Source organism: Cebidichthys violaceus, unplaced genomic scaffold (genome assembly GCF_023349555.1).
Source record: "Cebidichthys violaceus isolate CVI_PGR_0920_01 unplaced genomic scaffold, fCebVio1.0.p SCAF_42, whole genome shotgun sequence".
Lineage (NCBI taxonomy): Eukaryota > Metazoa > Chordata > Actinopteri > Perciformes > Stichaeidae > Cebidichthys > Cebidichthys violaceus.
Genome location: NW_027176617.1, coordinates 1,190,498 through 1,262,586, shown reverse-complemented (window position 1 = coordinate 1,262,586; position 72,089 = coordinate 1,190,498). Strand labels below are relative to the sequence as shown.

Genomic DNA, 72,089 nt, shown 5'->3' with positions numbered 1-72,089 from the left:
TAGCTGCCGTTGTAGAAAGGGGATCCTCAAATGTGGAAGTAAACATGCAGCTAACAGAAAGGAATGTACTACATTAAACTTAAACTTTAAAGGTCCTTTGAAATGTCCTGACCTTATTTTGACTTTTTCTTCACAGGACACAGGTGAGACTAGAAAGCCTCGAGGACTGTCGCGTCCTAGAGGACCCCAGCGACGACTCCATGTCAGACACCCACGGCTGCCCTGCCTACGTCAGCCCAGAGATCCTCAGCGGCTCCGCGCCTTACTCTGGCAAGATGGCCGACATGTGGAGCCTGGGGGTCATGCTGTACACCATGCTGGTTGGCCGCTACCCGTTCCATGACCCGGACCCGGCCACGCTATTTTCCAAAATCCGCAGAGGCCAGTGCTGTTTGCCAGAGGGCTTGTCGCCCAGGGCCAAGTGTCTGCTCCAGAGCCTGCTGAGGAAGGAACCCTGGGAGAGACTCACGGCGAATGAGCTGCTTGCTCACCCGTGGTTCCACCAGCCGCCGTCGTCACAGGAAGTGGCACTGGGTGAACAGGAAGTGAGCTCGGCAGAACAGATGGTGCCATCCTTTAATGTGGAAGAGGATGATGATCTGTTCTGCTGACAGACTCGATTCAGCTGAGACTGGCTGAGGGACCAAAACAGGAATTGCTATGAGGGATCCATTGTTGTGTTTTTACAATGGCACATTTAGAAACCCATTTGTGTAGAATTGAGTGTACATACACCCTCAAGCTTTCTACAAGAACTCACTGTACTGTATTTTGTGGTCGTATGTGTGTTACTTATTAAGGGCATTGTTCACCATGATCCTTCTTTGTGTTTCTTTATGTATGTTTTCGAAATTATTTGGTGCTAAAAGAAATAACAAGGACTTGAATTTGCCAGGTTACGCTCACAAGATAATCTCTGCAGGCTACTATGAGTGTATCACAGAGAATTAACCCATGGCAAACAATAGTCACCGATGCTTGCTCTCAGCCTGGACTCATAAGGCTTCAGAAAGCATTAGATGAATCCTGAATGGGAGGCGAGGAGACGTGACATTGTTCCTCTCACTCTAGTCTCCGACCAGGCTGGAGGCTCCGCCGGCTGACTCACAGACCGGCTCGAGGAAGGCCTAGCACAAGCTTGACGTCTCGCAGCAGGCAGTGTCATAGAGTGAGAAAGACGCTTAGCAGAGGACTGATGTGTCACACTCAGCGGGGACGCTACGAAGGTGTCTCACTGCCAGTCTGGCAACGTCTCAGCAAGTAGAGAGCTTTTACAAATCTCACACCCTTCACAGAAGGTTGAGAACGGCAGGATGTTACGAGTGTAAAACTCACTGAAAAGTCACATACACACACACACACTCAATAATAAGCAGTGGTACTGGGCGAACACAAGTCCTTGTAAATGGCTAACAGAGGAAGTTTTATTTTATTTTATTTTATTTTTTATTTTTAACAGTTAAAACTAAATCATTTAACTATTCAAAAACATGCTCATATCTGAATATATCCTCTAAAAAGGTCGCATCAGAACAGGAAGTGTCTATTAAATGTGACTGTAATCAATCTGTTCAGCTCTTCTGAAACGCTGCATGTGCAGTTAGCCAACACTAATGCTTCTTAAAATAAAATCAGACTTGGTCACATGCCTTTGCAGCAACAGAGATGGTCGGATACATCTTAAGCCTAAATGCATGCTGCTTTTCAGGGGAAAAAGTTAAAATAAACAGACAATTCAAATAGTACTTCCGCTTGAATTACAACGCCATGAGTTATCTCTCAATCCAACAATGTTGTATTTTGTTGTTTAAAGAAATGTGTCAAATATCCAGTTAAGGAACCACCAAGTCAGAAAGAAACCCACTTCAGAAAAATGAAGACTTTCTCAGTTGAGCAGTTGAACGTGTTTTGTTCATTTCTGTTGGAACATTATGTCAAGCTGTGTTGCTTTAACAAAGCTGAGCTGTGCCCGTATCACTGTGTTTCATAAACTGAACGTCTCTGAATCAGTCGCAGTCAGGCGATATTTGATGTTGGTTGTCTAATGATGACTCAACACTTGAGCGTGTCTGTAGAAAATGGTCCTGACCTTGGCTGGAAGAATCTGTTCTGACTGTTTCACCTCTTTTATGGTACTTTTTTCCCTTTCCTTTTTATTTGATTTTTTTTTTTTTTGGAAGCTGTATCCAAGGAGACTAGTCATCATAGTTGGAGACATGATGCACCACGTTCTAAAAGAGGTTTTGTCTTGGATTGTGACAGGTGGATGCAGAGCTTCAGTGACGTTTATCCTTGCAGGCTAGATCTGCAGCCAGCTATTTCATTCTGGCACAATCATTTTGAAGACGGTACTAAATCTGGCATATCTGAGAAGCGCTGTGCATTACATTTTTGGGTCAACCAGTAGGCTAATAAAACGTCTGCTGCGGTTCTTTAATTATTTTTCCCTCATCTGCTCGAGGTATCAGATGGGAACGGATTTGTGACAATCTGAATTGTTTCTCACAGAAAAGTAATTTCAGAGATTTAGGATTTTGTTCCTGGTTCGTACAAGCAGAGTCACACATTCATGTGACACGTAGAGTAAACTGACACGGGTGCACAAACTTCATATTGCACTGTGAATTATGTATTTGTGACACAACCTAGAGGCTATTACTGGTCCACACGGGTTACATACGAGATATATTCATTGTACAAAAGGTGTAAATATGTATATTAGAAATATGTGTGGAAATGTTGAATAAAGATCACATTTTTTCATATTAACATGGTTTTTTTTTCCATTACTATTGCTTGTCTCCCTCACACACACCCATGCAACCACCTGCACATTACACAGCTCGACCTCATGCCAAGAAGGTTTGCCCGCAAGAGTTCTCTTTACATTTTCTCATTTTCGTCAGCGCTTTCAATTTCCTCCTTGAAAGGGGAAAAAAAAAAACTCTCCGTCTCTCTCCATCTCTGCCTCTAACTGTTTACTCTTCTCTGACCTTTGCGTAATGTAACATTTAACTCCTCAAACACACAAATGTCAATAGTGGGTCAGTGTCTTTTCCTGGAACACGTAAGGGGGAGCAGATACAGCACCCGCTCTTTTTTTCCCTTCAGCTTCAGCGGTAACCGGTGAAACTCATCAAACACCAGCACTTTTCATACTTAAATGCATATAATCCTTTTTTTAATCTTATCCACTTTTGCTTATGAATCATTGTTTGACCTATAACATCTTGGCATGTCTCCGCCGTCTGTGTGTTATGACTACCTTAGGCATGGCTGGCCGAGGCTTGCGTAAGCCCTGTGTTCGTTTGTGCCTTCATACGCATACCTGCCTGCAAGTGTGTGTGTGTGTGTGTGTGTGTGTGTGTGTGTGTGTGTGTGTGTGTGTGTGTGTGTGTGTGTGTGTGTGTGTAAGAGTCAGATTAAGTATCAACAGGGTAGCTGGTGTGCCTCAGCTGCTGGGAAGCTGCCAAATCAGCGATTGCCTAACACATCAGAGCCGGGCTCCTCCGGGGATGACAACAGGGCCCCCAAAAAGTAGGTTAGTAATAGGTCAAGTAATAAATATCTGGGGAAATGTATGTGTGTGTGTGTGTGTGTGTGTGTGTGTGTGTGTGTGTGTGTGTGTGTGTGTGTGTGTGTGTGTGTGTGTGTGTGTGTGTGTGCGTGTGTGTCAGATAAAGGAGGTGGTTGTTTGAAGGTGTGTGAGACAATTACATTTTTTGTACATGAAGGGGTCTATCAGTTATGGCTTCATCAGCTAAGATTTAATGATATGGAAATAGCTATTGTATACTTGGCTTAATACCAGAGCCCAACACACTGACTAAACATCGGAGACTGTGGCTTCGGTCGGCCACAATAACAGGGAGGAAAAACACTGGAAATCAACCAATGTCATTACCTTTAATGAACGGGTGGAACAAGTGTTCGAGATGTCATCATAAGAGAAGGTGGCATACAGAACGACAGGGAAAGAAGAAGTGAAGGTTTGGGGACCATTCTTGGCCTTGACCTGATTCACACTGAACAACTTCTAAAATAACAATCAACCACTCTGCTCCCGTTTTGAGAAGTCAACGAGATTAAGGTGGATCAACTCCCTTGTTATAATTATCATTTTACAACACTGGGTACAATGATGGGTGTAATAAGAATCACCTGGCTTTTGTTTGTTTTCTTTTGTCCTGATGTAAAAGTTCCTCTCTTACACATTACCTTGTAATAATGTGTACAAGTTAAACATCAATAAAAGATAATGATAAGGAAATAGTTAGACACAGTTGGGAAAATGCTTATTCGCTTTGCTGTCAGATCATCTAACCATCTACAGAGCGTATTTTCCAAAATGTCAAACTTCCTCAAAGGGTTGTGTCAGCTTAAGGTTATGGTTAGTATTCAAACAGAGGTGTGTTGTGGTGAGGAATAAAATGAAGTCAGGTGTCCGTATGACTTCATCTTGTCCCTTGTAAAGTGTAAACTTTATCCTTCCTTTTTATCCGGGTTCATTAAAAGTTTCCCAACCACACATACACTCTTAAATAACACACTTCACGAACTTCCTTGTTGGATGAACACACACTAGAGCGTCATCAGATATTTCCTCAAACCTCATGACCTGACTTGATGAAAATAGAATTTCAGAGAAGAGTATTTTACTTGTAATTCATGGAATGTTTGAAGCTATTTAGGGCCGATAAAAAAAATCAGTAATGTCATCACATGTATCACAGTATATCATTTAGGGTTACAACTAATGATTATTTCATTATCGACTAATCTTCCAATTATGTTTTTAGATTAATTATTTGGGTGATCTCTTTAAATGTCTTCTTATGTCAGTCCAAAACCCAAATATATTCAGTTTAATAAGATATCAAATAGAGAAAAGCAAGAAATCTCCGTATTTCAGAGGTTGGCCATTGCACTTTTTGCATGAATAAATTACTTTAATGATGAATCAATTATTAAAATAGCTGTCAATTATGTCAATCGACACATCAATCTGTCAATTAATCGTTGCAGCTCTAATATCATTGAAAAATGTAACTTTTCAGATGAAAACTATGTGAGTAGTCTTTGACTTTCCATGTTGACTATACAGGTGAGGGGTGTCACATAGGTGTCACCCTGTCCCGTTCACCCTGCGCCTCACAGGGAGGTGAATAAGCAGACCTGAGGTTTGACAGTGAAGCACCTGCTTCAGTCTCCACTCTGAGATGATGTTCAGTATCGTGCTTCTTTCTGGAACTCTTTGGCACTGGGCAGCGCTCCATTGATGCAATGGAAACCACCATGTTTAAATGACTCTTTGACCTGATTCATTTCATTATCCAAATCCCTGAAGGAATGTGAGCTACTGTGTTGATGGTAGTTTGGTGAGGAGTTTGACTGCTTGTCATAGGGCTGGTATAGTATTGTCATCTTACAAAGGAATACCTGGGGTTAATTTGAATGACGTCAAGTTATGGTCTCTGCCTCTATCTTGTGGAGATACAGCAAACTGCAGCTCTGTGGCCAATAACATGCTGTACTTAAATACATGTCCTTGTAAGGTACAATACTGTAACAGTCCATCTCTGTTGCTCCTCCTCTGGTTTATTTGTTTCTCCCAGTTTAAAGGGTTTGGGGGGGTTTGTTCATACCAATTGTTTATTACTGATCTGAAAAGCATTAAGGACTTTTTAATGGCTATTAATAAAGTAATTATTTAAAAAGCCATTTATAAAGTGTGCTTTTTTAGAAAGTGCAATTTTTTTCAAAATATATGACAATTGTTTCAATATACTGCAATCAAACCTTTGTCTGAAATGCATGGAATGTCTACTGTCTCTGTTTTATATCATTGTGAATGTTTTGGGTTGACAAACACACAAAACAATACATCTGAAGACACCTTGGAAAATTGCAATGGTATTATTTAATAAAAGGAGTCCTTGAGAGTATTCTAGAAAACAAACAAAAGGTATTGTTATATTCAGTGTTTCACACTGAAACATGTGTTAGATCTAACAAACACATATATATATATATATATATATATATATACGTATATATATATATACGTATATATATATATATATATATATACGTATATATATATATACGTATATATATATATATACGTATATGTGTATATATATATATATATATATATATATACGTATATATATATATATACGTATATATATATACGTATATATATATATATATATATATACACGTATATATATACACGTATATATATATATATATATATATATATATATATACGTATATATATATATATATACACATATATATATATATATATATATATATATATATATATACGTATATATATATATATATACACATATATATATATATATATATATATATATATATATATATATATATATATATATATATATATATATATATATATATATACGTATATATATATATATATACGTATATATATATATATATACGTATATATATATATATATATACATCCTTCTTCATAAAAGAAAGTCGTTTTAAAAGTTTTTAAACCTGCATTGTTTAAATCCAGTTTTAAGAGCGAACAGTCTTCTTCACTGCTTTTGTTGACACATTACCGCCACCTGTGAAATTGTGGCATAGTGTGAAACCACTGGCAGGAATGTGTATCATGTCACCCACATGCTCATGTGTGAGCACAAGAACAATTAAAACAGGGACCCACTCACAAAGACATTGCTTTGTAGCACGGCTAATGGTCAAAAACTCCACAGGGAGCCTCTAAATAAGAAAATAATCATCAAATGAATCAGAAATGAAAACAATCGTTGGTTGCTGTCCCAAAAAAATGGAATAGTACAATTGTTGGTCTCTCTGTGACAGCATGAGTCTCCATTGGAGACAAGTGGAAGTCTTGAGTGTTGTCTGGGTCAACAGACTCTTACGCACAGACAGGAGGGGAGCGGAGAGCGTTTCTCTGATGAGGTTATTTCAAGCAAAGTGGCCCTTCAGGGCTCTGTGTTATCATGATTGTTTTCTAGTCAGACAAATAAAAGGAATCTGGAAAAACAGATGACGTGGCCCTGGTGGCCTGATTTTTAGGGTTTGTTTATCAGAACTTCTCCTCACCGGTTTCTGAGCCCTAGTTCCTAAATACAAGAGACATCATAGTTAAAGCTTGTTACTTTGATGGAAAGCTTGTTGGAAAGTCACGCATTAAACTTACTTAATTCTGTGTTTTATGGAGTAACTTTTGTGGGAGCTCCTGACCATAGACTGTTCATGATGCCCACGTTATGACAACAAAAGTCCAGAAGAGGGCGGTGTTTTCATGCACCTGGCCTGGTTATCCCTCTTCTCTCCGACTGAACTATCCTCTTTAACACAAGGAACAGGTGGATCTAATGACTTAGATATGATGATGTGGGATTAATAACTGTGCCAAAGACAAGCAATGAAATCAAAAAGGATATTATATGTCTTTTTTACAGATAAACATCCAGGAGATATTTGAATAGGACCAATGCTTCTGATGAAATCTAGATAGCATAAGAACTAAAGAAGATCACTGGTTTTCATCATAATACACATTTACCTGTCATCTGTTGCCTAAACAATAGAAAAACCCATACTGATGCATTCACACCCAGATTTTTATTCGAGGCGGACAAAATAATACGACCTCAGATTTGGGCTTTATGGGGTCCTAAACGGCAGCAGACCAAAATTGTTTAAATAGTTTGGTTGTAAAATCGTCCATCTGTCGATGGAACCAATGAGCCTCTCCTGGCTTTGACCCAGACAGTTAAAGATGTTGCCAGGTTAGCCAATCAGAGTAAAAACACCCGCAAAGCTCTTAAAAAACATGTTTCAACACAGCAAATGTGAAACACATGAAGTATTTCAGCGGCACCTGAAAGCTTTCAGCTACTGCATAGAAATGTGTAACGAAAATCAAAGATGATTATACTTACACTTATTGTAGGATTACATTTTACACTTTCACATCAGAGTATTTTACAACCAGTTGCTTAATTTAGCTTTGAAAAACAATTAAATGTCAGATGAGTAGAATTGATGTTTATTGTACCGGAGTAGTTTGCACACACTGTATTATTATGAGTGATCTCAATTATGTTCTATGGGATTTCACCTTGACTGGAATATTTGCTCTGTACAAATATATAAGAGGTTAAAGAGAGACTGGATGGGACAAATATAAATGTTTAAACATATTATTTTAACATAATGTGTTTTTTCTTTTTCTTTTCTTATATCTTTCCTTCGTCTGTTATTCCTAATGTACTCCTAGTATTAGGAATTAGGAGTTCCACTATCCGATACAAATACATACACGCTTGGATTTAATATCTAGCGATGTAAAAAAAAAAAAAAAAGGCAACTTTCTACATGTACTATGTTCTATTTCCCTTCTCTCCTGACTGCATTATTCAGTTTTTAAACACAGCATGTGCTCTACATCCCACATGAGCTAATCATTACATCCATTCATCTCTAACAGCTGTATCAGAACAGGAGATAGACTGCATGTCATTTCATCCATGAGTCCCACTGTACGTTGCGCTGCAGTTTCCTGGAAATGTGTTATTTTGCCACCAGCGTGCACTCAGGCTGCAGTGTTAACACTGACATGACTGACTGCTAATTAGGCCAATGGAGTGTACCAGAGCGTTCTCTGAAAGCTTTGTGTCATTCATAAAGCCATACTGACTGACAGTTCTGAACAATCATATTTCTAATTCAGTAATTCTGTAATTTATAGTGGCATATAGTGAATATTTCTAGTTAAGTCATGACGGGGTCGAGCCCATCCCAGCATGCACCAGGCAGAAGGCGAGGAAGCATCGAAAACACGCTGCAAAACCATAACAAGGCTAGCACAGACAATCTGACTCACCGACTAAATCTTTCGACTGTGAGAGAAATCTAGACGCCAAAATAAATTCTAAACTCCCCACAGGAAAAAAAACAAGATCACAGCCCACTCTTTCCCACAGTGAAGCTTACAGCTGGGACACCATGCTTCCCATATTTGCCTATTTTTCAAAGGGAAATAACTTCAGCAGGAACTGTCTTATGCTCTCTGGGGTGTGAAAATATTACATTTTTATTATTTTGGTATGATAAAAATGAAATTAAGACAGAAAACAACAAGGCCAAAACAAAAAAAGTTATTGTCCTCTCCTCAAGCATAGTGGTACTTTCGTCTTCAGGGAAACGTTGAAATGAAGCTGTACTCTGCTCCCAACCTGTGGGGTGTTTTCACTCAAAAAACATCCTCTCTTGCATGTCACTCATGTTTCATGCCGGTATCTTGTGCTCTCTGTGGCCGCCTCGTTCAAAAGGCACAGTGTCAACCTACGAATGCTCAACTTTTTAGTTCCCCACAAACCTGAGAGCTTGAACACAATCACCACCAATCTCTACAACAGACCCATGTCTGTGAGGAATAGAAATCAGGCAACTTTGTGGTTTTCATCATCTGTGGTATTCATTGGAATTTAGGCTGCCAGGAGTTGATTATTTAACATAGGATGGTCAAAAATATCTTTAAAAGTATGAAAACTGTGTATACACTAAACCAGTCAGGGAGATCTAACATTTGTTAAGTGTGGGTGTACAGTACATGTATAAGCTGCTTAATTCCTCTAAAATGATAAATCAGCACTTTTCCTTACTGATAGCAGAGAGAAATGGTGCAAGAGATTAGCTCGAAATTAAACAAAGCGCGCAGTGTAAAGGGATTTGCTCTGCAACACAGGGCCGCGTCGACTAAATGAGTATACAGTGGCTGTGGCTGCAGCCTTTGTGGTCTTTCATGCCACTGAGCTTTGCAATGATTCTTACTCTGTAAAAAATGCCCAATAGCCAACTTACTGCTCACTTCAAGCCCGTGAATAAGATGTTGGGTACATAGGTACCATTGTACGGAAATACACGGATTAGTTCAGCAGCATTAACCCTTGTCCTGCATGTATAAAGGAGTCCAAAACTGCATGCTTGAGCGCAAAAGGGCTGAAAAACCACAGTGCCTGTGCATTTAACAGGAAATCTAGTGTTGAAGCGTAGAGGCCTACATGACATTAACATTTAATTTAACTTCTTACATCTGCTATCCTACATTTCAGAGAGGAATGTTTTTCTCTCAATAAAACAACAACAATTCAATGTTATGAATCTGTGTGGTGTCACTTTTGGTATTACTACTTTTTACTATCCTGCTTTTTTTGTCCTTTTGGAGGCAGAACTAACGAGCTGTAAACACAACACTGACAAGCTGTCACCTTATGAAGTGGACTGTAGCCACTGGAATTAATCAAAAGAGAGAAAACACTGATACTTAATCAAAAATGGCCGAAAAATATATATACGTGTGTCTATGGACAACACCACGGGGGGTGACAAAGGCATCATTAGTGCACAGAAGTGGAAAAAACTCCTTTAAGAATCAACAGATGAGTAAAACATACATCACGAAAGCAACTACATGGAGAAGTATAAAGAATATAAACTTCACAACGCCTGAAGCCACAAACACACAATAAAGAGCTGCAGCACAGTTTTGACACATTGCGTGGAACAGTGACGTGCGGGAGGTTGGTGGCTGGTGAGGCACTGACACTACATAAGTCAGATTTACAAATATATGAACCCAATAGAGAAGCTTAAATCACCATTCAATTGGCAGCCTGCACATTGACTACTGGTTGTTTTTCATATCAGCATTATTTACACACACATAGGTAAGGTACATATTTGATTCCACCGGGAGCGTTTCAGAAGCGGAGCGCTCGCGGGCACCACCCACGAACATCGTGAGATTCCGCGATAATCTGCGTAACAACCCCGGATGTATAAAGAGAACAACAAACACATCAAAGGTTACTTTACCTGTCCGACGTTGAATTGCTGTTGATTTGTTCATATTTCCTTGTTTTTTGAGACATTTTTAAGCTTCGATATAGAATCTTACATTTTTGTGGTCAAAGCAAAATATAAGAAGAAGAAGACTGTAGAAGAAGAGCAACGGCAGAACAAGCATAAACCCGACCCGTGGGCTCTCGCACGCCCCCTTCTTTGAGGCAGAGGTACTGTTTGTCTCTCTGTGCTTTTTCTCTGCGGTTTAATGTCAGATCAGCAACACTAAATATGTTCTACACATACGTGAAATACATTACCTATTCTATGGAAAGAAAGGACATATAATAAAAGTGTCTACAAATATTACAGTGGTGACAAACAATGAGAAAGCACAAGACACGCGCTCAACCCAGTTTGTGAGTGATTGCGCAATCTGAGGTGAGGAACAGCTCGTCGCTGCCTCACCTCACTGTCTCCTCTGTTTGAACAGGACATGCGCTAATTCAGAGATTTAGATTATAAAAATGCTTGAAATGATTGGAATCATACAGAAATTACATTTATAGCACAGATCAGTAGAGAAATATTAATATTTATTTTATTTTAGCATTATTTGTTTTTTACTTGTCATGATGCCCTGACCGCACGTCCCTGGCGTGGAAACGTAACACACAAACGCTCACCTGTCTGAACGTCACTCTGTGCATCCTGTGCACCGCGCGGTCCTCCACAATCTGCTCCAGGTTCAGCTGCACCGTGCATAAATTACCAGTCCACTCAGAACCGTTGTCCCAGTACCAGTCCACTTGGTCTCTCACTGAGCTGTTTCACTGCGCTCATCAAAGTGTTTTAGCTGAATGACGCTCTGCAGTAAACATCGGAGATCATTGTCATGCAGTCATCAGACCTTAGCAGACCTTAGCATTTAGCATGTTAGCTATGGACGCAACCTGCACCTGTTGATGACGTAACATCTTAGGTGTGTTTGATTTGAGTCACTTGGCGTGCTCTCCAGGTGGTGCATTAAATCACTGCTTAATTAAGGTAGATTATGGTAGCTATGTTTTGTATGCAGGCCAAGGTACAAAAATTCTAACCATACCCCATTATGAGGCCTGATCTTTAATTGCATTCTTTTGCATTTCTGAACAGTTTACAAACTGCGAGCCCCGGACAGTAACATCTGGTCTGCACTTCCCAAAGGCTCACTGCAGCGTCATAGAACATGAGGATGATTGATTTGTTTCACTGAGGCATCTGCAAGGAGGGTGTCATGGTAACCTACTAGAAGTAGGGGAGAGCGGGGCATCTTGTCGCATTTTATGCTCTCACTTCAATTTCTCTGTCACAGTACATCAAAGTTTTCCATATTGAATGAAATCATAAATTCTAGTGCACAAATGTATAATTTTAAGATTTTTGCTCTTCACTTTAATATAGAGTTATGTACCAAATGTGCCCCATCACCGGGTAAGTTGTCCCACTATGCAGGGTAATTACCACATTATATTTTTCAACAAATAAGAATATGTATAAAGTTAGAGACTTTCCAAACTCATTAATGATTCATTTAGACAGATATTCAAGCAGGGCTTCATCAGTGTCAGTGCATGAAAAAACTGGAACAACCAGTGTAACATAACAAATTAACAAATAACATCTAGTGTACCGTGGGCAAGACAGAAATGCAGACCAAAAAATAAATAAAATAATTCATCCTACTATGACTATTTTCAAAACCAAATGCAGCATGAATGCATTACAGATGAGAATTGAAATGGGGCTGATTAGGCTACAATACTACAATTCATTTAAGAAAATATTTTTTTAAAGTGCAATAGGTCACAAAAAGAGTAAATGTAGCCTAATTAATGACTTCCACACCTATTAACACTCTAAAAGGGACCATTCTGCGTAGTGATGAGTAGGTTTAACTTTTCAGACTTTAAGTACAACATTGACATTAAGTTGATATGGTGAACATTTTAGCAAACAATCGCATGTTTACACATCCAACACATACCATTAGCATTAATTCAGAGTCATGTGTCTGGCCACCTGGCAAATATCAGTCAATATTTCCTCTCCTTTTAGCTGTATACCGTAGGATTGCAACCAGAGGTTACTACAGTTGAAACCAGAAGTTTACATACACTGCAAAAAGACACATAACTAATTTTTTTCTCACTGTCTGAAGCTAAATCAGACTAAACCTCTTCTGTTTCAGGTCAGTTAGGATTACCAAAATTATTTATTTTTGCTAAATGCCACAATAATGAGAGAGAGAATATTTTAGAGAATTTTGTATTACTTTCTTCAAGGTCAAAAGTTTACATACATTTCCTTAGTATTTAGTAGCATTGCCTTTGAACTGCACGACTTGGGTCAAACGTTTTGGGTATCCTTCCACAAGCTTCTTACAGTACTCTGCTGGAATTCTGGCCCATTCCTCCTGACAGAACTGGTGTAACTGAGTCAGGTTTGTTGGCTGCCTCGCTCGCACACGCCTTTTCAGATCTGCCCACAAATTTTTGATGGGATTCAGGTCAGGGCTTTGTGATGGCCACTCCAAGACATTGACTTTGTTGTCCTCAAGCCACTTTTTAACTATTTTGGCAGTATGCTTAGGGTCATTGTCCATTTGGAAGACCCATTTGCGCCCAAGTTTTAGCTTCCTGGCTGATGTCCTGAGATGTTGCCTTAATATTTCCAGGTAATGTTCTTTCTTCATGATGCCGTCTATTTTATGAAGAGCTCCAGTTCCTGCTGCAGCAAAACAGCCCCACAACATGATGCTGCCACCTCCATGCTTCACAGTTGGGATAGTGTTTTCAGGTTTACAAGCTTCCCCCTTTTTCCTCCAAATGTAACGGTGGTCATTATGGCCAAACAGCTCCACTTTAGTTTCATCAGACCACAGGACATGTCTCCAGAAGTTAAGGTCTTTGTCTTGGTGTCTTTTTGCAAACTGTAATCTGGCTTTTTTATGTTTCTTTAGGAGTAATGGCTTCCTTCTTGCTGAGTAGCCTTTCAGCCCATGTTGGTGCAGGACTCGTTTTACTGTGGATAATGACACTTTCTTACCAGCTTCAGCCATCATCTTCACAAGGTCTTTAGCTTTTGTTCTGGGGTTGATTTGCACATGTCGGACCAAAACACGTTCATCTCTGGGACACAGAGCCCGTCTCCTTCCTGAGCGGTGTGATGGCTGGACATTCCCATGATGTTTATACTTGCGTATAATTGTTTGCACAGATGAACGTGGCACCTTCAAGCATCTGGAAATTGCACCCAAGGATGAACCAGACTTGTGGAGCTCCACGATTCTCTCCCTGATTTCTTGGCTGATTTCTTTTGACTTTCCCATGATTTCAAACAAGGAAGCAGAGTGTTTGAGGTGTGGCCTTAAAATACATCCCCAGGTGTGCCTTCAATTAACTCACATGTTGTCAGTTAACCTATCAGGAGCTTCAAAAGCCATGACATCATCATCTGGGCTTGCCCACGTTGTTTAAAGACATAGTACTTTTGGTGTATGTAAACTTTTGACCTCAAAGAAAGTAATATAAAATGCTCTAAGAAATTCTCTTTCTCATTATTGTGACATTTAGCAAAAGTTAAATAATTTTGGTAAACCTAACGGACCTGAAACAGGAGAGGTTTAGTCTGATTTAACTTCAGACAGTGAGAAAAAAAGTGTTATGTGTCTTTTTGCACAGTGTATGTAAACTTCTGGTTTCAACTGTATATAGACACCAGATACTCTACTATGTTCACCAGCTTTAAATCGTAGTATCCAACTTTAACTAAAGCAAAGAATCTGGAATTTTCTTCCACCATTGAGCACATCATTGAGTGTGCTTCACGTGCTTGTACTTATGACAATATGACAAGCATGCTGCATGTAATTGAACTAAACTTCATTGATCCTCGGGGGAGGGATTACACACACGTTCCCCTGACACGCTGTCTACACTCATTTAATTTGCTTCTGATGCTCGTTAAGTTGGCTCATCACCATGTCGTGTCCCTACTCACTGGCTGGTTAGCTTTTCTCAGAGTGGGGGAAATTAAGAGTATTACCTTCTTAAACATCTTTTTTATTAGTTACAGTGCAAGTAGACACTATGGTCTATGTACAGTGCCTGAACTGTGTTAAACATGAAAACGGATTAAGTCACCAATCCACATAGTTTCACAACAGCCTACCCCCTTTCTCTCCATTTACTCTGAGCTCCCCACGGGTGAGCCAGGGAGGTTATGAACAGGGGAGCAGTGAAAGGGGTAATCTTTCACTGCTTTGCATAGCACAAAGGCTTAGCTGGAGATAAGCTCACACTCTGCAGCACGCATGGCAAGTATATTAGATAGACAGCGCTCGCTTTAGGAGGAAATTTGGTCCCACATCTGAGAGATTTGAGAGGATGTTGAGGCAATAAATTATACATGCAGAGATACAGGAATACACATGTATGCAGACTCAAAGAACCAATACACAGACCTGGAAGTGTTTACCTTGCATTTGAGCTACATGGCCTTAAAAAAGTGCACTGTAAAATCACTTTGTTTTTGAACAAGCATATGTCTGTGTGTGTGTGTGTGTGTGTGTGTGTGTGTGTGTGTGTGTGTGTGTGTGTGTGTGTGTGTGTGTGTGTGTGTGTGTGTGTGTGTGTGTGGGGCACAAGGTTGAGGGATGCTGTGGTCCATTTATTCCCATGCTTTTGCACAAAACAGGTAGCTGCTATATGTTCATGAGCCAGCGGGTGATGGATGGAGAGGAGAAAAACACTCACAGGCTGGAGGAATGATGGACAGATGGAGAAAAAAGCAAGACAGGAGTTTAGGGGGACGCTAGCTGAGGTTTGGGAGGGAGGAAACAGAGTCAAATGCAGCAGCAGGATGGGGGAGAAAATGGAACAAGAATGAGGAGAGACAAAGAGAGCGAGAATAATAGAACAGCGAGAAGTCAAGAAGGGGTGTTGCAGCAAGCTGGGAGTTCAGTTTGCATGGCTCCACTCTGCGGGTGACTTTAATTACTTTTCAGCGTCACTGCCTCTCCTGGTCATGAGCTGCATGCTCCAATCACCAGCTTCTGATTATGGGGCCACTGCCCGCTGTCAGGCCGTAATTACATTTACGCTGGAGAGCATCTCAGAACATCAGAAAGCTTACAAAGCCATCATCCATGCTCTCCTTCTCTTTGGGCATGAACTGCACAGTGCTGAGTGTAGGTAGTGTTGTTGCTGGTAGTAGATTTAATAAATCATATTTAATAAATATCAAGATATGTAACGATTATAAATAATTCAATTATGACTCATAGACCCATACATTTGTATGAAAGAATGATGGTACTCAACTTACGCCATAAGACACCTTAAGTTTAATGAACAGACTTTAACATAAGATTCAATTTTGGACGCCACCAATTTCGGAAAAATAGGGAAAACTTCAAAATTTGATATGAATCAGTTAAATCTTAATCTCATTAAGCTACAGAGTTTTTCTCAAAGTGTACAGGGACGACTTGTTATTTCATACACACAAATCAAATGATCAAGTTCTTTGTAAATTAAATATTTATTTGACTAACCACACAACCAAACTGCTACAGAAAATAAATGAATAAATGCTAAAATAAACAAAATGAATGGAATGAATGAAGAATATGATGAACAGTACAATGCATAAAGATGAACTACCACAAAATGCAAAGGATTGCATGTGACCAGGTAGAATCAGTGACTCATATCATTGATCGATACGAATCAGGTTATGCACCATTCAGCAGCTGAGAGTTTGAGAAGCACCAGGGAAGATTGTGAAGCACCTTTATATTAGTTCTAATTTAGATTTAATTTACATTTTTAAGTCTAAAGCTTATTGATCTGTTTTATTATTATTTCTATCTGATTATTTTATTATGTGACTTAAATTTATTTGGCCTAGGAACATCAAACTCATTTACATTTGGAAATGGTATTGTTTCACCTGACGGCTCTGATGGGCAGATTGGAGGTTGAGCTGCATGCAATGGCGGCTGTTCCTCTTTGGACATCTGCATCTGGCTTGATTGTAGTTTGTTGAATCGCACCCTTCCATCTTTCACTGGATTCAGCTTTCTCTGATATCTTCGGAACCTGGTCGTCTTCTTCGTTGAGGTTCGGCTTGAACCGTTCTTCCTCGTCTCCCTCAGCAGGATGCTGAATCATCTTATCGCCCCCCCTTTGTAGCAGCAGGGGTCATTATGGCACCTTTAACAGTTTAAAAAGTCTTCAATCTCAGAGTCTTTTCTTTTAGAGTCTCTTGCTCTCAATAGTTGCTGGAATAAATCATCAGCTGCATGGCACATTCGACGGCACAGGATTGTCAACGTCGACAGGTCAGGAACACAAAACCAGAGAAGAGGCGGAACCGGCAGAGCCATAAGGGAGCGATCTGGTGTAAAGAGAGTCCAAGTTATCAATCATATTTGTAGTATTTTAGAAACTAGGTTAAGGAAGGCACTTCCTCAGGTTCTTGTTTCTCAGGTCGGCTGAATGTCCTCTTATAAATCAATAGATAACATCAATCCCAACATTACCGCACAAATTGCAGTCCTGGGTAAGCGACACAAAGGACAAGGGGGAAAGTCCCTCAACATGAGGAACTCAGTTACGGCAGGTGCATACATGTTAAACTGGGGGATTTGTATGTGTTATATCAGTTGTTCCATCTATTCTCTGGAAGTTAAGATTAACAGTTCATTTTCAAGGCTGACTTGCAAACAGAAGGGTAATAAAAAAAACAGGAACTGATTGCGAAAATAAATGTGAGGATTCATAGTGAAACAGCGCAATAAAGTACCAAATCATCCAGTCATTGTGAAACACTTAACTAAACTTCTTTTAACACCCAACTTCATCCTGTGTAAGCAATGCAGTGGTAACATAATGCACAAAATGGCTTACAGCCTTGAAGTGAGAATGAAGTCACTTGTTTCCCAATTAAAACACAACTGTCCCCATGGTCACCATGACTGGGCCACATGTACGCATGGTGATCTGTCTCCCAGGTGCTGCACTGTGACTCTCGAACCTTCCTATCATCCCACCTTTCAGAAACCTTTCACTTTCTCTTTTATTTGTCAGCTCAGATTCAATCCAAGACTTTCCCATCGTCAGCATTAAATCATTAAACCACAGAGTGTGCTTAATGCAATAACATGCAGACAATCTCAAAATTGTCTTTATCATATCAGGTGCTGGAAAACTTTGTCTTCACACATCTTTTTGGGTTCCATTTTAGGCTCCGTTTTATTTGCATTATTATTATTTCCACTGCAGTCTGTTTATCCAGTCTGTTTTTGGACTGTCTAACCTTTCTTTGCATCATTTTGTCCACCTCTCTAGCTGCTATACCTACATCTACTGTGATCTTTGCTACTCCCCTTTTTCCTCCATCTCCCCATCCCTGTCATTTTCTCTCTCTCCCTTCCCTGCAATAACTCTCCACTGAACCAAAAAAGAGGGAATGAGATGGCACGAAGAGAAAGCCGCAGGTGTTTATTGAAGTGCTGACCAGCCAGGCAGCCCACCTCCAAGCGTCCACATCCCACAAGCCTGCATTTGTCTGAAGGTCGCACCTTTCCGAGCCACCGCATGCAGCTGCTTGGGGCCTCTGAGCGCTTGCAGACTAGCACCTGCCTGCTGAGCACAATCAAAAGAGCCCGGACAGACCGTCGGTCGCACCAAAGTCAAAAGATTCTCAGCTTGTTATTCATCTGTCAAGAGCAGAGCTAAGGAGCATCTCTGCAGGGAACAGACCAATCGGATATCTGTCTGTGATGTTTGCCATTTTGTGTTCTTTGTCACCCAATATATGGTAATCAAAGTCATAGCAAAGAAATATAATGAGGAGATCGATGAATAGTAAAGAAAAGTGGAATAAGCTGGCAGAGTCCTGCAGAGAGAGAGGACCACAAAAGTAAACACAATCATCTGAGTTACATGACACATTGACATTGCTCTATCTGTAAGGAAAGTAGAGTGTGAAAACTCAATGCTCAAAGTTCAGCATTAGCTTACAACAAAATACATAATTTGTTTCAAATGCCATTGCCAACCAAATCTAAAATTTCAGCCCAGCATATTGTGATCTTGTGTCAGATTTAAATGACTTAGTGACTGGTTCTTTAAGCCAGGCTGCAGATGACCCACTCATTCTGGGAGACGGCAGATATGTGATGATGGAAATTGACAAGAGGTTAATTTAATTTTGTCAGCTAAAACAAGATAAAGATGAGGTCGGCCTTTAATCAACCGAGTTATGACTTCAAGGTTTTGTACCATTAAGGGAAAGTCTTTGTAAAGGTCATTCTCCTGCACTTCATAAAGACAACTTGCATTCCTTTTAACATAACTTTAAAGGAAAGAATGTGAGTTTCCATGTGCACCTTGAGGCCATTTCACCGCTGAGCAAACACCACTGTCAAGATCAAAAGGTTTATGACTAAGCAGAGGTCTAGCTGGAAAAGGGAGCCATACAGGTTAGGGAGGTTATTATTAAAGCATTCTATTATGTCTGGCTCTAGATAGGAGAAAATATTGCTAGTTGGGTCTGCCATAATAAGTTACATTAAAGCAGCATTAATTGATTTGTTTTTTACCCCTCAGGGGCAGCGGGACAAGCTTAAAACACAACACTGACAAATCATCTTATAAAGTTAGCAAAAATGCCCCTGTTTATACTTACATTTTAGGTCTCCACCAACTCCTGAGTTTGCAAACTCAAATGCTGTTTTATGTTAACTAGGTAGTTGCTAACTTTGTCTTTGGTGTTGGGTAGGTAGTGTTTAGTGGGTTTATCCGAGCTTTCTTTTTTGTCAGAAACAGCTGCCTGCAGCTAGAAATAAGGTTAATAAAAGCGGTAAGAGTGAACAAAATAGTTAAGTTGAGAGTATAAAACCAAAGCAATCAGCAAAAAGACCCTGAAACAAGTTTTAGGGATCAAAAGCAAAAAGACAACAGCCTTTATTAATAATCATATTATGGTGTTATCTGCACAGAATACTAATCTATATTGTTAGTCATAATGTTTATACCTACATCTGTTCTGCTTTTTTTTTGTTGCCCTTGTTTTATTTTTTTTATATATTTTTTTTCTTGTTTATTGTAAACTTGTGTATGTACATTGAGAGCGAAGTGGAAACCGGAGTCAAATATGCATACATGGCCAATAAAGCTGATTCTGATTTAACCTTGGTAAACAACCTAACTTTCTACCACATTTTATGAAAATCGGTGCATTAGTTGCTCATATTTTCTGCTAACTGACAAGGAAGCAGACAGACAAAGGTGACAGGAAACTAGGTCTGAGTTGAAAAAGGAGAATGAGAAGAAATATGGTTATCTTGCTCCCTGATTTTCTCTACTTGGCTCAGTCTTCTATTCATAAAGCCTGACTGGAACTATGAAGGTCTGTATCCAGGCAACCATATAATTAAGTAAGTTATCCCTGACCTGCAGCTAAAACATCTCCAGGGAAAATTTCTAAGACCCAAATATGTCACATTTCAAACCACCTCTTCAGTCACACATATCCATTGTTAATAGCAATAAAACTCCAGACATGGCCTTCCTTTAAACACTCGTCATTTTACATTCCAACTGTTGACTTCTCTGGGAATTTGGTTAGCAGAAAAAAAGTCTTTTGTATGTAGTGGTTATATCACCCGGAGCAAAAAGTGTCAACTCCCTTTACTGGCGACTGTGTGTCTCTTTCATGTGTGGTCACATTCAGCGTGTGTGTTTGCTTTTCAGCATAGCCAGCCATCAGAGGGGCAAGAGCATGCTCTCCCCGAACAAACTTCGCCGACACAGGACTTTTGTCAAGCTTGTCCTAGAAGGCAGCAATGCTACCAATTACCTCCGCGGAGCCAGCCAGCCGTCTCGCCGGTTTGACAGATGACTTTGACCTCGGCAAATATGAGGACCTTCTCCTGGTTGACACATACGCCTGCTGTTGAAGGGAGAGCTTGATGGGTTGAGGTGCAGGTATGGAGGATGCAAGCCTCATTCTCAGAGTGTATCCAAAGCAAGCCTCAGGCAGGCCAAGACAGGTAAGTCGTCTTGATGATATCTTTCTGTAAGACCCCTGTGAATGCACCTTTATGCAGCTTTCCACAAACGCACGTACACACAGTGATTTTTTCCCCTAATGATCGGGTTCATAACCTGCTTCCCGCTGGGCCTGAGAGCTCGGCCATACTCACACCGAGCTGTGAATGAATGCGGCTTCCTGCGATAACAGGCATTGAATATGAAGACTGAGTCGTGGCAGATATGTTGGTGTGAGGACAATAATACAATAATGTTGTTTATTTATATGGTAGCAGTTGTCAAAACAAACATTGCAAACTGCCTCTCATAAAACTGAGATAAAAAAACAAATCACAGGAATAAAACCAGCGATATCAACAAAGCAAACAATAACAGGACATTTATTTTTGCTTCCAAACAATGTAGATGGTTAAGCAACTAACTCTGTAACCTTGAAGGCTCCCTTGTGTGTTTTGATGAGGCCGATATGACTCTACGCCGCTAATGTGCTTCCATGGGATGGAGAGTGAATATGAATAGCTGTGTGAATATAAAACTTTTACCCTTCTCTATACAGCAAAACAGCCTCAGTACATTAGTTAGTTATTAGTTTAATAACCACTTAATGTACAGTCAGTGCCACACACAGTGGAGTATGCAATATCTAAATAAACTACTATGAACTACATGCACTTGGCAGTGTAATTAAAGCACACTTGGTGTTTTTCAAATTGTGGCACTACGTGACTCCTTGTGCTGTTATTAACATGCCATCTCAAAACATACTGCTAAAACACCCTTAATCAGAATAAGGCGCTCGAGCTTTATGCTCCCCATGCAACTGACTTGATCCTTTGTTTTCTGTGCCACTGTTATTATCGTAATCAAGCCTCTCGTGGCACTGGAATTTTCTTTGCTTTGGCTGACACACCGGGCAGAGTGATGAAAATGCACCTCATGAGTGTGAGCTCATTATTCTTGGCTATTCACACACTGTGAATACAAATACAGTGTGAACGTACCTGGGTAGTATAGCGTACCTCACCTCTGGTAAATAGCAAAGTCAATTATAATTAATTTGCTGAGTTTGCCACATTCCACTACTTATTTTATAATCCTCATGTTAAATGCACAGCTGTAACAGGTTTCGCTGCAAATACCGAACTGTTACATTGAATATTTGAACATGTAAATTTACATGAATAATGTCCCATTGACAACTAAATAGTTAACTTACTGTGATCTTTTGAAGAAAGAAAAAATCTGTGTCCATTAAAATCTTCTGATTGTCTAGTTAAGATGCACAGAATGGATAAAATAAAAAATACATACCACAATATGAAACATAGTGTTTCGCACAATGTCTTACTAGTATCTCATGGATTATTATGTTTCAAGGTTTGATTTTCTAACAGGGCCTGGCAGCAACTGCAGTGCAGGAGCTGGGCCACATGGTGGGCACCAGAGGCACTGTCTTTGTCAGTTTATCCTCTACTTTCTCTCTTTACACAGTTTGGTGTAGGAAATAATGAGGTTCACCCCTTTCATGTCATCCAGTGATCTTTGAAAGAAATCTAAAGTGGCAACAATTAATTTGTTGGCTACTTGGAAGCAGCGGCAACAAGCTGTGAACACCACATTGGTAAATAAATAAATAAACTGCTGAAGATGATGAAACGCTCATTTTGAGCTGAAGGAAACTGCACAGTCGAACAGTAATTTTAATTTTTATGAATTATTTGTTGTTATACATATATTGATTATAGCTGCTTTTAGGTAAGGGTTTTGAATAGATACATTTTCATACACAGAGACACAGAATTAAAGCCACAATAGAGGGCAGAGTTTACTCACATATGCCACAGGGGTGACCCAGCCAGCTGTTACCCTAACTTGCCACACTCCTGGCATCTGGAAGCCACACATTTATGCAAATGAGCAGCAATTAGTACCTGGATGCTCATTTGGCCTAATGCGTTCCCCAGATGTGACCAGATCAAGGAGGACAGAGCCAGGGGGTTTATCCACTGAGGGTAAAATTTCATGAATACTGATGTGTTATATAACACGCTGGCTGACCTCCCTGCATTCAACACTCTGCAGAATTATGTACCATACCAGAGGAGTCAATTCTCTCTTTTGGCAAAGCTGTTAGTGACAGCACCTCGACCGCCTGTGGAATCATTAGCAGAGAAAGCTCAGCATACTGACTCTATCTGAGCAAATGGCCTCTCTGAAGAGACCGGTATGGCAAAGCCCTTAACTCTGTGGAGAGAGACCCAGCTGCCAGCAACTGCAGCTGATTAAGTCACAGGGGACACCCAAGTCCCGGCTGATTATTAAGCCTAAAAGTCCTCTTTCTATACACACCGTCAGTCTTTGGTCTTGGATCATCTCATAGAAAGAAAAAACAACCCAAGATCAGCTTCCAAGAGTGATCGATCGGCGTCCCACTTCAATTGCACAATGAAGGCAACAGTGACTCACATTTTGGAGCAACACCGTGGTCCCCAAATCTCCAGACAGATGGCATGTGTCAGTTAGAGCGTGCCCTCAGCTGTCGGCAGAGAAGGGCTGTGGCTCCACAATCAGCTCGTCTACTACACTCCATCCGCCATCAGAATTATATGACCAATATGCTCCCTTGCCATTATGGCCAATTTGCATCATGTGCTCTTCCAGTCCAACAAAAGAGAAGACTAATATTTGGGTAATAACCTTGAAAACCCCTCTACAATTTATTTATTTTTTCTATGAGAGTGCCTTTAATCAATAATTAAATTAGAAAAGACACATATCCACCATAATTTCTCAAATTGCCACAAGTCAGTGGATTTACCTAGAAAGATGGGATACAATCACATGAACTGAAGAAAATTACTTTTTGTTTGAGGATAACTCAAAAGTCTCACATGCATTCATAACTAATGTGAAAATTAGCAATGGGGTGCAGTACAGTTTTCTGTGCTTTCAAGAGCATTGCACTTTGAACAGGTGAGCCAGCCTCTTGAAAGTTGCTTAATTTGTTTGTTAAGGGGAAAAGCTGCATGAGGAGAGGCAGAATGCAAATCGATTTTGGAGTTGCTCCCTCCCGCTCTTTTCCCGATCTTGCAACCTTTTTTCTCTACTTTAAAACATGTTTAAGACAAAATGAAGGCTGACAGTGCAACAACTGTGGCCAACAGGGATTGATACCAGCACAGTCTGTGCAGAGGCTGCCACATAATGACAATGTAAATTGATGCTGTATTAAGTACCCAAGATCTTGCATAACATATTGCATATTTATACTTTATATTCACACACAGACAAATACATTTAGACCACTCTGTTCTGCTCTCAGAGATTTGTATGTGTAAGCAGGCCTGAGACAGCACACTTAATGCACCATCACTTCACACAGTCTGGGATTTATGCAAAATATGAGTTAATGACTCAGAGCTTTGATTCAGGTTTTATTCAACATCAGCAGCATGTAAATGTTTCAGTTTAGATTTTAAGCTCTTACTGGATGAACTCATACTTACTGTGGTGGAAAATGAATGTCCCTGTGATAAATAAACATGATGAGAAACTTCCAAATGTCTTTATTGAACAATAATTCAGCTGAATGGTCAGAGCTCTTTCCCCACGGATGGTTCGGAGGTCTAACAATGAGTCAAGATTTTAGCAGACTACTCTTCTCACAAACTGAACTGCTTCTTCCAGCGGCACATTATCTTGAGTATCTTGATTTTACTCTTGATTTGTCTTGACAGAACTGAAGAGACACTTTAGAGACTCTGCAAATGAGGATATTTAGAAATAGGGTGAATTGAAGACAATAACTTGAAACAACTGCACAATCATTACACCATAAACAGGAAATGATTGCCAAATTAAATGATGTAACTATCCAGATGTTCAGATAGGAGCAGCTAATTGAATTGATGAAGGGAAAACTCTGGTGCCCTTGTAAAATATACAAGAAAGAACGGAATTCATTCACACTAAAGACTTACTTGTTGTGGCGTTGTGCCCTTTCAAAGGTGATCTCTGCCTGCATATACAGCTGTGTCAACAGATAAGCGAGCGATAAAAAGAAAGTATTGGGCAACCGCGTCCTTTTAACTCACATACTGCTCTTGTGTCCACTAATTTAGCAGCTTATTGGTGTGTTAGCCCTGAATAGAAAAGCCTGTATTGTTGGGTTACAGTATGTAAATATGGTCTTGATTTCCTCCTGTAATGCAGCAAAGTGACTTTCAAGTGTTCCATAACATGAATGAATAAAACTGTTGGATGCATCCAACACATCCTGTTAGTCAAAGGCGTTACAGCTCTAACAAACATGTTGCTTTACATAAACATGACTTGATTTGCTCGTGTTTACGTAGCCGATGCTAATTACCTGGAAGCCAACTGAGATCATTTTAAACAACTCAATTAATGTGACTTGGGTGCCCCCCGGCAAACACTGAGCCCTATCATCTCAAAATGATCAGTTCAAAGAACCACTGCCAGCGAGTGGTGCCATGGGAAAGACCAGGAAAACAGCGGGGATAAACAAAGCCGCGGCAGACAATGAAGCCACCTGCCTCTTCGGCATCTAAAACCTCACAGCTGTGCCACTCGACTGCGGACCTCAAATGAAAGAGCACAGCTTCAGGCGGCATTTCGGGTGAAATACTCTGGCAGCAACCACAGTAATTGGAAATGGAAAAGTTTTGAGAAATTGAATCCAGGAAAGTGTTGCAAATCTATCAGAGGCTAAAGCCAGCACATTGCTGAAAAGCAATTCCTAAACTTAAGGGCTAAAGAAACCATGACTTAACAACAATGCCTGAAATTTGTATAAATTGAAGTGTTTATGGTCAGTCAAAGACATATTTTCTCATACTTTGATAGAATCTTTAAATGCTGCTTTAAAGCAAGACTATGTAACAAATGAAAGAAGAATCCACACGATCTTCCTTTTACAATGAAAAGTTGAATTCATAAGAAATAAATCTGCTCTGCTGTGACCACTAGCTTAGCTTATGATAGCTTGCATCAGCTAATGTTGCCAAACTTGAGACATATATTGCTGTCAAACATTCAGAGCGAGATAGTTGACTTTTTACAACTCCTCTCCATTTGTGCTACTGTTACACATATTTAACTTGTATCCTGTAACTGCTGCTTGTGGCCACAGAGGCTGCTCTTCAGGGAAGTACCTAATCACGCTCTAAAATGTCATCTCAAGACGGCCGCCTAACAAATATCTCATTATTCACCATACCAGTGATTCATTCTTTTGTTTGCTGCAATGCATTTTTAGTTGTTTTTTTATGCTAAAACAAATAAAACAGTTTAGTCATTCCTCCTTTCAAGGTGTTTTTTCATCAACCTACCAGGACAAGTATGATGTCTCACTATAATAGTTGTCCTCGAGGCATTGGGGGGGGGGGGGGGGGTTCCTGGCATAACTCGAACACACAATGAGAAGCTGTGTTGCTATTGTGGGTGGCTGTTACTCACTCCCAGCATGGCAGGTGTAATCACATAACGTTTCCCAACCTCTTTTCTGTTAGTCCACACAGGTCACACCACAAAAGGAGTGGGACTTGAATCCTAAAACATTTACAAGCATTTGAATGTCTACATGCAGTTCAAACTTTTGAATGACCTTATTAACACTTGATTGCTAGAAAAAAGAAACCCCGGGTGGGCCTCCATATTGAGCCCTGAATTGGGTCCTTTGTTTATTTTGTCATAGCAGTATGAGTTTGTGTATGTGGGTGTACTGCAATTATTTGTCTTTTTCTAGATGCTGCACTTACTCAACACACTTGTTTTTTCTACTTACTTTTCTATTCTATTTTTTACAGCTGCATTTCGAAATGCATTGGGGTGTACTTATTAGGTTGTGTCATGTCTTCCATTTTATAGTGAGAAACAACAATAGTCATTTAGAATGTTCCAGCACTATTGACATTTTATTTTGATCATTAGAGGTGTAGTTAAGCATTTTGAGAAATTCACTTTCTTGCCAAGATTTAGATAAGATCAATACCACTCTCATACCTGTACAGTAAATATGAAGCTACAGCAGCATATGGTTAGCTTAGCTTATCATAAATAGTGATAACAGGAGAAAATAGCTAGCCTGGCTCTGTCTAAAGGGAATATAAATCAACTTACCAGTACCATTCAAGCTCATAAATCAACATATTTTATCTTGTTTGTTTAATCGGTCCTAAAAGTATACATATAAAGTCAAGCCATTCATAAGGCTTTGTCTTACAGATGGAAAAGGAGCATCATTGCCTCCATCATCATCATCATCATCATCATCATCATCATCATCATCATCATAATGCACATTAATTAAACGTAGAAAACCCTGAGCTGAAAAACTGACAATACTTATAGTCTCTTGGCGCTTGTATTGAAAACCTTTTTGTGAAGAGAAAAAAAATCAGTATTATGTTTTGGTCTCTAATGGTCTGCCAAGTCTTTTGTTCGTCTTTGCATAACAGAAAAATCGGAGCATTTTCTTTTTTTTTTACAAAGCTAAATTACCCATGTGATGAAAATGAGAAATGGACCACCTCAAGATGAGCCTTTCAAACAGGTTATTAAGGTTTGAGGGTCTTGGCTGCTAATGTGCATCCACTTATGAACAATAGCATGTTGTGGAGGTATGAACAGATAGGAAGCAACATTTTTCTGACAGAGCATAAACAAGGCTTGTTGAAATGCTTCTTTCTATTCCTCATCCACTGAATTCCACAATTCTCACATATGTACAGTAAATTATCTTTAGCATTTCTGCCACAGTGAATGCTGGTTTCTCACAACTAATCTCATCATTTCATCAGCATCCTATGGAAATAAACCAAACACAGTAGCAGCAGAAGGCTGAGGTACTTGTAGGCGAGCGCTGACAGTTGATTATAATTGGGTTGCCTCCACCATGTCCAAGCTTTCACATCCCATCAAGAGGAATGGACTGGGAGAGAGTTGATGCTGCTTCACTGTAAGAGCATAGTGCACCCTCCTAGTATACTACAGGAGGAATGGTCTGTATAAAAAAACGAAATACACCCTGTGATATTAATTTAGGGGTTGTAAGTCATCATTTGATACATTATGATTATTATTATTATAAGAATATTGATTAGCCAAGAGAAAAACATCTACCGATGCAATGAAAATAGTTCTACTTTTTCTATAAATTGGTTAAAAATTAAAGTTAAATTTTTCTTTATTTTAGTGCAGTGACACATTTATATTTCAAGACAAAAACACTAGACAATTTCTTCTGCTTTTAATTGGAAACAGATGGAAGCTCTCATTGTACCTGAAGATGTATTTCACTTGCTTTTAAGACGATGAGATTTTTAGGATGTCATTATAGACAGAAATGCCTCAATAACATTTTTGACAGTGTTGGTATGAAAGTAAAGAACCAAATAAAAAAGGTAATTTTCCTCCGTTTCTCAAATTACACTTTTTTTTCTCTTGTCAAATACTGAATACTTTCAGCTCTTCATACCTTTGAGTGGAACAGCTTGAGAAAGAAAACAGGTCACATCTCACGTTCACACTGAGAACATAACCTGTGAAAAAGGGTTGGGCAAAACCAACCTTGCATTGATGTACCTGGAAACTAGAAGCAAACACAAACAGCAAGACAGCAACCTCGCCTCTTCACACTCAAGTTCATCTGACATGAAGTTCAAATTAAGCCAAACATCTCAAGAACCAGGTCCTGCAACGCACAGCTCAACTATCTGAAGTTTCACCTCAAATACAGGATGCCTCTCGACACACAAGATGAGAAATCCACTTTGCAGCTAAAGCAGCAACATCTGCACAGCTGCACTCCTGTCTTGTTAAATGGCTTTTAGTTCAATATAAAATTGTCTAATATACTTAGGAAACGCTTAACTTTACAAGACCCTAAGGAGGGTTTAACATGTCCTAATTTGATTCTAGCACTGCCAGGAACATCGGAGCAACTGCTGGGAAAATGCAGCACATGGGGGCTAAAGCAGACAGATACTTCCAGCATACCATACTGCATGTACCATTATAGCATTAAAACCTGATTGTTCCCTGTGGTCATTATGGAAGTCTATTTAGAGATTTGACAGACCATCATAGATGATGTCAAGTTCAATAGTCTGACATATTTTAAACTAGAGGTCAGACTGCAGCAGGTTTTAAGCTGTGGGTTTACGGCTTCCTCATTCGGTTGCTGCATTGAGCAATTTAGTGCAACGACGCAATAGTTTCTGCATTAAAAACTAATCATTTGAAAAATTGTTTAAAATATTGGTATGATTTCTTTTCAAGCATTTCACCTGAACTAACATAAGAAGCTCTGAGTTGGAAATTAATGTTAGCCTTGAAAGTAACATTTCAGTTCTCTTAAAGGGAATAAACTATTAGAATAAATGAATATGAGAAAAACTAAACATAAGAATTGTAATAGTTTGTGATGCGAGAGAATCACTGATGGAAGACTGCAGATAGCACAGGCTTCTGCATCAATAACTAAACAAGCTCATCGCCGCCATCATCAGGGCACAATGAGCACTCTTTCCATTTATGCAAGGTTTCATCACACTGAGGCTATAAATACACTCTATAACAATGTTCTTTTGTGCTCTTCAGGGCTGAAAACAAAATACCGTCTGGAATCCTACATAAATTATATGAAACAACAAATTTAGTTTATTGATATTTTGGTCGGTTCTAGTTTAATACTAAAGCTGCAAACATCAATTGTAGTTCTGATAAAAACAATCTAGGAGGAGCATTTCTGTCATTCTGTAAAAAGTTTTTCATCCAAACATCCTTTAAGCGGGGTGTTATTCCCATTATTGCTCGTCACTTTTTACTTGAATGCAATCATTTTGTCCATACCTGGATCCAGTGGGCAGGGCCACAACTAGGAATTCTGGGTCCCTTGAGGATTATTGCTTTAGGATCCCGTTATGAATTTACTAAAAGTTTGTCAGCTGTCAGCCCCAGGAATCATCGCAATCGTTTACTCTAACATAGTAACAGTGCTGCTAAACTATCAATTTGTTTCCATCATCAATTAATCTGACGATAGCTTTTTGTTGATGGTTTAGTCTATCTAAAAGTTTCCCAGAATCCAAGGTGACGACTTTGAATACCTTGTTTTGACTGGACAACATCAAAAACTCCAAAGACATCCATTTAACAAATTATATAAAACAGACAAAAAGCAGCAAATCCTCACATGGGAGGAGCTGGGATCAGTTAATGTTTTTCCATGAACGTTGCCAGGGAAATGACGAAAACAATCAGCGACAATCAAAACAGTTGTTGATTATGTTTCACCTGAGGAATAGGTGAACACTAGGTGTTCTTGATAGTCTGGTTTTAAACAGACTCGGCCTGCAGCATACAGTAGGGTACAGTGGTGATTCTTCAGGTAAAAGCGAGCTAATCTTGTGAGACCTAAACACCAGGATTTAACCCCAATTAACTCGCTATAACCCATGGTCCTGGTCTAAACACTACGCTGGTGAAACTGATTTGTCTTAATATCGTTAAAGCTAAGACAATTCGATTTTTAAACCCATTACACTTTTTTCTAAGAAGCATTTTGAGATCACATGAGGGTGACCGAATGAGCATTTTAAAACACACAGCTAACATGTGTAAGAAAAACAACATGACAGAGGAGTCCTTTCAAAAAGAGACAAGGGGTCATGGTTTACTTGAACTTTGGGTACAGTTAAGACAGACTTTGATCAGTGTAACACAAGACCAGCTCCACAACATTCATTCCAACATGTGCTGGTGTGAGAATTACCCATAAAAAGGCAGGAAAAAAATCCTCCTTGTATTCAGCGAGCTGAGGGAGGAAGCTAAACCACACTAGGATCAAGTAACAGGACGCACTATGAATAGAGAAGCATTCATTCTACTTACTGGACTGTTACAGTTTGATGCGTTTATAAAAGTATACATTCTGTGTGGAGAAGCTGTCTGAGCTACAAACAAGCCTATCGACTAATTAAATCAGTTTAATTTTTCCCAGATAATTGAATTAAAAACTGCTAAGGCCATTAAGCATATGAGGGTATTGATTGTGGCTTTAAGGCATTAACATTGTTTCACACTTATGTGAAAACATAAATAAAATGACAATGTCTCAGTAGAAATTATGACACGTGTGCTCCAATTAAAAACATAATGAAGGAGTGAAGGCTTGCTATAGATTAAAGCAGGGTGTAACAGTTCATGTTTGGTAAAGGCTACTCTACTTGCAAATCAGTTATTGTGGAAAGCATCAAAAAGGGGAAAAAGCCACCATCAGTCAGCGCCTGGCTCACTTTTTATCTCCTCCACGCTGCTGAAGTGAGCGGCCAGCTCCCGCAACACGGCGGACCTGCCCAGATGATCGTTCCTCCTCTTCTCCATGATCATGTCCTCCAAACTCTGAAACTCCAACATGTGCGAATGTTTGTCGGACTTGATTACTTTCAACCTGTAGGGCTGTTTGCCTATCCGTATCTCCCCGCCCATTTTGAACTCCCTCTTGCCGAATCTGCACCAAGCAGAAAAGCACTCCGAGTTCCTCCAGCTCAGCTCTCGGTCCTTTAAGCCCACTTGCTCCATCGCGTTCTGCACCACCATGTCAGGACCCAGAGCTTTGAATTTGTACAGGTCATTCACAATCCTACACCTCCTCCCTTGACTTGCATCTGTCAAAAAGCTGTTTTTCACCTCGGCTCTGTGCAGGTGCACCACCTGAAAGTCCCCCACGTACACAGCCCAGTGCGGGAACTGACCGGTAGCCACAAACTCCACCAGGTCACCTGCTTTACATTTGTTTAGTAGATTCTCAGGGGAGTAAACCTCCAGGTGGGCAGATTTGACGCTCTTCTCGTAAATGCACTCATCTCTGTTGTAGACGGCGCACTCCACCTCGTCGCGCTGGTCGTATTGTTTCTCTTCCTGATTCGGGTCCTTCCCTGTGCCATCGACCGCGCAGCCATCCTCCAGCTCGTCGTCGTCGTTCGAAAAAATGTAGGAGACGCCGATCCGTGGACCGTCCTCAGTGTCCACGCCGTTCGGGTCCACTGTGGGAACTTCTGCGTAACTTAAATGTGACAGCTTGTCCATCTGGTTCCCCATGCCGCTCCTCACCTGGCAGCAGCTTGTGTAATACGATCTGATACCGTAAGATATTACCAGTCGCCAAACATCACCTCCATCTGCCACAAAACCTGAAAGGTTGAAACTTCATTGCCATCGGACAGGTTTTTATCCAAATTACGCATATGTATGTCTCCGTGGTGTGGCTACCGGGATATCCTGTTAGTACCACATCAACAAGTGGAGTTGGGAGGAGAACACAAACTGGTTTCGAATTCAGCAAGGAGAATTATCCGTCAGGTGTAGCCTCGTAGACTCACCTGCTGTTTCCCTGCGTAAAGTTCTGTCCGCCGGCTGTCACATATGAAACAATGAGAGTTAAAACCCAGATCCTCGATGCTCGTATGTTTGTCTACACCGCCGTTAAAATAGTCCACTGTGATGACGGTGTATATACATTGCGCACTGTGCAGCAGAGATCCGGCCGGCGCGGAACTGAAAGCGGATCTGGGGCTCGGCATCGCCACAGCGACTCTCTTCAGCTACACAGCTCCGCTTTTAAAGCGGAAGTGCGCGTAATTTTCTTCACCGCACCTTTAATATCCTGCTCCTCATCTCCAAATACTTTAAAAAAATATCTTAGTGGTCTAAAAAAAAATATTTTGTCTCTGTTATATTTATAAATGATTAAGTATTTTGTTATTTTTTTTCTCCATTTTAGTCACTTAACCTTTTATTGCATTGTAAACGATCTAGTTAATTATCTGTTTAGTTGTTGTTATTTTATTTTTTAGATTGTTTAATTTCTTAGTGACTTATTTTTTTACTTTGCTTATTTTATTTTGTTGGTTATTTTTTTCATCGATTTATTTATGGGGTCACTTGGATTGTGTACTATTTTGTTGATTATTTTTATTTTATTCATCCATCTATTTTAATTTTTAATATTAATTTTATTTTATTGATCATTTTATTTTATTAATTCCTTTATTTTGTATTCATTGATATATTTATGTAGTCATTTTGTTGTTTTTATTTGATTATATATATTTTTTTCATCAGACCATTCAGTGTGTTGGCCTTTTTTGTCTTGTGAGATATAACTTCAAGGTTTTAGGACTCCCAGTTACAAACACGGTAATGAATGTCAGACATGGTCAGTGAGGGTCCTCGCAAGTAGAGTAATACTGTGTGTGTGTGTGTCTTAATCGAGGACGTGATATTGTCAGCTTAGATAAGGGGTTGAATGGGGGTGCAGACAGTGGACCATTCAATAGTTAACCACAGAATGGTCACTGTTGTCCAGATGTTGTAGTGATGACTCCTCCTACCCCACCCTGTGCTCAAGTCCTTTATAAGTTGTACACAACCAGCACTCTGGGTTCATCCTCCCTCAGATTGCATACAAGGAACAGCTCCTTTCTATCTCCAGGCCATGGTCAAGCCCTACACCCCCGCCCGACCACTTCGCTCTGCTGCCTCGGGGGGGTTGGTTGCCCCGTCGCTCAGAGGTCCTGGCGGCCGATCGACCCGGTCACAGCTGTTTTCTGTCCTGGCCCCACAGTGGTGGAATGAACTTCCCACTGACGTCAGGACAGCGGAGTCGCTGCCCATCTTTCGGCGCAGGCTGAAAACCCACCTCTTCAGGAAGTGCTACCCTGAGCCTTCCACTTATCACTTATTGTATTCATACTAGCTTGTTGCACTTATTGTATTCGTATTACTTATAGCACTAACTGTTTTTCTTGTTTCTGCCCTGTACTTTGGCTCTGAGTTATGCTCTGCTTCGTGCTCTTAGATGCTTGTTTGGAAAAGGAGATGTACTTATGACTTCTGGTGACTAGTAGTTCTTTTGATTACCAATGTTGAATGCACTTATTGTAAGTCGCTTTGGATAAAAGCGTCTGCTAAATGACTGTAATGTAATGTAATGTAATGTAATGCATTGCACTCTGTATGACGATTGGGCCTTCTCTGCATGCGCAGAGAATAAATACTTCAAAGACAAACTTCTTTTCTCAATGTTCTTAATTTCAGTATGATAGGACTCACTCTGTACTATTAAATCGTTTTTTCCACCGCATAGCTCTAGTAGCTGAATGTGGTCATATTACAAATTACAACCTTACACAGTGAGGAGCACGTTGAGGGGTCCAACATCGGCGATATTTACTGTTTTGACCACCTGTCTGTCCTTGAATGAACTGATGCTGCACAGTCATTTGCTCCTTCTCCATCTCCATCTCCTGCTGGGACCATAATGTCGTCATTATGTTTGTAGTGGTTTGTGGCCTGCCTAGACGCGGCCTCAGTTATGGGCTATTTTCACTGTATCCCACAGGCAAGGAGAATGTGCTTAATATGCCCCAAAAATGGCACGTGCTGCAGCAGCCTCCTTGTGAAAACACCTGTCTTGGAAATAGTATGGCTGTGAGTGAGAGACATGGGAGAGATGCAGAGGGGTGTGAGCATGTTTGGCAGGCTGTAAATAGAAACGGTGTTCAACTCTGTGAAGAAGAGCGACAAACAGAGACACAAACTTTAAGAGAGCAGATGAACCTGAGTTTGACCCCAACATTGAGCTAAGTACCCACTGGAGGGAACGTTTACAAACTGACTGCAAAGTCATCCAGTACAGTAGATATGAGGGCACGTGTCTCAACAGAAAAAAACTTTCCTTGTAATCCATTCATCTAGTTTAAACAGGCAGAATGGCCTCATTGGCCATAATGGACTCAGCAGATTAGCATGGAGGCTTTTGGGCACTCCTTAAGACTATCATGTTAATTAAGAGACTGAGCTTTCTTAGAGCTGCACAGGATCACGCTGTGTGATTTCCAACTCTGACTAATCCAGATTGAATGTTTTCCCTGGTTGGTAATTCAACCTGGGTCACAGGGTTCAAATCAAATATCTTCATGCAGGTTTAAGGGTCAAGACCGAACCAACGTTTGACGATTTTAGCCACAACAGCAGCGTGGCACCTTCAGAGGACTCTGTTTATCCCAACATTTCCTGAAAGACCACCAGCACACACAAATTTAACTTATCCACTAAAATCTCTGATCGTCAAGTTTCGACAAGATCGACAACATCTTTTACAGACATTCATGATCCTTAGATGATGTATCCTGTGTGACTTTGGTGATGCCCAACTTTACCACTTGCACCACCTCGGTACAGACATTCATAAACCCTTCAGGATGAACTGAAATAACGTTGGTAATGACCTGACTGTTTAACTAGCACCAGCATCTGGTCAAAACTTTAACACTTTTTGACTCAATGTCTTCAAAATGAATCACATTCCCCTCAGCTGTATACTTTGTAATTAGTGCTAATAGTCAAATGTCAAGACACTAACTGCTAAACAAGGATGATGTATGGTAAACATACCTGCTAAACATCTGCATGTTTGTACCATTGTCATTTTTAGCATGTTAGCATACTAACAGAGCTGTTCTAAACAGCCTCACAGAGCTGCTTGCATGTGGTTTTGTCTCTTTTGGTAATACAGATAAACTAAGTTTTCTTGGAGAGTGGGTATCTATGACAACCTGCACCAAGAGGAATAAAATGTAGCATCATGAAATGACGTCATAATAATGCAACACAATTCAAAGGAACATGTGACGATGTTCTACTTACACTTTTATTTGAAATAATGTCACAGGACAAGAATTCAGTGTTCGAGAAGCCGATATATTCGCAGCTTTGCTCCCATTTCAGCCTGAAGCCTCGCAGCAGTCTGCTTGACAATGCATATGATCAAAAATAACAAACCTGCAGAATGAATTCAGCAGATGTATTGCACCTTTCCCGAGCATCAGTGCAGAGCTGTGGGTGTTAGAAAAAGAGAAAGAACTGTTAGAGTGGTGACATGCAGCCCATTTGACCGCTTCTTGGAGCATCTTGTCCTCAGGTGGCATGACCCAGTTTACACCCCTGGTGACACACTGTAATTTGTGGTGCTGGGAAATTACTGGAGCAGGGAGGCCTGGGAGACGTGAGACTCCACCGGTCTGGTGAGGGTAAAAAAACGTGGGGGTTTTCATAGCTTTTCAAAAGGTTCCCCATCCATATACGAGACATTGTTTTTCAGCTAAGTGTTCATTTATATCTACAAGGATGGATGAACAAGTGTGTACTTGAGGCAGATGGACAGAGCATCCGGGCCGCTGCATCTTGCACGCCATCTGTTCCACCTGGCTAGGAAAACATTTACCGAGTTTGACTTAACGTCATGTAATGTGACTGGCTACATTTCGGAGCTAGTAGGGGTTGAAATCAGTGGGAAAAAAAGTATACATCAGGAAAAACGACACCGAGACTTTTTCAGGGAGAAAAAGAGTTTGTTCTTATTACATATTTATTCATATTTTCATATACTTTTTACATATTTATTTGTAATAATAACATGTATCTGGAGCAGAGGGGAGATGGCGCAGGGATGGAAGAAGGGCATGTTGAAGGAATGTCACTTTCTTTTTTTTGTATCTATTTAATTACAAGAGCATCATCATTAACTCAGTCATTTGTATTCACAGTCCCATTAAACAAGCTACAACAAAGATTTCCTAAAATATAGGCTGACATATAAAACTAGCATTTTTTTTTTAAACACTGTAGTAGATGTATACCTGGGGGAGGACAGGGCATAAGTGAGATGGCCGAGCACAGCAACTAGATAACGGACAGGCAGGTAGATGGGGGCTCTTATTGTGAAAGGTAAGGGTGTGTGAAAACACACCAAGAGTGAGGTGTACAATACACACGCATACACAACATACACACAACAGTTTCTACACAGCCATCATGCTTCAACGGGACCGTGTGTCTTTTTTCTATGTCAGCATCACGTTATTAGAAACAACAACCACAAATGGGTCAAAAACTGCAGGAGACTGATTCCTTCAAAAAAAAAAAGAAAAAAAAAAAAAGAGGAAATATTCAACAGAATAGGTTAGCATTCTAAATGCAATAAAAAGTACTCTAAATTATCAGAGCCACACTAAAAATTCATGACAGACTTCAGACACTTTTTGGGCCATCACATCTCTGATATGCTGGGCAAAGCATTTGCATTTCCATCCCAGGGGTCTATGACAGCCTTCACAGCGAAGTTGCCTTCTTCTCTCTAGACTACAAACCCCATTTTTCAAAACATGGTGTAAACAAAATCCCTTGGAGAATGTGGTGGGCTGGCAAAGAGCGCCCTGCACACAAACCTGGAGTTGATCCAGGGAGAAATACTGGCAACAGGAAACAGTGGCACCAGGCCCGGGTCACACAGACCTGACTGTTCCCGTTCTAAGCAATTAGGTACACTTGGTTAATCTTGTCGAATTCTTCAGAGTGGCGATGGTTGGCCCAATGTTGCTGATTTTATTATTTATAGACAATCATTCAAATGCAAATTAATCATTTGTAAATCTAAAAAAAAGGAGAAAAAAAATAAACATAAGCAAAAACATGGTTGTTTTTGATTGGCTGACAGTGATAAGGCAGCAGAATGAAAATAAATAAAAAAAGATTTTAAAAAAGTATTATATAGGAAAAGAAAATTGTCTTTGGTGTTTTGTTGTACTGAGAAATGATAACAAAGAATAAAAAAAGCTGCAATGTCTCTGATGCCCAGTCAACTTCCAAGAGGAAACACTTCCTTGTGGCAAGCTCTAAAACCATCTGCACACTGCAAGGGATCCAAGGTTTAAAAAAAGAAAATTACATGACATTACTTCATCCACAGGTTTGGACAAATCCTGCACAGTGCAAATAATAAATGCCCCCAATATTGATTACAAGTAAAGAGGAAAGTATTCTTTTATGGTAGGAGTAGTGCAACAGTATCATGCATGAGATCACTTAATGTGAGACAACACTGGGAGGCAGCGGGGTCTGTATCTGGACTCCGTCGGATAAATCCAAAAACTTGGTCCTAGAATATGCATATTGTCGAATGATTCCTGAAAATGTCTGTTCAACACTCCATTGTTTATTTTGTGGGTCATTTTGAGAACATCTATACAACTATTAACCACTTCACACTCCGCTCTCACAGAACATCCATCGATTGAAGGGTAGGGTTGGGGGGGGGGGGCAGTGAAGTTTCCCGTTAAATGGTCTTCCAGGTTATATGCTGTTTACCTGCATCACTGTTGTATACTGTGATAATAGCACCACTCCAACAGATAACACTGCCTTGCTACGAATATGAGGAATCACAGAGGGGAACAACGAAGGGGGTTTGAACCAGTGTTGGCAACACAGTCAGAAGGATGATTCCTCATACAGTAGGTGAATGAAGTGCTGGGGCTCATGTTCCCATGATACTGATAGACAAGATGCAGGGTTGGACCTCAAATAACAATTTCCTCAATGAGAAGGTGGTCCTTTTCGATGAGGTGACGTTTTTTTGTTTGACCGAATCTGGAAGTTTTGAGGGGGGTGGCTTATGTGGGTTGGTCCTTCTGCAAAGCTGTGATATCCAGAGGAGGAGGGGCCCGTCCGCTCCACTCCCTCAGCTGCCCGTCCTTGAAGAGGAGGTTGAGGGCGGGCAGGGGGACACCAGACTCCGCTGGGGGCTGACTGAGAGGGTTCGACACGCCACTGTCCAGGTCAGAGGGCTGTATGCCGTCCTGCCAAACACAGGGCAAATGCCACAGATCAGAACACCAGGTAGAGTGGATGATTTGTGGGACAAGGATAAACTTCTCCGGGACAAACTATAATTATCGCATCACGGTTGTATGCCTCCACCAACCATGGCGGTCTCCGGTTACAACCGCTAAATCATGAGTCTTAAAATGTATGTATGAAATATGCAGAAGGGGTAAAAGGCTCAGTTACACAAAGGAAAAAAACTAAAAACTACATATTCACCATGCTTATCTCCATTCTATTAAATTAGGCTTTTTTATATTTTCATATTTTTATATTGTTTTGTCTTTTTGAGAATATCTAATTTCTATCTCAGCCCAACTCTCACATAACCCCATGTTACTGCTCTAAAATGTAACTATGATAACTGTCTTGAATTTCTGTTTTGTTTCTTTGTTTGTTTTCTCCCATGTCTTTATTTTGTTTCTGCACAATAGATGTACAATAAACTTTATGTTTGGTATGTTAATGGTCCGTCTTTCATCTTTCAATAAAATAAAATAAACACTTTTTCACAAAACACTAGTTTCAATATTTACCTTCAATTAGAAGTCTATTTTCATTGGTAAAATATATTTGTCGGTTTTGCAAATGTACAGCAACAAAATAAGGATGAATTCATTGGTGCAAGAATAGTATACTGCATTATTATTATGATTCAAAACAAAAGGTTTCATAAAATAGCTGCCAGAAGCAGTCATGGTGGCTGGTAATTGTTTTAAGCTATATCAAAAAGTTTAATTATATCAAAATGACTTCATTATCTCATTATCTCAACATAAAAAATGACACTTTAGGGATGCCCATTTTTATTCTTTTTGCCTGTTATTTCAAATGAAAAATGTAATCATATTATTTTGTCATGTTAAACGTGTCAAATATTTAATTATCTTAAGATAACAAATTTATGGTTTTACCCCACGTTGTAAAAAACCTTCTCTTCTCTCTCAAAATATCGTATTGTGGATATTGTTGTTTCTAAACCAGATCAAAACAACAGTTCAATTAGATACATTCATAAATTATGAATCAGTCTTTAATTGATTCATTTTAAGAGACTCAATTTGTAAATTTAAATCCTTGACTATTGTTTTTTTTCACTGGACATTGTTATTTCTTTTCTTTTCTGCAAGTTCAAGTGGCAACCTGAAAGGACAGCAGAGTGCTTTTACCTGGAATGACTGCACGAAGCTCAACACCTTCAGCGATAGCTTTCGGCTCGAGTGAAGTAGCTCTTGAAGGCTGAAATGACAACAAAGATAAAGTCTAGCACTTCAACAACACACGTCTTTACACTTTTGTCAATGTTTTAATCAAAAGTGAAATCCTGGAGGATGCTGAGTGTTTTTTTTTGTACCTTTCATTGCTGCACAGTTTGTGCGAGGCGATTTTTCGACACACTTTGCGGTTCAGCTCGGAGCTGAAGAGGGGCATGCCGAAGCACAGTTCAAGAGGGACCCACTCATCTTCAGATGAAAGGGCTGAAAGAAAGGGGTTGGCAAGGGAGAGGAGGGGGTGACATACATGAGACACATTCCATTAACAAGGATATGCTGGACTCCCATTCTGGTCTTTTCCATCTCTCCCAGCTCTCAAACATCAGATTAAGTATAGAAAACATATAAAAAAAATACATACATTAAAGAAATACTTCACCCACAAAATAACCATTTGTATATACATCGCTCAACCTGAGTTACCTTGAATTCTTGAGGACATTTTTCTTGCATGCCTTCACGGTGATTGAAGAGAGCCTCAAAGTTTTATGAGTTTATAAACAGATGTTTTAATATAGTTTTACGCAGCCCCCAATTACTTCAATTAATCAAGACTTTTCTGTGTTTTATTAATTCTCCATTCACCGTGGAGGCGAGTGAGAAAAACTAAGTTTCCTTCAAGAATTCAAGGTAACACGGGGTGAGTAACAAACGGTCATTTTGTAGGTGAAGTATTCCTTACATTTACCAAAAAAGTAGACCTACTTTCTGTCTTTCCTTTGATTTCCCCGTTGTTTTCTTCTGTCACAAGCTCAAAGGACTCGGTGCTGCCGTTGTTGTCCAGGCCTCCACCTAGATGGGTGTCGCCTTGAAGGAAAGCAACACATTTTCATAAGCATTAAGGCACAGAAAGGTTGATTCACATCGAGATTACAGCTTTAATGCCTTTCAGCTAAGAAGCTTCAATAAATGCAAAATTTTGGAAATCATTCCTTTTTCAGAATAAATATCAGAAGTCTGTTAATTTAAAAAAAAAAAAAAAAATCTGGACATAACTGTTATGTACATAAATATCTATACTAAACAAACTGTGATAAATTACATCAGCAACATTCAATCAGTTAGGTAAAGGATAATACTGTTCGATCCACATCCATTAGCAAAGGCTATCACAATAAGGAACACAATTAGGCAGACAAACAGAATAATCAAACTGGACCGTGAGCAGTCTTTATCAAATTTGCACCATCAGTGCCAATTGCCATCAGAGGCAAGGACATTGTTACTAATTCAGCTATACGTCTCGTCTGCATGTGCACACAGTCAAAAAAAGAATTTCCCCACCTCTGCACTCAGCACTGTCGCTGGCCCTGCGACGGTGCCTGTTGTTGGCATTGAGCATGGTGATGTAGCCGCACTGGTGCTCCAGGTCCACGTTCTCCTTCAGCTTCTGCAGCGCCTTGTGCACACACATGTTGGAGTAGGAGAACTCTGCACAGGAAGGAGAGCCAACACAAACAATGGGAGTTCAGCTTAAAGGTCAGCACTCAAACTGATAAAGGGGATTCCAGATATACTTCTGTTAATATCTCTGAATGGTATGGTATTCCTAAAGGGTGTCATTTTGTAATAGAAAATGTATTAGAGGGATGAGTGTTAGTGTTAAGCTTTGCACACAAATTCACAAGAGAAGGATTTCAGAGGATTCAAAGTCTCTTTATGATGTTTGACTACTTAAAACCCTCAAAGCCAAAAACGAATAATATTTGAGTCACCAGAGAAAGGAGCACAGCTTGACGGAGAGCAGGTCCTTAATTGATGCACCACACGGCAGTGACATCTATTTTATTTATTTAACCATTATTTACCAGGAATATTCCCATTGAGATTCAGAATCTCTTTTACAAACGTTCTGGCCAAGGTAGCAACATAAAAAGAAAAGTACTTGCTCAAAAATAATAAAAACAATCAAAGCGAAATATCTGTTTAACATTCTTTTTTTAAAGTTTTTTTAAAGTCTTGCACTGCATTACTTTGATTGAGGCTGTCACTAAGTGACTTTAAAGCTTTACCTCCATATAATAACTCACCTCCTTTCAGATCTTCTGCATTAAAGGGGAACGGGATGTGAACAGTTTCTCCATGGCCATGCATACCGTGACCCTGAGGGTAACACACACACACACACACAAGTTTATATATCCACACAGTGCCAACAAATATGTTATTATTGAAAACACACAAAGAGTAGATACATAACATTACAGTCTTTAGAACAAACTACCCCACCACATCAGATCTGACTGCTCCACTGAGTCACTCAAAGCGCAGCTTAAGGCCCTCCATTTGACTTTGGCTTTTGAATGCACTTAAATTGGCACTACTAACTGGCCTTTTATACTGGTTGCTTATTAGCTTTTGCATTACTTATTAATTTTCTCTGCCTGGTTATACAATGTCTTTGTTGTCTGCTCCGTTGACCTGCTGTATTTTGCTTATGAATGTAAACATTCTGAAACAACAACACTGTAAAAGTGGAGCTCATATGTGTGTGTCTACCTGGATCAGTACAGCAGAGTGTGTGAGGGCGTCGTTGAGCATGGTCAGCACGTTGGATGAAGGTACGACTCCGGGATCGTGACCCCAGGAGGTGATCAACAACCTGTCGTAGGTCTGGATAGAGAGAAAAAGCGGGTCAAGGAAATGATTTTTCCACAGCTGCTAATCACTGAACCCATCCAGACTGGGGCGTGATGGGAGTACAACAGCTCATCACTCACCATACTGAGGTGAGTGATTAATAATAATGATAACAATGCTTTTCATACATCTAATATTTCATTTATTATTTCATATAACACTTAAAAGACTACTTCTGTCCTCTACAATGGTGAGAACATTGATAAGTTTCTACATGTACATCATCTCAGTCAAAAACAAAGTTGAAGGAGAGGAAACATCACTCATACGATCAACTTTTTGACGTTTCACTACGCCAAACAAAAAATAATGAAATCTCCACACTGTGACTGACGGTTGCATGGCTTTCCCTAACTGAGGCAGATCTTTTCCATGAAATAAATGTGTTAATTCTTTTCTGTTACGTTCATTATTCTCAGCTCTGAAAGTGATGATGGAGGAAATCCTACAGTTAAGTTCACCGTCAAGAAAAACTGTTCGATTGAATAAAATGCCAAGTATACCAGAAGTAGAAAAATACATGCTGCTATGTTCCAATAAAATGACCCATTTGCATGATATTACCTTTCCTCCCCTGAGAATTCACTTCATCAAATTCTCTTTTGTTCCCTTTCGCACATTCCCAGGATAGTTAAAAAATTTCAAGACCATCAGAAAGCCTTGGAGGGGGAAAATGCAGGTGCAGAGTTTGGTATGCCTGTGATAGTGATGTGCTAGGTGCTTTGTTAAGAAATGAAGGTTAACGGGGAGGAAGGAAACTGTGTTGAATTTTACCTCCAGTGTTCTGATTACCAACTGAAACGGCAAGGTCCCAATTTAAAATAGTTTTTTTATTTCAAGTCGTTTAAATTTGTTTTGCAAGAGATTTCGTTAGCTCATATACAGTGTCTGTATGAGCATACAAACTCAACTGTGGACGACCTACACTTATTTAACCTACCTGCCTGTTTAATTATAAGTCTCAGCTCACCTGGAATATGTCCGGCAGTTTGCGGAGCCTGGAGCCTTTGGAGAGCAGCAGAGACGGCGGGCCTTGGCCGGTCACATGGTACAGGTACAGTTTGAACCAGATGGAGCTCACCTCAGGAATAGCCGGGCCAATGTGCTGCAGGGAGAAACAAACATGTACACATATGTAAGTGTACAGGAGCAGAACTAATGCATACACATGTCTACATCCTCAGACGTTTTTTTACATGTCAATTCTTACATGAACGCAACAGAGACAAAGGACAATAATTATCTCCGCCAGGGGGAATATGCTATGAACCACATGTGTGCGTGAGTCCATATGTGAGTGTGCACCTATGTATCCATCCACAGCTGATCTCACGGCAAACTGCATAATATTTTGGGTGGTGTTGAGAGATCGTAGAAAAGTATGAAAGTCCTCAAAAACCGTTAGTTAACCTTTTGTAAATTAAAAGAGAACTTTAATATTATGAAAAGACAATGCGAAGATTGCGCTTAAAAAGCGGTATACCAAGCATGAAGTGTGATATGAGGCACATTCAAAATCATAAAACTGGAGAACACTACGGCTGACGTAGCGGGACCTTTAATCCCATCATCGCTGGATAACAAGTATTTCCTAGTTATCACAGATAATGTTGGTGGAGATACAAAAGTGTATCCTTCTCGTGCTGCCCCCGCAAGAACTGTAAAGACACAGCCCCGTTGTCTCTCAGAATGGATAACAGGACACATTTAAAAATAAAATAGTCACCGACCAATTAGAACAAGCAGGATGTGAAATAATTTACTCAATACCATATAAACCTGAAATTAAAATATAATGTAACTATGCCGTGGGATCTATGAGGGATTAGATTATTCAATTTACCACCCACTCAACAGACGCACTGCCAAATGTCTTGTCACACGGAGGACAGGGGAGGAACTAAGATGAGGGTGTTAGACCCTGAAAACCACTAACTGCCTCACCTGGACTGAATGAATACCAGACCAATATGAAGAAAGAGAAAAAGAAACCCCACAAAAAATTACTCTAACCCAGGATGGAATAAAAAGAGGACAGAATATGTATCTTCTCACAAACCTCTCACAATCAACATGCTTTCCCTTTGCATGCTCAAAAGGGAAGATCAGAGAAGAAAGAAAAAAAAAAAGAGGGAGGGATTCACCCAAAGTACACTCGCAGTCTGAAGCGGACAAAGAACAAAAGAAGATGTATAGCCCTTGACCACCTAACAGAGGTAGAGTGGAGAAGGAGAAAAAAGAAAAAAACAAAAACCCCACCCCCAGAAACAAACAAAACGCCACATACAGACACATACTGATAAAAGTGGATGAGATCAGAAAGAAATAGCCTGCCTAAGAAAACTGCCGCTTATGGGGCTACAGAGGGCCCAGGGCATTGCAGAGTCACGATGTGTGATTTTGCTAAAATAGGATTAATGGCTAATTTAGTCAGAAAGGACCATACCTACCCACCAGGCAATTGCTGCAAGGGAGAAAACATGGGACTCACCACATGTGACAGATAGATCTATACCTGTCTCAAAACAGATGGTTTAACCAGGACAAGAATAAAATTCTAACAAAAGAGTGCTCTTGTGTCTCCTAAGGATCATAGGAGGATGGGGGTCATAAAACCTATAAATGATCCTGAGAATCCACAAACACCTCCAAAAGAACCGGACCAACCGGAATTCACAGTGAATAAGAAAAAAGCTAAATGGAAATGCAAATTACTTAGGACTTTAATAAAACTTATGGTGCTATTAAGTATATTGGTCATAACCTCTGTCACTTGGGCCTCTTTGGGTCAAAGGACTGTGTGGAAATATGCCTCCAAGACTACCATGTATAAACAAGCACAGATTATAACATGGGAAAAAGTTAATGTTGACCTACCCACTACTGGATGCTTACAAACCACAAACACATCAGCTGCTTGCCATACTAACAGAACGTTATAGTTAAGAAACTTCCTAGTAATCTTTCTGCATCAGCTAGATACTTCTGATTTAAACTTAACTAAACCTAATTGCACTATTTCCAGCTGGAATGGCTTTCAGTCTTAGTGTAAAGTCTTGCAAAATCCCCCTCAATTGACCTCTTCGAATTGGCATTGCTACAGAGATGGGGCCGCAGTAACTCCGGAGAACATAATAGGTCATGGGTAACTCATACCTTCGTCTATGACAAAGGAAAATTAGATCTAATGCTAAAATGCACAGACTCTGACCATGAGGAACAAAAAAAGTTTGAACAAAAAATGGAGAAATACTGGAGTAATCAAATATTAGGACTTATAGGAGAATGGAACATGTGCAGAGAAAGAAGCATATCCCTCCCAATACTCACCTTTTACTCATCTTCAGAGCCTTGTGACAATGGTAGGAAGAATCCTTTATGTCTAAGATGAATATGATCATTTATGACAAAATAAGGAACCATGCCTTAAACGTTGTAGATAAAATATTATGTCTATTTTAGCATCTTTAAACTATACCTGGGAAGATTCAGTATCTCAAGTGTGGTGATATATTTATGTTTGCTGTACTGAGCATCCATCCTTCCAAGCAGGAAAGAACCCTCTCTGTTAATAGTATCAAATATTGTGGAAAACATAAAACAAATAATTATCTAAAAATATCTACTTATCCCACTACTATAATATATATACAGAGTGAAATGTGCATAGTGTTTGTATTTCTATAATTCTTGGTAACTGAAGAACAGACCATAAACTATCTCATTATGAACCTGTGACCTTACAGCCCACAGCTGACTTTGAGGTCAGATACAAGTGGAAGTTTGTTTCAGGGGAAGAAAAAAAGAGGATGACAATACACCCTCACAAAGCCCTGTAAAGCTTGTAGGAGCATTTCTGCTGATAAAAATAATATACTTTGGATATATCACAAAAAACCCCAAAAATGATTAATTAAAAACCAAAGAAAATACGTAAACTAGGTTACTGTTAATACGTTTGTTAACAGCTTGTGTTATAACCCACGCATTGGGATACCCTATAATAACTAATTAATTTATGTGTATCTATACAGAAGGCCAATCAAATAAGACTCAAACCTCCAGGGGAGGACAAAAGGCCAAGAAAAAGAAAAGAGGCACGAAACGGTGTAAACCTGTGCACCTTATCAGCACTAGATCAAAGAAGCCCCGCACTAAAACCAAAACAGGAGGTAATAAATCAAGACCAGAGCCCTTTAAGAAACCAGTAGAATTCCCTGCAGATTGGGAAGAGTTCACAAATTAGCTAAATTTAAATAAATCTGACTTCCAAGTATTCCAGAATGAAGCAGAAATTGTTGTATTAGTGAATAACTTAGACATAGATCAAAAGAGTCTAAATTATATCCCCGGAATACCTCAGATTCTGAGAAAGCAGAAAAAGGAGGCTAGACACCCCACTGCCAACTCATTCCCCTGACCAGACGCAGTATGCAGAGGACCCTAGTGCCGATACAACACAGTATTTGCAACCCTCTCTCCCACACTCCCTAGCCCTAGATAGCAGGCCCCACAGAGCCGTAACTTGTGCCTGAAGCAGTTAAGCCCACAGGACCTGAACCAGAGGCTGAACCCATGGAGCAGGCCCCGGAGAGACAACTCCAATGGAGACAACACCTGTCACGCCAGGACAGCATCAGCAGGTTGAGGACACAGGACCAGCTTCCGGAGGACTGTTGCCCAGCCTCCTACCAGCAGGCCACAGGATGCCACTCGAGACGGGGAAATTTCTCTGAGGCTCACAATTTGGGAAAACTTTCTCTAGTTGGTGAGAAATGTTCGTGTTCAGCGGAGGACGACATCTGGAAACCATGTTCCTGGTTTAACCCAAAGGCCGGACGGGCCGCTGACAGTTTTGGGGACCTAATAAAAGAGACTATTGAAAAATGTGACTGTAAGCTCTAATACTTTGATACTTTCAGAGGAGGATGTTGAGAGATTGTAGAAAAGTATGATATAACCTGTAACCTTTTTGAATCAACGTATAACCATTGAACCTATAAACATTTTTAATTTTTGATAGAAGTGATTAAACCTATAACTTGCTTTACTTTTTGATATATATGATTAAACATCTAAACTGCATATATGCCTTATATAAAGTAATCACTCTAAACTTATACACTACTTCCTCATCTGAACAGGATCAAACCAGTTACCTTCTGTGTCTGACTTAGAGAGGAGGCTTCATGTGAGTGACGCATGAGCCTGAAGGAGGTTCCAGCTTTTTAGCAGCATAAAAAGGAGCAGAGAATCTGTGAGTTTGGGCTTTTTTCCCCCAACTAGACTTAGGGGTCTTAGCCCCCTTAGAATAGAGGACAAGAAGACCCTTCTACTGTCTTACCCCCTCAGAAGTGGGGGCAGAAGACACTTATGCTATCTTACCCACTTAGAAAAAAAAAAAGAAGAAAAAACTCACAGACAGAGCAAACGGAGAGAGCCTGCAAAACTCCAGAAAAAACATGCAGAGACAGCAGAGCAGAGAGAAGAGAAAGGGGGAGATTTCTAGGATAGAGACTAGATATACCTCATAGCAAAATCAGTGAAAACTGATAAAGAGGCGAACTCCTTATAGTAGGAGTGTTAGAATAAATTAGTATTGTAGCACTATGACTGTTTTATTGAATTGAATTTGTTGTATGTGATTTTTGTGTGAAAAACTTAAATAAAAATACAGCCTTACATTTTGTAAGTGTCTGAAGCAAACAAAGTATTCTGGTCCTTTAAAACAATGTAACCCTCTTCCCCTGTCCATTGATGGTGTGATCAGAAGTGACGACTGAAGCAATCAGAGGAGCTTAATGTAAGTACCCTGAATGAAGACTTGGCAGTGTTAGTCATAAAATGGTGAGAATGTTCACAATAGGCAACAGTAAAGTACAGACGAAGTACATAACTATTATATACAGGGTGCTAGGGTTGCATCCCATTGAGAACGCCTAGGGCTTTAGCCGTAAAAGAATTTCAAGAAGACAATTAATCTACGGGGTGAGATAAAAGGGCGAAGGTTTTGTTCCAACACCTCAAAAAGGAACGTATATCCTAGCAGGTGGGACAGCCGACGGAGTTACCACCGTGTTAGGTGCGAACGACTTCCCCGCTTAGAAACGGGGCAGGTGCCGCTTCATGCTACATGGCCAGTTATGACTGCATGCTCAAGGACCTCTTGTGGTTGCTGTGACACCACAATTTACAGCCCATTTCTGTCTAGACAGGAGGTTTGCCAATTGTAGATTGTATTCATTCAATCACACAATACAGCAGTGGTTGTTGCAGACACACCTGATGGAGACCTGCCCTCTACTGAGACCATTCTAGTTGTGTCTGTGTCGTTCTTATGTTGGCGAAGCAGAAATTGAAGCTGTTATTAGAGATGTGAACAGAAAATAGAGAAAAGAATTCACTGAATTCCACTTCACGGAGTCCCAGCAGTGTGAGAATAAACAGCAGCGTGAACAGCGCAACAAGAGTTTAACTTTCTTTCCCTCAGTCTCTCTGAGCTCAGCTAGAAAGCTGGAGTATGGCCAGGCAGAATAATTACCCATGAGCCTTGCCTCTCTCTCTCTCTCTCTCTCTCTCTCTCTATCTCTCTCTCTCTCTCTCTCTCTCTCTCTCTCTCTCTCTCTCTCTCTCTCTCTCTCTGTGTGTAGCCTTGTTGTTGGGGGCAACTGCAGGCTGAGTGTCCATGAAGCGAGTGCGCACGCACACACACACGTTTGTGTACACAAGGCAAGAGGGCAAACACAATCAAATAGAGAACACACACACACACACACACACACACACACACACACACACACACACACACACACACACACACACACACACACACACACACACGCACACACACACGCACACACACACACATGCGCACGCATGCACGCACACGGCCATGAACTGTCGAGTAAAACACAAACACACAACTCTAAGACCTTCAACATTTGATCGAAAATCCCAGCAGGATGCACAGTGTCCCCTCTGCTCTCCCTCCCTCCAGGCGTCATACCTGAGGCGTGCAGCTGCTGATGGGCCTGATCTCGTTGCTCAGCGGCGCCATTGAGACCAGCAGCTTGTAGTTCTTGTTGAGGACACGGCTGCAGGTGGCCTGGTCCAGACCCAGCAGGCTCTCACAGCGCAGCATGTCCAAGGGGAAGCCTAGTAAAACCAGGGGGACAGTTTCAACTTCTAAAGCCTTATAAATACACACTGGACAGACATGAGACATTTATTCTTTAAATGAAAACAAATAAAAATCATGTGAATTGATATGCCAAGAGTGGCTACATCAAACAGTAACTATAAAAGCAGAGTAAAGGTTCTTTCTCCACAGCCGTGGTGTTTAGAAGAGTGTTCTCGCCAAGGGGACTTCTGTCAAGACTGTCCTCTCAAAGGACACAGTGTAAACTTGGCATTCTTGGATTTAATAATCACTTCTTGCCTCCTAATTATAAATCTAAGGGGTAAGAAGTGTCTATGATGTGCTAATGGTGATAATTTAATAAATAAATCAGTACAAGAGTCGAGTTTCGCAAATGCAAAGAACTGACTGAAACTCTGTAGAACAGGTCAAGGACCAGATGTTTATATTTATTCCACAACATAAGAGCGGAACAAACACTTGACGTAATGAGACTGCTGCTTCATACTGTATTTTCAAAAAGAGCTTAGGATGCTGATTTCTGTAATGCGATAGTAATTTATGAGTATCCTTGTTATTGTTTTTATTGCTATTATTATTAACATTATTATCAGTCTTTGCATCATTGCGGGTTTAGTTTAGCTTCAGCCAGCGAGCCCTCGCTTCTCAGCAGCCTCCTGCAGCAGCTGAAGACAACTGAGAGATAAGACGATCAGAAATGAGGCCCCCTGCCAAACCAAACAAACGGCATCTGGTGGCACAACGGTGGCTACATGGAAAGCAAAGATTTGCTTTGTCGTCGTTGGAGAACTAACTCTCTCCTGCTCCCCCTCAAGACACCAGAAGAACAATACAGCTTCACTCTGGATTGACAGGAATATATGACCATTTTCAAGTAAAACTATTCAGACACAGATGAGGGGAGACAGACATACGTTTGCCAAAAGCAGTACAAACAGAAAATCCATTTTCCTCTTTGTTCCCATAAATATAACTTTTAAATGCTTCATTACTTATTATTGAAGACCGCAGAAGAAGTTTAAGTGGATGAAAAAGAGCCATTTACAGGAGTTGTTCGCCGCAATCGTAGTAAAGATAGCTCAGAATATCTTTCAATAATAGAGACGAAATGAAAATTGGGAGAAAGTGTTAGCTGCTTATTTATTGAAAATTAGTGTCAGTTAACCCCCAAAAATCTGATTTTAACCAGATTTTTTTATTCCTGAATTGCAGTTTTTAATACTTTGATAAATAGAAGTATTTATCGAGCTCTCACCTTAAATTTCTCTCACCTTAAATTTCTCTCCGATTAATATTTGCAGATTTGAAAATAATTTTTTAACAATAAAAAAATGTTGGCTGCATGTGTGTAACAGATGATGTCAATTGGCTAAATACTTACTAATAAGCCCAAAGGGAACTGTGTGCTGACAGCAGACACAAATATGAGTTTCTATTTCACTAGCCTGCCGACGGCAAATCAGAACTTAAAACCAAAACCAGCATGCTAGGTGCATGACACCTGGATCTTGCATGTATTTGCCCATGAAGGGGATGACAAAGAGGGCGTAACTGTATAATTACCTATATTTGGGATGTCAGGTCCCTGGTCCTGAGTGAGTTCTTTGTTGTAGCGCAAGAACAGGATGGTGTTTTTCAGGGTCAGAGCGTGGTCAAAGTAACGCTGGGCCTCGCCCTCCGCTGTGCTCTCCACCTGAAACCAGGGAATACATTCAAGTTGAGTGTATACCTGTGAAAATGTACACGTAGACCTATAATTTATTTTGTACTTTGATTTAGTATCCTCTGGTGTTTCATGACTTTGTTTTCTTTGTTTCCATTGCTGGTCTCACCTTCTCTAACTCAGCCAGGAAGCTGTCCAGAGTCTCATCAGACAGCTTACCCACCTCAAACATGGTCACTGCATGACTCTTCAGGTTCTGATAGGAGGACACAAGAGGGAGGGATCAAGATGTACAAATTTGTTAAAAATATTTCTGTCTCTATTAAGCCTTCTGTGCATTTTCTCATGTGCACATCCAGTCACTAACCGGAGACAGGTTGCCCATCATGAGGAAGGCTGTGAGAGTGGAGTCAAAGAGGAAGGCAATCCTCTTTGTGGGTGCAGCTGGGATGCTTAGGCTGCTTACGCTTCCTGTGTCTGCTACAAAGACACAGAACAAAAATACATATAACAAGAGCTATACCACTCTGCAACACCATCAATGCATGTAATAGCACAATTGCTACGTTGTATCATTCATAAATAGAGGATATGAGCTTTTAAATTCATGAAAATTCAATGTGTTTACACAGGCCAACCAAAACCAAAACCATGCCTCTTTCTCAAATCATTTAAATTGAATATTAACATGTAAATGTGGTTGTCGAAAAGCGACTTTGTTAACATCCAATTTGTTAGTCTGAGCAACAGTCCCGCTTAACATACATAATAAAGTTAAACAAAAACACATTAATGTGAGAATTTCTTTCAGAAGCATGGCTGAGCTTTCTTGGGGATTAATTAGCACAGCTGCTTCAAAACTTCTGAAGATATTCAGAAAGTGTTTTGTGTGCATACATCAAGATGTGTATATATTTGCATACACAGTAACATCTGTGCGTGTGTGTGTGTGTGTGTGTGTGACCACACGGACCTTCTTCCAGACTGGTGGTGTCGGTGTCGGTGGCTGAGGAGCCTCCTTCCATGACAGGACTGCCCTGCTCCCAGGACAGCAGCATCTTCTGAGGGTCCATGGTGCTCCTAACACAGAGGACAGAGCCACAGTGAAACCACAATCAAACCAAGTTTATTAAATTAAAGGATTTCTTAAAGGATTTACTAGGTGGACAAATAGATGCTGGAGACCCCAGTTGTAATTTTCTTTAAAGTAACCAGAAACATTTTAGCATTGTTTACTAAATTTTTTTGGAAAAATACTTCTAAAAATGTAAAATAAACCAAGTTTAACACAGTTCAACACATGCCACTTCCAGTTTTATTCTAAGTGGTGAATGGTTGATATTGGTCTCCTGCACATACTTGAGTCTGTTGAGAGACGGGGCGTTCTTCCAGGTAGGGTGGAGCTGCTCTGAGCTGATCACCTGACCTTTCTTTACAGCGAAGCCGAGACGACAGTACATGGAAACTGCATTCTGATAAAGCACATGTAAAAACAGAGTCAAAAGACTGGTTTGGTCCACAGAAATCTGATACTCTTTCACTGTCATATATCCTCAACCTGTGACCTGTCACCCTCTTGGACTGTCACTACTGAGGTGTTACACTTCAGGTGAGGATAGACAAAGAAAATGGGGAATGAAAAAGAGAATAGAGACTAAAAAGAAGGTGAATACTCTTTTGTGTGATGTTCTCTCAATGCCCAACAGGATCTACTATTAAAAAGTCTAGTGACTCAAAAGAGAGCAAAGGTAACACTGTGTACTTTCCACTAAACAGTTGGCTGTTTTTTTCATTATCTCCTTAATTCGAGATTTGCCTTGCCGAAAAATATGTTATTCCTGCTGAACAGGCCAGCTCAGTTAAGTATGGCGGGCTTCATTGCTTTCAACGCCTCTGAGGTGCAAGCTGAGGTCAACTCTTAGCCCTCCTCTTATCATATCAACAGAAACACAGCGAAGTGACTCAGGCCGTGAGGTAGTCATTACACAAGAGAAAGTTGAACTTGTGTCACAAAGGGAAAAGTTCTGCACAAAGGAGACCTCTCAGACATCTCAATCATCTCTGAAGTTACAGGGTCTCTCCTGGAGAATTGCAGCAAACGCTGCCTTCAGACACTTCTCTTAAGTGATGCTATCCAGCAGCAGGAATTGAAATGACTTCAGCTCTTCACACTGGAAGTCAAAACACCGAGAGGGAGTTTGGCTCTGTGTCTGATAGGGAGCATTTAGGAAACTGGGGGGAAATGTGTCAAACTCAAGCACCAATTCAACTGGAATGGTACAACTGAACCCTCTGTTAGAGTCATGGGGCATGATGGATCTAACCTGAAAAAACGTGTGTGTGTCACAGTCTATCTCTCAGGTGTACTGTGCGTAAACCAAACAGCCAAACTGAGCAGAAATATCTTAAAAATAACATACAAGATATATTTATAAAACAAATTGCGTAGGAAAACAAATACATTTTTTTTAAAAAAAACAAGGAAAAAATAGTTTTAATCTCTCAGATTTGATGCCAAACTTAAATCTAAAAATTTGGCTCCAAAACATCAATGAGCAAAACATTCACTTAATTTCTTTCTACTGCTACACTGTGTGCCTTAAAGCACACAGAAGAGCTAAAAGCATTCTCAAAACCACTTCAAAACCACTGTGGAACCAAAGGAAATTACCTCTCTGTTTTGACAGCATACATTTTTAGAAAGAGGGGCCATATTTCTCAGATCTACCATGTTTCCTTCCTCTTGTGAAAAACAGCACTTTCATCCACACATTACAATGGGACTCGCACATTCTGCAGCAAGTGGATACTCACCTTCACTAAGTCCAAGTCAATCTCCAGCACGTTCGCCAGCTGAGAGGCACAGGAGGAGGAAGGAGCAGGAGAGCGAGGGAGAAAAGAAATAGGACTCGGTTGAAAAGTTGATCAACACACACACACACACACACACACACAAGCATGCATGCACGCACGCACGCACGCACGCACGCACGCACGCACGCACGCACGCACACAGCCATTTTACGTTCAATGAGCACAGCAGGCGAGAACAATAACATCCATTTCTACAGCCTACCTCCGCTACGTTTGTCTGCTCATCAATGGACACAAAGATTTTGTAGAGCAGCGTTTCAAAGTAATCGCCCTGGACGCGGTTCATGACAAAGCCTTCCAGCGGGGGCACTAAAAACACAAACAGTGACAAACAACTGTACAAATATTTCCACAAATATTGTTTTATTTTGCAATTAAACTGTTCTTTTTTTGTCTTCTTCTTTAAACGTATGTATCTGTAATGACATGCGCTGTTTCAGATTAGTCCATTACCCATAAAGCCTGCCTTTGTTCCCAGGGTTGTGATTTAGGTATTCACAGAGTTTAGTCAAGGTAATTACTTTGAGAACAGTATTGGCAGGATGTTTAAAAAAAACACACACGCACATACCTGAGATGCAGCTGTCATCAGATATGGGAACATCCAAGTAGATGAATCCCCGGTTGTACAAGCCTGGAGTAAAACAAACAAGTAGTAGTGTGTTAGCACATTTGACATAGTATCTAAGGCTTTACCCAAATATTCGACTATTTGGATATTTGATTATTGGGTTGGTATTTGGTTTAAAATTTGGTATTAGGATTTTGTTTTGTTTTTTAACTCCAAATTACAAACTTGAATGAAACACGCCAAACCTTTTGGAAAATGCTTATTGAATAAAAATAAAAATACAAACAACAATTCTGTAGAGTAACAGAATCCTTAAAAATGAATGTTTTAATTAAACCTAAAGACATGGTTGCAGCGCTATGCCGTCCATCTGAGCCGAGAATGGAGACATGTCTGGTTGAGTCCTTCACACGTCATGCCATGGAGATGAGCCCATGTTATTGATCATGTGTGGAGCGGAAATACAGTTTAGCCAATCAAATCTGATTTGAACAGCTACTTGTATTCAAATTGCCCCGTGTCTCCTGCATTTAATTTGCTCCCACTCAGTCAAAAGCACTCCAGTGGCCGAGGTTCATGGCTGCTCTCTAATTGATATTTAAACTGCATGGACACAAACTTGGTCTCTGTGCTTCATCTTTCAAATTCACTCCAGCACACTGAAGACACACCTTAAACTGCAACATTGGTATCAGCCACTATGTTCACACTTTAGCTGTAAAAAGACTTTTGCCCCTTGCTAAAGTTGTATTATAAGGATAATTAGAAAACATAATTTATAATTTAATTCAGACTTTGATGTATGTAGATACAATTTTTTAAATGGGAACATAGTATGTGACAGTTTCTTACTTAAGACCACATTGTACTCCGTTGATCCAGCCAGCTGAGGACCAGAATCTATCATCTTATCAATGGCTTTCTTCTCTGCTGGAGAGCAGATCTGTAATTACACACACACACACACACACACACACACACACACACACACACACACACAATTAAAGCATACCTGTACATGTGGCTTTGTTTGTCAAAAATCACCTCCAGTGAACAACAGTGGTAGTGCAGTCTCTGGGAGGATGAATACATTTACATATGATAACTGTAGATTTTTTTTCTTGTGGAGGGGAGAAGAACTGTTGTGAACTTGGCAGGTATGTATTTTTAGTCAGATGAGATCTCCACATGCAGTGCAGGGGCTCATGGGATTAACGATTGTAGCTTGGTGGGTAACGTGTGAATTTCAATGACAGCTCAGGGTAAAAATCACGCCAACACACTTCATTCTTCCAACACTTGTTTTGTAGATCAAAGCAATTTACATTAAAGGGAAGGAGGATTAAAAGAATAAAAGAAGTTGTCCTCTCTCCTCTCACCGTAGCCATTCCAGCCTGCCATCACTAAAAATCAAATATCTAAACAATGCCTATTATCAAATTATATTGCCACATGTAAAAATAGAAGTAATTCTCTTATCTCACCCTGATATCGTCTTCGGTGATGTAGCCTGTCTGGGCCGTCCACCACGGCTCCACAGAGATTTCCACTGGCTTGGCCGGTAGAAGGTCTCGCGCTGATTTCCTGCGGAAGAATTTCTGACAAAGAAGACAAGTGAGATCAAGTAACTCAAATCTAATAAACAAGGCTATTTTGTTAATATTTTGATATTGATTATATATATATATATATCTTACATATAAGAGAATGGTGGTAAAAATATTTCCATAAAATACGGAAAATGTAACATTTATGAGGCCGTGTCGGCATATTGACAATTGATATGCAGTTTGTTGTTGACCACCCAATCAGGGGAGAAACAGCTGGATTAAATATTCTACTTTTTTCATAGCATATTACACTAAATGTGCTAAAAAGAACAAATCTATGAGCTTAATGTATGAAGTGTTGTTCTATGAATGCTTATCTAAAAGGCTATTTTAGAAACATCTCTTACTTTGGAAGACCTGCACTGGTTCATGAGGTCAATATACTGGTTTCTCCCGATGCCAAGCAGCCGCAGACCTGTGGGATAATGAGAACATGGGCAAGCCAATAAAACTCAATCAGGCCTCAGTAACTGGCCATGAACTTGTAGTCGCTGTACATTAACACTAAGGCAAATAGCTCTGGCTGCAGTGCAGCTGCAAAAGTGTCTCTGGCATTTTTCAATTACAAGCTCTGAGGCTTACAAAAAAAAATTACAACAGAGAATTACAGGAAGAAGTTTGAGAATCATTTTTTCTGGATATTTCCAACTTCATATTAGAGAGTAACTTCAGAGAAAGAAGGAGCTTGACGAGTGGCAACAGTGACTCATCCAAACTGTGCTGAGGGAGTACATCCACACATACTTTCTGTGAAACACACACACACACACACACACACACACACACACACACACACACACACACACACACACACACACACACACACCTCTACTAATCCACTAATCCACCTGCCAACATACAAGGCGGTATTTCTGAAGATAATAGGAGTTAGGGTGTGTGCATGCATTTGTATCTGTAATTAAATTTAGACGTGTCTGAGAAAATACTGGCTCATAAAGTAAGTTTTATAGCTTTTATATAGGTGGAGGTATGCAAATGTTGGCTCTAAATCCCACTTTATTCCCTCCTCTAGCCCATGATGCACAGGCCCGGAAGGGGCAGAGCAGAATGTACTGGGACGGCTGCCAATGCAAACAGGGACCAGTCATGGATTTTAGCAATTCGGCCTCCTAACGCAGCAGAATCCTACATACGTATCCTGTTGTTTCACCAAGACACAGACACAACACACAAACATCCACCCACGAAACACTCTCACCGCCTCGCCATCCACCCACTTCTGCATGACACATTTCCATAGCTCCTCCAGGGAGATTAGAGGAGAGAAGCCCCTGGTAGCACGGCTCCAACGGCCCGCTGGCAGCCTTCTGTCTCCACAGCGTGAAGGTCCTGTACAGTCAGGAGTGAGTCACCAACAGGCCAAAGCCAAAGCCCATTTCACTTGACAGCAGCAAGTCAGAGAGTGCTACAACTGCACTTACACTTGACTTTCAATTTTGACACAATCTTAATCTGATTTTGCAATCATTTCTGAGGAACACAGCTGCTCTCTGATGTTTTGGTTTTTGAGAATCAGTCAATCCAAGCCTCCACAGCATAGAAGCAAACTGAAAACATTTTGAAAAACGGATGCATCTGTCAAGAAATTGAGCAACAGAAATGAGCTGCTCCTGCCAAAAGCCTGGCATCCAGCTGCCAATCTTCTCCCAACTTCCTAAAAAAACATTTTGATTGGCTTAATTTACTTCAGATATACTCTGTGTTAGAAAACCAGTTTCACACAAACAGAAAAAAAACATTTCCTAAAAATAATTCTCACTATTAAGAAGCTTGAACAAATACATGTTTGGAATTTTGCTAAAAAAAAAAAAAATACTTTTAATACAATTTATCAAAACTTTCTGTCAATTGAACAATGGATCATTCCAGCTCTAGTTACATAACAGGCGCTATATATGAATCATAAATCATTTAAATCCCAAAGGTTCCTGAAAACATCTTTTCACTGTGACTTTTCTCTTACCTCGTACAAACTCGTAAAGAACAGAGCAGAGACACAGAGAGGGCTGGAGTGGGAGGTACACAGAAGCCCAGTAAAGTCATTTCAACAGTGTGGGAGAGAAGGGGGGAAAACTCACAGTCAGCAGCAGTGAAGTTGGGCAAGGAGTCGTAACTCTTCTCACTGTTCATAATATCCTGGAGGTGCGAAAACAGAAAGGAGAAAAGAAGAATTAAACTAATTTTCCCCTTTCCATGTCCCTCTGCCTCTGATTAATAACAGGATTAGCAGATTGGGGCGGCCGTGCTCATTTCTACAACCCCATTTTCATTAAGTGCTTAAGACGGATTATGAAAATACAACATAACCTTCAGCAATTCAGTGGTCACAACTGAGGCTTAGTCAAGTTTAGTTCAGCATGCATAGGAAGTAGGGTGAATCCTTTTTAAGTATAAGCTAAAAACTAAATGGTTTGTCTTTATTCATGTGTTTAAGTCATAGGAAAGAGCACTGGGCATGTTAGTCACATATGATCTAATGAAATGGGAAGTATGCTGAATGTGGAACAATCAAATAAGACAGCCAGCATCTAAACGTACCATCTCTGTGTAAACACACGGGGCGGTAAAGTTATGGAAATACATCATCCAAAGAAATTCATACATACAAGAAATACACATGAAATCAGCTTCATGTTGAACAAAACAGAGGTAACTAAATTACAGGTGGATTACTTTCATTAAGAAATCATAATTATTATATGTAATATGGACGCTCTCGGCCGTGTGAACACATGGGCTCAGTCTTTGCAATCTAATTGATAACGTCATGAGTCAAGGAGAACCCGGCTACGTCTCTGAGAGGCCGGTGCTCTGTGAGCACGACTGTGCCGGCATCAAACGCCACACTGAGCTTTTTCGGTGAGAGAGCCGTCATGCAGACAAAGCTCAAACCGACTGCAGAGCACACAGCAAAGATTTGCTCTGGGTGTGTTTGTCCTGGGATCAGTCCTCTGTGTCCCCGAGCTGGTACACGAGGCTTCACTAGACACCGACTGACACCTAGTGCCTGACTGATGCCAAGTCCATCAACATAGGAAATACATTACAGCACATTTAGCTCCTCTAAAACTGAAGAATATTTTATAGACTAACTGAATACATCTGCCTCATAGCGGTGGTAATGTTTGGCATGTGACGACATGTAATTGCAAGTGCAGGACTCACTAATTCTAGCCAATGACATTAGGTTTCTCCTTTATACATACTGACTATACAACAAAGGTGTAGCTGCACAAAAGGATACCTCTATCGTAGATCTATCAGGTGTACCATAATGTTTTATATTTCCAAGTTGCAGGGGGTTGTTAAAACCTCAGATCCTTCTTATTATAATAGGCTCTTGAATTCGGGTTTGTCTGAACTGTCATTACAGCAGTGTTTTTCAGGGATGCCAAAACTGAAGACATCGTTCAATTTCAATTAAAAACACTGAACGTTCCCAAAACAAATAAGAGAATCTTTGCTGCTGCACAATTAAGAATTCCTGCGCTTCAGTTTTGAGTTCACCCAGCTCATTGTTCTGAAAGCGCAGAAGAAAATGTGAAATCACCATCTTATTGTTGCGGGTTTCAGAAGAAAGCAATGCTAGATGACATACTGTGAGTACAAAGACAGATGTGCAGGTGTATGAGAAGCTGCTTAACAGAACGGTGGTTGAAGTTGCTTACCTCCATGATTCCGATGTAATAAGAGAAGGGAGTGACTCGCAGCCCTTTGACCATGATGTCAGACAGGTGGTAGGGGTACAGCATCAGGTGGTCCCGGCTGTACTTCAGGAGCTCCTCATAATACTTGCGCTCATCCTTCCGAACGTGGCGCACTGCTCAGAAAACACACACACACACACACACACACACACACACACACACACACACACACACACACACACACACACACACACACACACACACACACACACACACACACACACGGCTGAGTGTTCATGCAGTAACACTTCCAGGCATTCTATAAACCAAGTAAGAGCCAATGCATTCTAAATAATAAGATGTATTTTTGCAGCACTGTTGTATTAGGATGCATTTGTTTTAGACAAATGTACCTGATAAACCTGGGTGTACATGTTGCCAGTCAACAAACTCACATACCTTATTCTTGAGCTATTTAATGCAAGAGGATTTGTTTGCTCTTTGTCTTTTAATCCCACAACTAATTATGATGCATCAGTACAAGGTGTATGGGACTCACGTGAGGGACCGACGTAACTCACCTAGGTTATTGCGGAATCGCAGCTGGTTGCGGATGCTGTACAGCAGCACATGCTTCTCATACTCACGCTGAGAGTTCCCCAAACTCTGCAGAAGCAAAAAAACACAGCATACAGGTGATGATCACGGCTGTATCAGGTCCTGTACATTCATTCAGTAACCGCAGGCAAGAGACTCTGTTTTTAGGACCACATCAACCTCTGGCCTCTAGAATTTACATCCACACAGTAAGGAATATAGATGTTAAATGTACGAGGAAGCACACACCCTTAATTGAAATGTCAAAGTCTATATAGGGAAAGAAGATCTTGGAAACTCAAGTCACATTAGCTAAAACCATTTGGCACATATGGAGTCATGAGGCCCTGGAGTTATGAGACAGTTTAGTAGTCTAATCCATCTTTGGTGAGGATGCACAGGGATACAGTTAAAAAAGGAGCACATACACTCGCATTCACTTAACCACGACATGATGGCGTAATTGCACGAAGTAACGTTGTATGCAGGCTGAGGAATTTATGCAGACAATTAATAGTAAAACAATCCGCGTGATTTGAGCAGAAAAGTGTGAATGCATTATTTGCACGCGGTGAAATCATGTGACGCGTCATATCAAACAGTCGGTCATGTGATGCAGCGAAGCTTCAGTGGCTGTGATGTAAAGAGGGCCAGTTGTGGCTCCGGATGAATGTAGAAAAACGCTCTGCAGAGGAGGTCGGAGAGTCGTGCGACACTGACAGCTGATTGTATGACAGAGTGCACCGCGGTGACATTGACGTGTTCACCGTCCACGACACAGCAGTGCCCCCCCCCCCCCCCCCCTCACCTTGCCCCCGTGGAAACATTTAAACACGGTACCTGTTTGACATTAGCTGGAAGCTTGGTCCACGGATAATTCTGCCTGATGTGAAATTCGACGTCCGTGTTCATCGCTAGCTAGCTAGCTGGCTAAAAGCAGAATCCCTCGAGACGATCAGAAAAAGGGCTCTCGTGCAAGTCCACGGTGACTTCAACCCCCCCGACACCCAGTAATAGAGCGAGGTGACCCCCGACTTGAAGAGAAGTTATCCCGTGATTATTTTCCCTTTACAATAAACGGTCACTTCCTTGTTGTATTTTCGAACAAGCCGTTCGTCACGCTCGTGGCTACATTCGTCACTTCCTGTCGAGGCGTGACCGTGGATATGAATGGAGTTCGAGAGCAAGGTGACAAATGAGAGCTGATGGAATAATCAAACGTGACTAATGTCTTGTGAAATAAAGTAGACCTCAAAAAATGTACTCAAAAGGATCATTTTCTTATTATCAACCAATAAAAAGACTATAAACCAACAATGTGGTGGTCCGTCTCTCAGTGGGCTACTTTCCCACTGCAGCTTGTTTCTCAATACAAAGCATATCCATTCTTGAATATTAATTTTTTAATTTTAAAAAGATGATAAATATATAATTTTATTTCAAATAAAGCCAATGGAACGTCCTCAAATAAAAGGTCATTGTAGTTTTTAGCAAGCATTATTCAAAGAGCAGTAAATAGTGTATTTGTTGGGGACTATTTTCAGCCACGGATTAATACACATTTGGCACTGTGAGTATTTACAGCAGGAGTGTATGTGGCTCAAAATAAACAACAATGCCCGTGTTCATGCAACCCAGTGTGCCTCATTGATGTGTTTTTAATAGTATGACAACAGTGGATGTCAATAGCCTCATAGGAATAAGATATATCAGGGTTGCTGCCGCTGTAGAATAACATTAAATATATAATGAGAATGGTGCCTGTTTGTGTGCTTAACTGAACCATATTTGTCATGCATTCTTACAGTGCCATCATGAAGCCTCGTAACAAGGTCTAAATTAATATACACTTTTAAAGAATTTTTTTTGCAGAATTTTAGTAATTTTTGGTACAAAATATCATAAGTGAACATAGAACATTAACATTTATTTAAAATAGATGTATTTTTGTCTTTTAGTACATTCAAAAAATAATCAGATTATAAAAATAGTGCAGAATGAAGATTAACCGCTGCACACTTTCAATGAGCTCCGTCAGTAGAGTTAAATAAATGTCCCCTAAGCCTAGATTTTCTGCAGCAGGAATACTGGAGGAAGAAAGTGAGGTTTAGGCCAGTAGGATGAAGCAAAAGTAGAAAATTCTAATTGTCATCTTGCACCTCAATCTGCATTTTTTAAGGAACTGGTCTTTGGCAGATTTTGTGCTTCGCCCCTGAAGGAGTCTGGAGTACACACCATGACTTATGAGCATGAAGCTGTCACTTGGTAACTGGTAACAGAGTGTAGGATTTCACTGTGTGACAAAGTCCACCAAAGCTGCGTGTGCTCACATGTCATGATGTCTGACTTGCTGACAGCTCACTTTCTTGCAGCTTTGTCATTTAATCTGTCCACATGTAATTCCAGGTCCTTGTCATGTGCCGCTAAACAAACATGACAATATTTCATCTCACTACCTCAAGAGCTGCAGGGGGTTGAAGTAGGATGGGGGCTAAAGATAAGGCATTTTTGTGAGATAAATAAATGACAAGTTAGTGATTTAAACTGCGAGGAAAATTAGCCTTAAATGCCTCAGAACCATATCTCCCTGGCAAGTATGAGTGGAAACATGGGGTTATGACATAAAAAAGAGATTATGTTAAATTCTCGTTTAATCTTTCCCATCAGTGACTTCAAATAATGTCACAAGAGAATCTATCTGGATTTATTTTTATCTTTCAACAATATTTGAGAGTATACTGCTTGTTGATCCATATCACTGTTTCCCAGCTTTGGCTACTGACTCCTTAAAATGAAGCAATGATTACTTGTGACATCTCATCAAAGGTTCTGGTTTCAATGTGGATACGAGCTGGGTGCAGATTTACTTCTCAGACTGTTTAATCCAAAGGATGTTTAGAGGCCGTAAGAGGTGAAGGTATACAATATTAGACAAAAATGCTAAATTAGAAAAAAAGTTGTTAACATAACACTGTTAAACATCTCCATTATATCAAGGCATTTCAATCTATCATCGAGCAAGTAGACGTAGAAGTAGTGTCACTGCACAGTCAGATGTTTTCACTTGTTTTAAGAACCGAAGAGTTTAAAGTTATAATCCTTCAGAGTTTTAAGAAACACATCCTAACACATTATCAGAGTTGTATGTTACTGCTAAAGCAAATTGAACATTTCCTTGATCTGATAGTTCATATTAAAGGTGTCCAATGGTAGAAACACCGTTAGGACTCTTCAAAATGACTTGGTAAGAAGGATGTTTTAGTAATGATCTTAAAATCAGTTACTCTATGTCAGCCAAAGACTGCATTATTCCATTTTCATGGGGTAATGGATGCTATTTGACAATGTGACCCATTACAAGGTAACTGACACCTTAAACAGGTGAGTAGTAGTAGTAACAGTAGACATCTCTAGTTGTGGATGAACCATCGCACAGAAACAGCACCACATCTTGATGCAAAATGAATCCATTTCTTACAGCTGTTTGTCCTGATCAAGCTGGCCCATCAGCGCTGCACTATATTTACCTTCATCCTGGGTTACACACATGAGGGAGGAGGAGAGGAGGACTTAAACAGAATAGGAAGATAGACAAGGGTTAGCAGCTCTGGGACACTTTGATTAAACACCAGCTTGGGTGGGCTGGATGGCTGAGTCAGGACCCTGTGAAGATTCCCCCCACCCCCCCGGCTATTGTAAATGGTCTCTCCACTGGACCCTGGCAGAGCTGTTAAGCCGGCAACTGGGTACCAAACAGCTCTGTGTCACATGAGAGGCCTGGCTTCAGTCACGGTGGCCCAGGATACTATTCTTAGCTGCAGGAATGTACACAGTGGCCTCATGGCGAGCTCCACAGCGCCTAACTGGAAAGCCTCGTTGTTTCTCTGTGTCATGTTCCTTTTTTCTCCCTGACTACACTATTCACTTTCCCTCTGGATAATATTTTGGTCTTCTTTTGATTGGGACTGATACCTTTTCTGACTAGACCGACCAGACATTTTGGATATTATTTATTTTCTGAGGGCGGGAGGTAAGGATTCACCCAGTCAGAGATGTTGCTGATGAACTGCCAACAAGTTCAACACATTTCTCTCAAACTCATCAGTTTGACACAAATATTATATTGAAATGCTTCAGTGCTTTTGTTCAGCAATGACAATAGGTATCTGCTTTAATTGTATCATTTTCTAACTGAGTTTGATCATAAATGCTCTGATTCAAGTTTAAGGAACTCAGAAACTGCCAACTGAAAATATATCTATAAATCAGCTTATATATATATATATATATATATATATATATATATATATATATATTTATATTTATATGAAATACAAAAGAGCCCACAAAGCTATATTGGTTACATGATAAATGGATAAATGTTCAGAAACATAATTGATGACTGACTAGAAAGTATCCCAAGTGATTGAATATAATTTATACTCAAGTGTGCCTCAAGTTTTAATTTCTGATGCAATTCAACATAAGGAGTTCTTGGTACTACCAGCTTCCAATATCTAGGTAAAAAAACATCAGACAGGCTGGACCCCGTACGTGAGAGTAAACCAATTGCTGTCACTAGGTGTGATTAGAATGCTTAGTGTTGCTAATAGCCTAATGACATTCCCAGTCTTTAAACGGTAGGATCATCACAAGCCCTGCAACCAGGGAGAGACACAGTGGGATATGATAGAGGAAAAACATAACATATAGAAAACAGCAACAGCAATAGAGCGAGAGATATTTCTGGGGGATAGAGAAACAAACACAGATGGTCAGTTAACACAGTTATGTTAATGTCAGCAATGATGGGCTGGTTGATAAGGGAGATGTGGCCTAATGCTTCATGGATGCATCAAGATTATTCAGAGGGGGTAAAAATAGCACTCTGTGAGTCACATTAAGGACAGCTGCTCTGCAGGGGTTTCAAGGGTTTGAGAGTGGTTTGATAAATGAAAGGATAAAATGTCAAATAATAATGCTGTGCTACATTCCTTGAAAGCTGAATATCTACCCCCCCCCCCCTTGGGACCTTAAAGGAATAGTTTGCAATCTTAGGAAATACATGGTGACTTCCTGGCAACCTCATGGTGAGACTCCAGGAAGTCACTTTGGTCAAGATATAACCTCCTATAACACGACAACGTGTTGTTTATTACTTTTTGTATTATTTGTAATGGTAGTGTATGCTCATGTTTTTTATCAACCATCTATTTCCAGAGCATACTAGAAATTTAACACTATGATCTTAGATTCTCTCTTTTCCTTCTCCACAGAATGGCCTTAAGACCACGAGAAGTTTTCTCTTTCAAAGACTCGGAACTTCCCTCCCACCTTCTTGCCCAGCTCAACATCCTCCGTCAGGAGCGCATCCTGACAGACGTCCTGCTCTGCACGGAGCACCAGGAGATCCCATGCCACAGGAACGTCCTGGTGTCCAGCAGCCCGTACTTTCGGGCCATGTTCTGCAGCAACTTTCTGGAGAGCAGTCAGGCCCGAGTGAATCTCAAGGGAATCTCTTCAAATGTCCTCAGTGGCATCGTGGACTACGTCTACACAGGCTGCATCACTATCACAATGGAGATTGTGCTCCCGCTCATGCAGGCAGCCTCCATGCTTCACTACGGAGGTCTCTTTGAGGCCTGCTCCATGTTCCTCCAGGAGCAGCTGAGTCCAGAAAACTGTCTGAGCATGATCAGACTCTCTGAGATCCTTCACTGTGAGAGTTTGAGGGAGAGGGCGAAGGAGATGGCTGTGAGGTGTTTCTCTGATGTAGCTGCTACAGAGGACTTCTGTGAGTTGTCTCTTCCTGAGCTCATGTGTTACCTAGAAGATGACCGACTTTGTGCTGAGGAGGAGCAAGTGTTTGAGACCCTCCTGGCGTGGATCCACCATGACCCATTCTCACGACGCGGTGCCATCCATGATCTCTTCAAGAAAGTCCGTCTTCGCTACATCCATCCAACTTACCTCTTCCAGTTCATTGCCAATGACCCACTGGTGCAGTCATCTACTCTATGTACTGAGATCATCGAGTCAGTGCGCCGCCTCATGCTGACAGTCAGCACCAAGTGTAGCCGAGAACTTAAGCCGCTTTGGACCACACCGCGACGCTACACCTGCAGTGAAACACTGGTGGTGGTTGGAGGACGCAAAAATAATGAACAGACCTCACGAGAAGCCTTACTATATGATGAAAGGACTCATCGCTGGCAGTGGTTGGCCAAGCTCCCTCTGCGCCTCTACAAAGCTGCATATGTGTGCATTCATAGCATCCTCTATGTGCTTGGCGGGCTCAGTCTCTGCATGACATCAGGTGACAGCTCAGTCAGCGCCACAGTTTACACACTCTCCCTGAAGACCAACCAGTGGCGGACTGCTGAGCCTATGCTGGAGCCACGATATGCCCACCAAAGTGTGTCCTATCTGCACTTTATTTTTGTGTTGGGAGGCATTGGCGTTGACAAGAAGATCTCTCAGTCTGTTGAGAGATATAACAGTATGTTTAATCAATGGGAGGCCATGGCGCCGATGCCCACAGCGGTGCTGCATCCAGCTGTTGCAGCCAGTGATCAGAGGATCTACGTTTTCGGAGGGGAGGACGCAATGCAGAATCCAGTCAGGCTGATTCAGGTAGAGTCAGACTTCTCATTCAGCAGCATTGAATCAGTATTGCAGTCCAATTCCTCCATTGTTGCCACCCAAATTCAGACATGGCCTTGAACAGAATACATTGTCAATATCAATAAATAGAAAATTAAGAGTTAGAGCTATTTAGGATATCACACAAGCAATCAGAAAACTACAGTCTTTGATGCTGCAATAAACAGGTTGACTGTCCGTTGTGTGTCAACAGGTCTATCACATCGCTCGCAACTTGTGGTCCAGCCTAGAAACAAGGACGGTGAAAAACGTTTGTGCTCCTGCTGCTGTCATTGAAGACAAGATCTACATCATAGGAGGTGAGCTCAGTGAATGGTTGCTCCATTACATTACAAATGGTCATTAACATTTTTACAGTCAGTATGATTTATAAGGCATTGTCTCTTGTTACTTGTCATTTTCTACTGAAGATGTACATTTTTAGGTTATTCCTAAAACAGTTGGACACTTTATTAAACATTACTCAAACAGGAGTAAGCAGTGCATTTGTTTGCGCTCTAGCATCAGGGCAATGTACTGGATTTGAGAGAGAGCCCACATTCCCTACTATGAAAAGATCACTTCTCCCAGTGCAACAGCGTGGCTCAATAATGTATTTTTAATAGTTTTCGGACAACAATGGAGCTCTACAGCACAGATGAATAAAACAAAACAGGCTTTGGATGCATGTCACCGTTCCTTTTGCTCTTTTCTTTGGATTTGTTGATTATAAGAAAAATATAAAACATCACCAGACTTATTCTTTAAAGTGTGCTGAATGAAAATCAAATTTTCAGGATACACCAGGCGAATGATCGCCTACGACACCAAAGCCAACAAATTTGTCAAGTGTGAGAACCTAAAGGAGCGGCGGATGCATCACAGCGCTACAGTGATCAACAACAAGCTCTTTGTCACCGGTGGACGCATCCTCAACGGTCACGATGTCATCGAGGACTCAGACTGCTTTGAGTGTTACGACCCCAAGACAGACGTTTGGACCTCCAAAGGTTCTTTACCGTACAAGCTATTTGACCACGGCTCCCTGCCGCTGGTCTGTGTTTCCAACAGACCCAACCCGCCGTGACCCACCATCCAACCAGCCACTTGGGGAAATGCTTTGCTGCATGTTCTTCACCTCCCCTTTGCCACGAGTTATTGGCCAATAACTACACAAATGGGAAACCATTTCAAGCTGACTGCACTCCTTCACAAACCTTGTCATCAAGGACTAAGACAGCTTCAAGTGTTGAGACCCCAAGATAGACGTTTGGACCTCGAAGCGTTCTTTAACTAAGCAGCATGTTCGTCCAGGGTGACTATTCATGTGAATCAAAGGGGAGCTTAGCTGATGAGCAGAGGTGTCATTACTAAGGCACCTGAGTTTGAACTGAACTGAGAACCCATGAGATGACGAGAGGCAGACGTAGCCTACTTAAACAACAAACAGCTGTTCAGATACATACCTAATCCAAAAAGCATGTTAATGCTTTAATTTCCCAGACATTTATACACAGCATATCGCTGCCTAGCAGCTGCAGCTGATTTTCCTGTAACAATTAAATACATAGGGTATAATATGTCTGGCTGCTTGTTAACTCTGTGAGCTCTGCTTCTCACGTAAAACTGAAAATGACAGATCAGACAGCTAATATAATTTGCACTTTATATAGAATACATTCCTCTTTGACCCAATGCTTCTATCAGAGTGCACTAGCTGATGAGTCGATGAATTGTGACAGAATACAGACAAGCTCCCAATGCAAAGTACATTAGTTTATCATGTTTGCTGAAGTGTTGATGAGAAGCAGAATTTTACTAAAAACATTTTCTGGGCCAACTTTAACAATCCAGTTTAACTGGTTTGATTCATGACTTTAAGCATTGTTCCTGCAACCCCCAACAGAGCATGTTCTTTATTGTCTCATGTAAGTTTTCACTTGCAACATATGTAGTGTATGTAATATGAAGTAGAATAAATAGATGTTTTAGTTTAGTCAGGCACTGTAAACACAAGGTTTTTTTGTATTTCAGTGGTTGTTTACTTTAATATCACTATGTACAATTGTTGGATAAATAAAATGGCTTCACAGGCAGCTGCGTTGATTTGAGGACATGTGACAATGCTGCCTTTGAGGCAAGTGCATGGCAGGGCTGCAGTGACCTGCTGAGGGCAACTATGACTGAAAATGGTGTGGGGGGTGGAATTTCAGGGTTTGCAGCCTGTACAACAAGCTCATGTACACATGTAACCTGCAGGTGGTTTCTCACAAACATGTTTGTGTGATCTGAAATCAACCTTCTATTCATCTGAGAACAAAAGCTGTAATGTATTGGAGGAAGATGTAAGACAATGGGACTGTGGAGCCTCTCTACAGGCCTCGACTGCTGTCTTGGTTTTGTAACCCTCTTGACCCTTATGGAGCATACATTCACTGTCGTGCTACAGCCCCCGCCCCTGGCAACAGTTGCCATGGCAGCCCTGTTATCCCCGATTTAATCATCCATGGCATGCATCCCTGTTGTGAAGACTGCGTCACTGATCAACTGTGCTGCTTTTACTTGCACAATGGACTTCCTTTCTTTCTTAAAAATGTTTTATTTCCTATTATTTCCTGAGCTATATGCTTTGGATATTGATTTCCCTGTTCATTTATAAAGGAACACTGTTATTTATGCATATGTATGTGGTGATACTGCAAAGACAATTTCTAATGTATTGCTTTGATTCTCTCTGCACATGAGAACAAATAATGAATCTGCTTTTGGACAGTGGTACAAATGTTGTTATTGTTTTACTGAACTGTCTTTGGTTGAACTTGCTGCAGATTTAAATGGTTCTCCATCTGTCTGCAGACTGGCAGAGTCACTCATACTCAAGGGAACATTGTTGACACGGACACAGAAACATGTTCACTGGCTATCAGGTGACACATTTCTTCTCCATTCATCATTTAATACCACTTCAGTGAATACACTGTATTATATTTAACTTTGGTGTAATATAATAGCAACTATGATAGGAAGTTAAAACAGTTTAGACTGCTTTTTATTACATTGTGATGGACATGTGTCAACCTCTTGACCCTTCATGCCTCATCATGAAGAGTGTCAGGAGGAGCTCAACATGTAGGCTAAATATCGAGTTACCAGTTTCCCCCCTGAGAGGTTCACTGTTTGCATGGTCTGGCCAACTTGTATGCAACCCTCTGGTGAAGCCGACCTCAGGGAAAGAGATGCAGGATCAGATTTCACTCTTATATTTTAATCCCTGCCCATTAGTGGGGAAACATCGAAACTTGTCCAGGAGCAGCGACCAAAAGGGAACATCAGCAAACTCCACATTAGCAAGCCCAGACTGTCATGGTGTTAAACGTCTCCTTGTTAGCCGGGCCACTCTGAATGTCTCACAATAACCTTCTCTGTATGTGTCTGTGTGTGGATTCAATATTGGATGCCTAACCAAATTATTATCAAGACACACAAACTGTTCAGAATGATACACAACACCCAGCAGAATGTCTAAACTCAAACAACCTAAAACCTTAAAGTTTAAAAGAAACTTTGACGGTTGGGAATAACCTGCCATCAGCTGAGTCGGATGTCATATGCTTAACTTAGTTAGCCAGAGCAACATTTCAGAACAACACCCTGTGAACGTTTTTATTGAGCTGCGGCTAAATACATAGCCTATTCAGACTGTTTATTGACTGTGTGTTTGCTTGCTGTCTTTCCGTAGAAACCAGTATGTGAGGGTCACCCTTCAGGCAGGTTATTTTAAGTGTCTGTTACTAACCCATCAAGGGATAGCATTTCATTTCAAGCCCATTCTCTGTGTGTGTGTGTGTGTGTGTGTGTGTGTGTGTGTGTGTGTGTGTGTGTGTGTGTGGACAATTGTGGTCAGAAGAACTATATGCATATGTAGGAGCAGCATGCATGCTGCCATCAATATCCACCAGTATAAATCCTAAACCTTACCCTACATTTCACCATGTGGGTTATTTTGAACAAGCACCTAGGCAAGCTTTTTCTGAATATCCACCAGGTCTTATCTGTACTACTGTGTAGCCAGAGGGTGAAGAAAAGTCATGTAAATTATAACCTGAAATCAATCAGTAACATCCCCATTTCCCTTTTTTTAACAAATGTTTCAAGACCCTTTAGTTCTTCGATCTCAATAACTATAAAAAAAAGATATATCTATTTTCTTCTTTGAAAGAAACCACAAGTAGTTATACTGATTGAGGTGTTTCTCTGCTGTCATGTGGGAGGTCTAATCCCAATCTGTAACTTTGACTCTCTGTGTTAATGTGATGGACATAGGGAATAGAATTTCACAAAAGTCCTAGTCAGACCAGATAACTATTCAGATATGACTTTGAAACTTAGGTGCAAGCTACAACTAAAGTATGATTTACACTGTGTGTGTGTGTGTGTGTGTGTGTGTGTGTGTGTGTGTGTGTGTGTGTGTGTGTGTGTGTGTGTGTGTGTGTGTGTTTTTAAATACTTACTTTATCCAATCCCATTTTAACTACCTTACGCCACTGTTACAAAGCTAGATGAAACATACAGCGTGTTAGTGAAAATAAGCAACAAAATCAATTGTATTTAACATTGAGGATTATTTTTAATTATTACTAATTGAAAAACAAAAAAAATGATTAAGTTACATTAGTG

At 40.5% G+C, this 72,089-nt stretch overlaps 4 protein-coding genes across 6 annotated transcripts in view; 2 read left to right on the top strand and 2 right to left on the bottom strand.

Moving 5' to 3' along the window:
* Positions 1-2,769, top strand: part of trib1 (tribbles pseudokinase 1) — a 7,645-nt gene extending 4,876 nt beyond the window's left edge. Inside the window, exon 3 of the mRNA XM_068728563.1 lies at positions 137-2,769. Within this exon, the coding sequence (XP_068584664.1) occupies positions 137-611 (475 nt within the window). The 3' untranslated portion in view covers positions 612-2,769. The remainder of the gene's footprint in view (positions 1-136) is intronic.
* A 26,477-nt stretch (positions 2,770-29,246) lies between these two features.
* lratd2a (LRAT domain containing 2a) lies at positions 29,247-32,654 on the bottom strand. The gene has a single exon (XM_068728619.1). It carries the CDS (start codon positions 32,088-32,090, stop codon positions 31,266-31,268), a length of 825 nt encoding a protein of 274 aa, XP_068584720.1. The 5' UTR covers positions 32,091-32,654; the 3' UTR covers positions 29,247-31,265.
* A 3,736-nt stretch (positions 32,655-36,390) lies between these two features.
* On the bottom strand, positions 36,391-61,901 carry fam91a1 (family with sequence similarity 91 member A1). Of its 2 annotated transcripts, none has more exons than XM_068728571.1 (24): positions 61,611-61,901; positions 60,755-60,839; positions 60,195-60,346; positions 58,605-58,662; positions 56,853-56,920; positions 56,380-56,493; positions 55,748-55,838; positions 54,896-54,958; positions 54,527-54,633; positions 54,265-54,303; positions 52,810-52,922; positions 52,424-52,530; positions 51,818-51,930; positions 51,620-51,706; positions 51,351-51,480; positions 49,635-49,783; positions 43,599-43,733; positions 42,488-42,601; positions 42,019-42,091; positions 41,273-41,419; positions 40,694-40,795; positions 40,069-40,192; positions 39,884-39,953; positions 36,391-38,689 (listed from the first exon to the last, which is right to left on the bottom strand). In XM_068728571.1, exons 1-24 carry the CDS (start codon positions 61,680-61,682, stop codon positions 38,504-38,506), a joined length of 2,499 nt encoding a protein of 832 aa, XP_068584672.1. In that variant the 5' UTR covers positions 61,683-61,901; the 3' UTR covers positions 36,391-38,503. The 2 variants fall into 2 exon arrangements, with proteins under 2 accessions (XP_068584672.1, XP_068584673.1); XM_068728572.1 differs by having other exon boundaries at positions 51,818-51,927.
* Positions 61,902-62,222: 321 nt separating this feature from the next.
* Positions 62,223-70,181, top strand: klhl38a (kelch-like family member 38a). Of its 2 annotated transcripts, none has more exons than XM_068728543.1 (4): positions 62,223-62,244; positions 66,070-67,403; positions 67,627-67,732; positions 68,210-70,181. In XM_068728543.1, exons 1-4 carry the CDS (start codon positions 62,223-62,225, stop codon positions 68,497-68,499), a joined length of 1,752 nt encoding a protein of 583 aa, XP_068584644.1. In that variant the 3' UTR covers positions 68,500-70,181. The 2 variants fall into 2 exon arrangements, with proteins under 2 accessions (XP_068584644.1, XP_068584643.1); XM_068728542.1 differs by lacking the exon at positions 62,223-62,244 and adding an exon at positions 64,697-64,800 and having other exon boundaries at positions 66,047-67,403.
* The last annotated feature ends 1,908 nt before the right edge of the window (positions 70,182-72,089 follow it).

What these genes read in the sequence shown, in the direction of transcription:
- lratd2a (XM_068728619.1), bottom strand. Translation starts at nt 32,090, where the DNA reads ATGGGGAACCAGATGGACAAGCTGTCACATTTAAGTTACGCAGAAGTT.
- fam91a1 (XM_068728571.1), bottom strand. Translation starts at nt 61,682, where the DNA reads ATGAACACGGACGTCGAATTTCACATCAGGCAGAATTATCCGTGGACC. An exon ending in CAACTTCACTGCTGCTGACT is followed by an intron (nt 56,921 to 58,604) that starts GTGAGTTTTCCC and finishes ATTATCCCACAG; the next exon opens with GTCTGCGGCTGCTTGGCATC. An exon ending in CCGTCTCTCAACAGACTCAA is followed by an intron (nt 52,531 to 52,809) that starts GTATGTGCAGGA and finishes CCTCTGTGTTAG; the next exon opens with GAGCACCATGGACCCTCAGA.
- klhl38a (XM_068728543.1), top strand. Translation starts at nt 62,223, where the DNA reads ATGGAACGTCCTCAAATAAAAG. An exon ending in ATCCAGTCAGGCTGATTCAG is followed by an intron (nt 67,404 to 67,626) that starts GTAGAGTCAGAC and finishes GTGTGTCAACAG; the next exon opens with GTCTATCACATCGCTCGCAA. An exon ending in CAAGATCTACATCATAGGAG is followed by an intron (nt 67,733 to 68,209) that starts GTGAGCTCAGTG and finishes TCAAATTTTCAG; the next exon opens with GATACACCAGGCGAATGATC.